Source organism: Panthera tigris, chromosome B4 (assembly GCF_018350195.1).
Source record: "Panthera tigris isolate Pti1 chromosome B4, P.tigris_Pti1_mat1.1, whole genome shotgun sequence".
NCBI classification, from domain to species: domain Eukaryota; kingdom Metazoa; phylum Chordata; class Mammalia; order Carnivora; family Felidae; genus Panthera; species Panthera tigris.
In genome coordinates, this window is record NC_056666.1 from 21280443 (window position 1) to 21352531 (window position 72089).

Genomic DNA, 72089 nt, shown 5'->3' on the forward strand with positions numbered 1-72089 from the left:
TGGGATAAGGATAAAGTACAGATTGTGAGAAGAGTCACAAAGCCAAGGTGAAAATTTTACCAAATGACCGTCAAAAACAGAGGCTCAGACTTGTAATTCATATGCTAACATGATTGAAATTTGTTTATTTTCACTCTGGTCTTGGTGGTGGGTATGGGGCTGCTCAAGTTAATCTCTGTATTAAAACAAAGGAACTCGTACAAAACAAAAGAAGACTTTTGTCTCTTGTTCTCTTGTCTCTCATTCTGTAAGTTTTTCATCACCTCTGCTTCCCACTCTGGTGACACCTGGGGACAAGTCCTCCAGGTTGAGGGGTCCTCAGTGGCTCAAGTTTGTAGAGATACATGAGTGCATTTCGTCATGAGGTTGCCATCTGGAAAAACTGCTGTTCCAAGTATAAGTGATACTTTCTTCATACTTAAAACTGTGCCAGGGTGGCTCAGTTCGTTGGACATCCAACTCTTGATTTTGGCTCAGGTCATGGTCCCAGGATCTTGGGATTGAACCCCACATTGGGCTCTGCACTGAGCGTAGTGCCTAACTTGGGAGTCTCTCTCTTTCCCCCTTCTCCCCTCTCCCCTGCTCACACGTACTCTTTCTCTCTCTTAAAAGAGAAAAAAAGAATTAAAAAAGAAAGATGTCTTCTATTGAAAGAGTTCCTTCCACTTATGACAATATCCATCCCTGATTAAAGTGATTTCCCTCTATTTTTTTGAAGACAAAGGATGAAATAGGAAGTATACTAATACTGTATATATAATCGGAAAAAAAAATTCTAGCAACTCATACATTCATTTTCTGGATAGAGTTAGCTGGCTTCTTTAAAGTCTCAAACTTAAAAACAAAGAGAACCCAGCCAACCTCGGATGGCAATCTTTCTAAAATGAATTGCGTGTGCAAATGATTTACCAAAGAATTTCAACTCTTTGAGGATACAGACATTGGTTTTCTCCAACCACAGCCGTCATGGAGCTTTGTCCAATGGGTTTTTCCCTTCTCCTAATGATGGCTTAGGCAGAATCCATGCCCATCTCTCAAGGAGCACAGAGAAGTTGGTTAGGTTGGGATTGTACCCCACCTCTCCCCAGGCCACTCTCATGGTTCAAGACTTGCTGGGCCAGAACACCCCACTGGACACTGGGCCAAACATTGGCAACAGCCCCCATGTGCTTGCATACCCCCGACTCTAGAGGATTCATGTCAAGTGTCCCTAAGAATTCTCTCACCGCTCTTTGGTCCTATTTGTTAAATTTCCCACAGGGGATCAGAGGCAAGTCTTTTGCAGGTACTGCCATTTCTATAAATGACTATCTTAGAAAAAAAGTGAGAATTAAGTTAAAGAAAAGAAAAAGAAGGCGGAGTTTGCTTAAGTCCAATTCTCGAAAGGCATTTGATCTGAGCGAGAAGCGGAGTAGAATAAAAGTCCTCAGGGAAAGAACTAGAATGTTGTTTCGCTTCTTTCAGACAGAGGAGCTCCTGAAAAGTTCACTCCCAAGAAGAAAAGGAAACACATTGGTTCACGTCACCTTCCAGATTTCCATTGTTTATGACTCCGCAAGTGCCGTGGTTTTCTCTTTCATTATTTGGGGACCACACTATCTCTTAGCCTTACAGAAGAAAGTTCCTTATGCATCATGTCTTGCAACACAGGAAAATATTACTTCGTGGCTGAAAGAGAACTTTCAACCAGCTTGGCCTGTCAGGCATTAGTATGTAAAGGTTGATGGAGTGTTCCTCAGGGAGAAATTAATGAATATGCATGCATGACTAAAGCTTTTCATTAGTGCTCCTTCTCTCTCTCTCTCTCTCTCTCTCTGTCTGGGGTGTGTGTGTATGTGTGTGTGTGTATGTGGTATGTTAAAAACTTTGACTTACATAGATGGTCCATGGCTCAGTCTAGTTAGAAAATGAAATAACAGAACTTTCCATTGAAGAGCTAGTCTAACAAGCCAGAGTTAGTGCAAACATTTTATATCAGCTATTAAATGTAAATATCTGTCTCAGCACTATGTGGCACCCAGAAAATGTTGTTGACTTGTTATTAGTCCCAGGATACTCTTATTTTATACTTTCCAATAGAAAAAGTCTCCTTACTCTTGCATATAATAAGTAGTAAGAATATTTTAGTTCCATGAGTGACTATCCACAATTTTGGTGGATTAAAGCATTAACCAATCTATTGTCGTTCGGAGACTAATGAAATACTGGTTGCTATGGTGATATTATGTGTTGAGAATCTCATTATCCTTAGATATCCCATCTGAACGTTCAATGTTTACACACACACACACACACACACACAAGACATATCTGCAAAACAGGTAGAAATTCAGATGTGATTATGTATCAGGGTTTATTCTTTATCATAAAAGAATAGAGCAGAACAGCAGAGTTCTGGGGCACGGGGGTGGCTCAGTCAGTTAAACGTCCAACTTCAGCTCAGATCATGATCTCGCGGTTTGTGGGTTCGAGCCCCGCGTCGAGCTCTGTGCTGACAGCTTGGAGCCTGAAGCCTGCTTCGGATTCTGTGTCTCCCTGTCTGTCTGCCCCTCCCTCACTCATGCTTTCTCTCTCTCTCAAAAATAAATAAACATTTAAATACTAATAATAATAAGAGAACAGCAGAGTGTTTCTGGGGGCACTCAGACTCTGCTACAAGGCAGTCTGACATTTCAGCAGAAATGATTTTCAGCACATATTAATCGCAATGTAAATATGTACTTTAACCTAGAAATGTAATGCCAGCAAAAGTACTTTTCACGTAGCAGGTGCAACCCCAGGATTTGGTGAGGGTTTTCCTTCAGGCCTCCGATGCCCATCACTCCTTCTACTTGACTTCTTAAAGACCTGTTCCCCGTCTCACCTCCCCCCTGCGATGGTAGTTAGAAACTCGAAATTGGAAGCTATAATAATCATGGCTATGACAAGAATTCACCTACAGCTAAATAGTAATCTTAAAATAACATAGGTCATGGGCTCCTTTCACTTGTGCCCTCCCTCTCTCTCTCTCTCTCTCTCAAGGAAAAAATAACGTGGGTGACAGGGCAGACCTGAGGCGAGGGCCTGCAGTGAGGCTGGTCCAAGGGCGTCCACTCCGAGCGGAAACCGAATTGTCGTGTTAAGTGGGCACAAGTCTTCGCCGCCTTCTGGTCTGCGAGGCAGGGAAAAGCAGCACTTAGTGAAATCTGCACACCACTCCACCGGAAGCGGTCCCAAGGTCTCACACGGTTCGCAAGAATAGATACAAACATTTGGCTCTGGCCATCTCCGACCCCCCGCTTGTAGAGCTCAGTGGTTCGGGCACATGCCATGGAACGAGGCGTTTGGATCTCAAATTCTGCCGCCTCTTCCCCATGGCCATTGGCCGTGGCACCTGCAGCCCGTCGCTTCCCTCTGCGAACTTCAACCTCTTCATCTGTGACAGAGGAGCGGGAATGACATCCATTTCCTGCTGAAGTCAGGTGACAACTAATACCTCGTCTTCAGGGGAGTTAAATAGGATCAAGTAGGTCCACAGGTAGAGCGCTTGGATTTCCAGGACTGTCAGGCAATAGTGGGTCTTATTTACTTTCTCAGAGACTGTGGCCTCACAAATAGCCCGCCTGCTCTCTCTCTATTTCTGGTTGCTGGCCTACTCTCGCTTTGAGTGCTTTTTTGCCCCCCAGCTTCGCAGATTCTCTCCTTCCATACCCACGTTCGCTGTCGCCTCTGTAAAACTACCCCTAATTTACCCGGTTTCTCCCCAACGATGTTTCCATTCACGTGGGTCTACATCTTGACTGCCCAGCTTGCGGAGAGACATCACGAAGACAGAAATAATATCATGTCCTCTATCTTATGACTTTAAAAAAAATGTTTATTTCTTTATTTTGATTGAGAGACAGAGAGAGAGAGAGAGAGAGCAGGGGAGGGGCAGAGAGAAATGAAGAAAGAGAATCCCAAGCAGGCTCTGCACTGTCAGCACAGATCCCGACGTGGGGATCGATCCCGCGAACCGTGAGATCGTAACGTTAGCTGAAATCGAAAGTCGGCCGTCTAATGTGCCGAGCCACCCAGGTGCCCCTCTTTTATGACTTGTTACAAGCACTTACTGAATACTCACTGAGTTAAGTCCCTCAATGAGGTAGCAATTATAAGACTGACAGCTTAGGGATGATGCCTCTTTAAGTCATAATTTGAACATATTAAAGTTCGGCAACATTATGAATAATAAGTAATCAAGAAGCAAATGATTTTTATTCAAAGGAAGGTTATTTATTTATAAAGGCATACAAATAGATGATACCCTGTGTGGATAATTATTCGATTTAGGTGAACTTGGCTTTCAGAGAAATGGCGTACGATGTTCTGCTTTTTGGTTTGCAATCCAGCCATCCAAACCCCAGAAAGATCTCGGTAAGTAAAGAGAAGTGAGGTAAAATATAATCAAAATTGGCTGCAACGGACTGCTGATTCAGCTGTTAAGATGGCTACTTTTAAATAAAATGTATGCCTTCATTATAACAAAAATAAATATGTCCAATTAAAACATGGGCTCTAAAGGAGCAATGAAACAAGAATTAAGAAAGAATGCACAGATATATTCAAGATAAAAGAGATAGGGTCATTTTAGCTACTTCTATTTCACCATGGCCCTCCTACAGAGTTCTCCGGTGAATAGAACTTACTGAAAAACAGATCTAATAAGACAAGGGAACCAGAATAGGGGAGTCTTTCATTTGCATTGTGAAGCATCAGGAGTCTCCACTAACGGTTAGAAAATGCAAGCTGTCAATCTGTTTCTGATCCTTTATTATTATTTAAAAAAAATTTTTTTTTACCTTTATTTTTGAGAGACAGAGCACAAGTGGGGGAGGGGCAGAGAGAGAGAAGGAGACACAGAATCCGAAGCAGGCTCCAGGCTCTCAGCGGTCAGCACAGAGCCCGACGTGGGGCTTGAACCCACAAACCGCGAGATCATGACCTGAGCTGAAAGTCGGACGCTCAATCGACTGAGCCACCCAGGCGCCCCCTGATCCTTTCGATGTATGAAACTGGGGACAGCACCAGCCTCTCTGGCCCTCATTTGACTAAAATGGAAATGGAGAAGTTGAATCTGGTGACTTCTAAAGACACCTCAACTCTACCATTCAACCCGATTCTTGCACAATGTTGGGACTATACTATGGGTTCGAGTGTTTAATTTTAAAAGTTCAGATTATTGCATCTTTAAAACATTATTTCGGGTGACTCGGGTCGTGATCTCGTGGTTCACGAGTTTGAGCCCTGCGTCGGGCTCTGTGCTGACAGCTCGGAGCCTGGAGCCTGCATCAGCTTCTGTGTCTTCCTCTCTCTCTGCCCCCTCCCCCTGCTCATGCTCTGTCTCTCTCTCTCTCTCTCTCTAAAAACAAAAACAAAACAAAACATTATTTCATGAACTGTAGTGGATTGACTACTCCCTAGCTTGGCTGTGGGGGGGGGGTAGGGTGGATAGGTTTGAGGGTGGGTTTCACTTTGACCATGACTAAATTCAGAGCGTAGACCACAATGTCCGGCTACCTGCTTGAGATCAAGGCACTTCCCTAGATTGGAAAGTGAATTGGAAGGTTTGGGACAGTCAGGAAGCTTGACCTGGTGTTCCTCGGCCTTGTCTAAGAAAAAGTCAGAGTTTGATGACTACTCTTGAACAGGGAGAAATCAGAGCATGTTCATACGGTCATAAGCATGGAACTAGGAGGGAAATAAGGCAAGCAAGTTTTCTGCCGGCTACGTTGACCTGGGCTTTGTAAACCTAGATGTTTATATGTTCTGTGTGCATCAATCCCTCTTTGATTTCTCTTAAGCAAAATTCTAGTGTATACAGACTTACTGCCACATATAACTTTTCTGTAGCTGCCAAAGTTCCATTTGGCACAGAAGCAAATCTCAAGTCCCTCTTATTAGCGAGAGTTAGCAAAAGAAGGAACTGGATATAGAGAAGAAGAAAGGGGCCAAAACCGAAAGAGCCATCGACGCATTTATTCAGCACTACCTCAGGAAGATGAATGAACAAACGAAAATACAGGATTCCTTCCCCCGAACACGAAGGTTTGTATTTCTCAAAACCCCTGAGCTGATTTTTGGTTCTGGTCACGATGAGCTAACAAGAATCAGAGTGGCCCTTCGAACACAAAAACTGTCAAACTGAACAAAATATGTAGGGCAACAATTTCAGGCAGTGGACAATGGACACACCACAAAATCGTGATCTCTGAAAGAAAGGAAACTGCGCATTCACCTTGCAATCTGCCCGATGGCACCTTCCAAACTATGGCACAGCAAATGGAACCCAAACAGCAGGAATGGTGTCACTGGGCTGAGGAAGCAGAGGTCAGGTTCAAGGACGTTAAAGTGGAGATGGGTGGATAAAATGCGATAGAGGAGGGAGCTTCACGGAGAAGCGGCTCCAGAAATCTTGGATTTTCAAAGGGTCCTCTTGAGTTTTTGGCTGTGGTCTACGCTGTGCATGTGCAGGGTGAGAGCTTGGGGGGGGGGGGGGCAGAGACCCTGTCTGAGCAGGACAGAGTCACCATCCGCCATGCAGGGCTGGAAGATTTTGGAGTTCCAACCACCCAGGGGGGAGAGAACTTCCTGAACATTGAGCCGAGAGCTTAGAAAGGCCACATCTAGAGCAAGGGCAGCCCGACCCCTGCCCTAACAGAACCTAAAACAAGTCTCAGCAGGATCGAACTGATCCATCTGCAAACCAACTGAATGCCAGAAGCGAACCCACCACTCTTTAAAGAAAAACATCAAAATTCATCGCTAAGTAGCATTTTCAAAGTACGTAATAAAAAAAAAAAAATCACTAGATGTGGATGCGGCAGAGAAAAGTGACTCATACCTGGGAGGAATAAAAAGTTAATAGGGACAGACCCAGAGATGGCCATGCTGGAATTACGAGAACAGGTATTATAAATTTGTTCAAAATTTATGAACATGAAAAGATGAACACGAGATACAGATATGGAATCTCGGCCTAAAAATGAAAACTGTAATAAAAAGAAGCCAAATGGAAATAATCGATCTGAAAAAGAAGATATCTAAATCTAAATGTAACTATAATATAATAAATATAATAACATAATATGATTTTATACTATAAACTCTATTGGTTTAACAGCAGACTAGACACTGCACAAGAAAAAGCCAATGAACTTGAACACAGGATAATAGAAATTTTCAAAGCAGAAGCACAGAGAGAAAGAAGGATTTTATTTTAAGTTTATTTATTTATTTTGAGAGAGAGAGAGAGAGCAAGCAAGCACATGGGAGGGAGAGAGAGAGAAAGGGAGAGACACAGAGAGAGAATCCCAAGCAGGCTCTGCATTGTCAGCACGGAGCCCGACATGGGGCTCAAACTCACAAACCGTGAGATCGTGACCTGAGCAGAAATCAAGAGTCAGATGCTTAACTGACTGAACCACCCAGGTGCCCTGAGACAAAAAGGACTTTTTTAAGTTAACTTAAACAGAGCCTCAGTGACCTGGGGAATGCATCAAGTTCTCTCATATACATATAATGAGAGCCGAAAAAGAAGAAGAAAGTGAGAGATTGAGACAGGAAAAAACATTTGAAGACACAATGGCTGAAAAAATTCTGATCTTGTGGAGAAAGTTCAACCCAAAGGGTCAAGAATCTCAACAAACCTCATATAGAACAAACATAGTGGTAAAGACACCCACATACATCATAGTCAAAATGCTGAAAATCGAATCTTAAAATCAGCTGGTGTATATAATACACGGTGATAAGGATGTATATGGCCATGTCTAGGGCAACCATTAAAACATAAAACAGAGGGGCGCCTGGGTGGCTCAGTCGGTTGAGCGTCTGACTTCGGCTCAGGTCACGATCTCGCGGTCCGTGAGTCCGAGCCCCGCGTCGGGCTCTGGGCTGATGGCTCAGAGCCTGGAGCCTGCTTCTGATTCTGTGTCTCCCTCTCTCTGTGCCCCTCCCCTGTTCACGCTTTGTCTCTCTCTGTCTCAAAAATAAATAAACGCAAAAAAAAACCCCCCCAAAAAAACAAAAAAAAAACCCATAAAACAGAGAGGTATAACCTGAAAAGCCAGCATGGGAAGAAAGATCGGTACCAAAGAAACACACAAACAAAAAACTGAATTAAGAAAATTGGAGAAGGAGATAAAAATGAAACAAACAAAAAAAATTGGATAATTGGAAAACAAATAACTCTCCCTCTGCCAAGTGTAATGGTTCCTGGGGGTAGCTCAGTTCCGGTGGGAAAAGCCCTTGGAAACATTGTTAGGTTCACGAAACCACGTAGAGAGAGCAGCACACAAAATCAATAGTTACATCTATGATAATTACATACTAATTAATTCTAATTAATTAATTCTAATATTGAATTAGTACGAGTGAGTTTCTAATAATTCCCATGGACTCTCTAGTACACCAAAGAAATTTATAGGAGCTTCTTTCCTAACAATTTCAATAAGAAGCTTGGGAATCTGCCCTGCCTCAGACAAAATATATCTTAAGACTAAGAGCTATTCCCCCAATAATCGAGGGATTTCTGATTCTGTGTCCGGGAGTTCTACTGTGGCTGCTGGAGATGAAAAGCTCTGGTTGTCACCTTTTATTTAAGTTGCCTGGCTTAATGATTCTGATGCTCCAGCTGCCTGCAGGAGGCAGCGGAAGATATTAAACTTGGAGCCGCACAGACCTGCCGTTAGGGTGTCGAACAGTCCTCTACGTGAACTCTGAGATCACCCAGCAGTTGGGCTGGAGAGAAACACAAAGAGCCAGGTGCAAATGTCCTCAGTGAATGGGGGAGAGTGACCTGAAGGTTGACAGATGGCAGGACTGAGGAACAGGTCATGGGTATTGTAGACGTTAAGTAACCCGAGCCTCAAGGCAGGAGTTTGTTTATGGTAGAATGAGTTACACAGGGCACATTGGAAGGGAAGCCGGGGGAGGAAGAGTTTGGGCACAGTGAAATCAACTTGGGGGAGAGAATAACAGAATGAAAGAGGCTTCATTCTGTTTGTTTCCTTTGATTGTCCTTTTGCATTTACTCACGTTCTGTAGAAATCGTCATTCTGCCCGGGGCTGTGCTGAGGAGGAATCCAGTACGTTCTCCTGTTGTTCACAGCAGCGCAGGACGCGGGACACTGGTGGCTTTGAAGGGGCAGCCAGTGTCCAACGGGAGAGAACTGAGACGCTTGTGCGGACTCACCCTCTTCGGTTTGGGAGACAGCCCTCCTCCAGCCCTTCTCTGCCAACACAGCGGAGGGCTCCGGGTTTCACGTATCGAGGCAAGTTCTTTCTTTGCAGATAACGCCTCGGATTTCAGTCCATCACCGCTGCTGCTCCAACACGAGCAACTTGACCTCCGCGTACTTTGTTATCTCCATCTATTAAGTGTGGAACGGGAGATTTACAAGGCACCCAACTGGTGGGGAGTCTCATGAGACTAAGTCGTCACAAAGACTTTTATGTCATGTGTGATAAAACAGAATTAGGAGCCCGTTTCTCCAGCTTTTAAAAGCAATGCGTAATGAAGTCAGTGCACCATTTTACAATGACTAATAAAATCTAATTTAAATACAAACTTTAGTTATTTACAAAATTGAAGGACGCGCCAATGACCAAGGTTTTGTTTTTGGCTTTACTCGAACCGCAAGAACACTGTTTTCTCGCTCCTTCGTGACCTCTGGAGAGTCAGAAAAGCCAAGACAGTAGCTGCGTCAAGAATGTTTTAAGTCTATTACGGTTTCTAAAGGTGGTTTTTACTCCACGATCTTGGTAGTATTTCTAAAGAGGCGTTAAACACAAGCACCAGACCCTTTCATCGGCTTGGTGACTGCTCTCCTTGATTTCCTGGTGGAATTCAAGACGCTTCACGTTTTAAAACTTCACCATGGCCATCAAATTAAGGAAAAGCATTTACTCAGCTCCTAATTTTTCCTGGGGTAGAACTTCAGTCCTGGAGTGTAAATTGGACTTTTATGACTTGCTGAAGGTGATGTCGAGTCGTCCCTATCACGAGCCCTGGGAACATCCCGACTCAGGTCGCCGCAGACCAAAAGCCAATCAACAGGCAAAGGCGAGTCCAGCTATGCGATTATTTCCCAAATCCAGCGTTTTGATGCTTTTGTTTTGCTTTTAAATGTGGCCAAATCCGGACGCCCCTGAGCTCATGGGCAAAACTAAAACAGATACACTCATGGATGTGGAACAGCAGACAACCTCGCTCACACTCAGACATAACACAACTCAATCAGGCTCAGCTGTCTGCATGGCAAAGGTCCTACAAGAGAGGCTTTGCACAAAGCTTCGGAGGTTGAGAAACCCAGGGCTGTGTGGAATAATTCGTTCTTCGTTTGTTTTTTTTTTCCCCCCATGGTTCTGATTTTTTAAGTGTAGGGGATTACCCATTGCCTGGAGCTCGTTAATCACAGGAGCTTTTGATTATGAAAAGTGCAATCCAAAAGATAGTAGTCTGAGGACTTGGCAGAGAGGTTCTATGCCCATCCCTTAAATGTGCCAGAACACCCTGAACTCTGCCAACTATGATTACACTTGGCATTAATTGAAGATGCCGAGAGCTATAAGCCTTCCCGAATTTTGCCACCTGGAGCAGATTAAAATCTGGGTCCTGCCCGTGAGGAGGTCTGAGGGATTGGGAATACAAGGCTGTTTTAATCTTTTCCAAGTCAGGCTGTTTAGAAATATCCATACATCAAATGTTCACGGATCTCATACAATTTCCTTCTCATGGGAGAATGCAATTACCAGTAACATGAAGTGGGATTAGCTTGTTGTGGTGAGCCATCTGGAGAGAGGAGATTCACCAGCCCCGGGAAATATGTTCAGAGATTTGCCACCATGATTTTGAAGGAGTTGCCGAAGGTGCTCAAAGGCACAATGATGTTTCCTCTGAAAGCCTTGTTCGGTTGACCCAATTAAAATGCAATGGGAGGAAAATCTAGACCTCCCTCCTTGCTGAAATATTCGTCTGCCCCAGAAGGGTGATACTTGGGTTTTAAGGACCGGTTTGAGTACTTGTAAAGCTACCACAACAAACAAACAGCAACAACAACAACAACAAACAGTGGAAACTGTCCTAAAACTGTAATGTATATGGATAAACAGGAATGCTCATAAAAAGGAAAGGGAGTGGAAGGAGGGACTAACAGGGAAATCACTCTGAGTCAGAATTCAGTTCTCTGGATCATTCTAGAGTGTCAGGTAAGGGCTGGGTCCCTTGAAGAGCATAGAAGCGAATTTAGATTAGGTTCAGCAAGCAGAGGCTTCTGAGGAGCACAAAAGGCAAAGAAAGCCTTCGTGTTTTCACAGGGGAAAAAAATGAATCAGCATAGTCTGGGGATAGAGACAAGATGGACCAGGAAATCAAAGGCCAACCCACAGTTCCCTGGACCAACACAGGCCATCTGAAATGATGCCAGTCCTCTCCCTCCAGAGGGAGAATTGAACCTCAGTGAAAAAGTCAGTGCCAGTCACACCAATTTGGCCAGGAAATTTTTACGATATGGGGGCAGAACCAGAGAAGTCAGGAAGATCACAGATTATTGGGGCGCCTGAGTGGCTCAGTCCGTTGAGCTTCGGCTCAGGTCATGGTCTTGCATTCGTGGGTCCGAGAGTTGCATCGGGCTCTGTGCTGACAGCTCTGAGCCTGGAGCCTGTTTCGGATTCTGTGACTCCCTCTCTCTCTGCCCCTTCCCTGCTCACACTCTGTCTCTCTCTGTCTCTCAAAAAATAAAACGTTAAAATTTGTTTAGTGTAAAAAATCTTATAAAGGAAAATAACAGATTATTTTAAAATTGGTTTTATTAATTATTTACCATCCTCACAATTAAAATTACTGACAAACTACACATGGTGTCTTCTTCAATCTATAAATAAATTATGATACATCCAAATAACAGGGAAACCATTAAAATTATGATACATAGCTACATCGATTGATTTTGAGCAATATACATAAAAGCTTCTAGACTTATTTGGTGAGGCTATCATAAATTTGATGTTAAAACCGGCCAACGACGCCACGAGAAAGGAGGACAACAAAGTAAACTCAATTTTGAATATAAATGTGAAAATCCTAAATAAAATATTGGCAATCTAACAATGTGTAAAAAATACGTCACGACCAAGCTGAGCTGATCTCAAGATTTCAACGATGGTTTGCTCCTGGTAGAAAAACTATTACTGTAATATTAACTGTAATATACGGTACTATGAACATAGTAAAAAAGAAAGGCCGCATGATCATCTCACTAGATACAGGAAAGCCAACAAATAAAAGTCAACACTCATTCTGGATAAAAACTCTTAGTATCCTAGGGATAGAAAGGAGCATTTCCATCCTAGTAAAGATTACCAAAAAGTCACAACAAACGTCATGTACACTGAAGAAATGTCAGAAGCATTTCTTCTAGAGCCAGAACAAAAAAGGGCGCCTGCTGTCAATATATCTGTCCAACATTTATGAGGGTCTAAACCAGCACAATAAGAAACTAAAGATATAAAGACTAGAAAGAAAGAAAGATGATATAACTATAAGATTGTTTTCATAGACAATTCGAGAAACTTTAAGACAAACTATTGAATATAAGAAGAACGTTTGGAAAGACTACTGGGTAAAATATTGATATGCCAAAATTACATTCAAATATACAAACAGTAAATAATGAGAATATGTAATTAAACATACAATAGCCACCAAAGCTACCAAGTTTCTTGTAGCAAACAAAGTATGGCAACACTTCTACTGATAGTAACAGAAGACTATGGAAAAATACAAAAGAAAACCTAAATAAATGAAGAGCTACGTTACTTTTATCAACATTATCAAAAATAGAAGTTGTTTACCCCTTAGTTTATAAATTCAATGGATTTCCAACCAACATTCCAACAGAGTTATTTTCATGCAGTTAAATACATGGAAGGCGATTCTGTATTTTACTTAGATGAACGAAAAGCCAAGAATAGCCAATACATTTTTGAAGAAAGGAGATTTATATTTGCTAAATTCAAGCTTAATATAAAATTATAGCATTGAACAAAATAAAATGACAGTGTTGAAACAGTGTGATATTGGTATAGAGATAAACATAGAGGCCAGTGGAACAGAAGAGACTCTTTAATAAATGGTTTAATAAATGAACATTTAGGGGCGCCTGGGTGGCTCAGTCGCGGTTGACTCTTGGTTTCATCGTGGGTCATGATCTCACGCGTCGTTAAGTAGGAGCCCGCACTGGGCTCCACACTGACAGCGTGGAACCTGCTTGGGATTCTCTCTCTCTGCCCCTCCCCTGTTCATGCTCTCTCTCTCTCTCTCAAGACCAATAAATACACTTAAAAAAAAATGAACATTTATAAGTAGTTCTGACAATTGACTTTCCGTGTAGAAAAAGACAAAATTAGACCCTTACTTCATACGCAAAAGTTAATTTCAAGAGGGCCAAAAACTCAAATGGGAAAAATAAAATTTTAAGCTTCAGAAGATAACATAAGAGAATGTCATTATTACAAAAGATCCATTCAAAAAAATAAGATAGATTTTTAAAAGCCATACAGGTAAAATTTGAAAACAAAATATAAGAAAAGCAAGTGGAACAGGGTACACACAGTATGACTGCAACCGTGTATACTGTTTGTGGAATATTAGACCCACCCAACCCATGAACATAAGGGGATAAACACATAAGAGGATATAAACAAACTCTAAAGGTATAAGTAGATCATTTGACTACTTAAAAGTGAAAACTTCCGTACAAAAGATATGAGCAAAGTAAACATCCAATTCACATTAGGGGAGAAAACGATTGAAACCCGTACAATCACAAAACAAATCGGTATGCCTAATTACAAAGAATTCTAACGAGCTTTAATAGAAAGAAAAACAATCTAAAAGAAAAAGAGACCAGAACGCACCCAATTCACAGACAGAAGAAACTCAGTGGGTAGTAAAGGTCTGAAAAGATTCTCAACCCCATTAACAACCCAGGAAATGAAGACTAAAAATTAATGAAACCCCATTTTGTACCCATTACATTGGGAAAAATTAGTAAATCTCGTAATACTAAATGTTGACGAAGATGTGGGGAAACAGGGGCTGGTACACGTTGGTACCACCGCTCTGAAGAGCGATACGGAAGGCCTGAAAAAGCTGAAGGTGCATTGTTCTTCCGTTTAGCAATTTCACTTCTAGATGTCTAGACTAGAGAAATCCCACGCAAACAGGGTTTGTACAAAGTTATGCACTCGTAGCATGGTAGCATGGTTTGTAATAGCTGAAGAATGAAAACATCCTATGTTCTCTAAGTAGAATAACGAATATCCTCTGGTTTATCGGTACAATATATTCTATACAGCAGTTGAAGGAATGAACTAAATCTATATTCGTCTGTCCATCTCAATACATCTTTAAAAAATAAAATACTGAATGATAACATCAAGTTGCCAAAGCGTACCAACAATATGACACTTCTTATGTGAGGTTGAAAAAGACCCTAAACAATAGTTTAAAGGGTTTTAGGATGCAGTTATTCGTAACCCCGAGAATGGTGCCCAACCGAGGGTGAAGCTGCCCCCAGGGGACATTTGTCAGTGTCACAACTGGAGGAGGATGCTACCGGCCTCTAGTGGGTAAGAGGCCAGGAATGCTACTAAAAACTGTGCAATGCATTCATTGCATAAGGGTTTCCCACCCTCCCTCCAACACACATCAATGGATTATTTGTCCCCAAATGTCTGAAGTTCTGAGGTTGAGAAACCTTGCTCTAAACCCATCCTATCCAAATGATGTAACTGAGAATGGGGTGGGCGGTACAGTTACCCAGGTTGGGGAGGAGTTTGTTCTTTAATGAAAACTCAGAGTACAGGTCGAGGAGAAAGGGAAGTATTTAAAACATATTAACCAAAGTATATATGAAAAAGATTAAAAGAATATATACCACGTATTACCAGTAAGATTTCTGAGACAGTGCTTAAGAATTTTTTTGCACACCTCTATTTTCTAATTTATCCAAAAGGAATATGAGCATTTGCAAAATTAAGAAGAAAATCCTTTGAGAGTCCAAAAACTGTATCTTTTCACCAAAAACAGTATCTTCTCCAAAATTTTATGCTTCAGAACACGGTTTCACAGCGCACGCATTTACATGTTATTATTCTTGGGTATTACCTATTTTGTTTTCTACCTTTCCCCTCGACATTATTTCACAGAGATCATGCCATAAACCCAGATAATCTTCATATTTGATGTTTTAAAGGCTATATAATGTTTCACTGTATGTGTCAAGATTTCTGCAGCCATTTCCTGGCTGTGGATGATTTTAGCCTCTTCTACTATTGTGAAAAGCATAGCTATAAACACCTTTGCAAAAATTGGGTACTTCCCCCCTTCTTGAACTCTCTCCATAGGATTTGCTCTCCAAAGCAGATGTGCCGAAGTTCGGTGATCTTCATGTTGTCAGATTTCTTTCCGGAAAAATGATGCCACGTACTAATACTCAGTGTATGAGTATACCTGAGTCCCCAAAGGACAATTAACTTTGGTTTAAAAAACCTGCCATTAATAATTTAATATGTATAAAATTGTATATTAGGTTATTGTAATTTGCAATTCTTTAATTATTAGGGAAGCTAAACAGCCTTCCCAGCGTCGGTTCACTATTTGTATTTTCCCTTGTGCAAACCATCTGCTCTATGCTTTTACCATCTGTCCAGTCAGATCTGAGTTTGCCCATATAGATAATATTAATTTCCCTTATATTATAATAGTAAATGTTTATAGGTTATTACAATGCTCCCCTTTCAAATCAATATATATTTAAGCCATTATAAACAATGGGATATAAAATTGTTCAAGCTGTGTTTTGGGGCAAAGTGACCATCAATACAGGAAAATAACCTTAGAGTCTAAGGTTTAGAATGATAATTTATTCCAACCAAAAGAAATAATTTTTGAGTTAAATTTAGTGTCATATACATGCGTATATACATATATATCTATGAAACAAAGCAAGACTATACATATCCATTTGGGAAAAAAAGGCTTTGAGGCTATAGAAGCAGTCAAAGGAATTTCCAATGAACCAATGCAAATATCAACAGGTTCAGGTACAGGAAAATTAAAATGCATACCTACTGGAGGTGACTGACTCAGTCGGTTAAGCATCTGACTTTTGATTTTGGCTCAGCTGATGATCTCACGCCTCATGAGTTCAAGCCCTGCATTGTTGTTTTCCTTTTTATTTTTCCGATTTGGGACTGTGATGGTTCCTTTTATGTGTCAGTTTGGGCTACGAGACACCCACATAACTAGTTAGACATTATTTCTGTGTGTGTCGTCTAGAAAGGGCGATTCTAGACAAGATTAATGTTTGAATCGGTGGGCTGAGTAAAGGCAGTGACTCTCTCCAGCGTGGGCCAGCATCCAGTCACTAGAGGCAGAGGAAGGTTGACTTGTTCTCGGCCTGACTCCTTGAGCTGGGTCAAACCCTCAGCACATCTGCTTCTGAACACTCTCCATCTCTCAGGACTTGAACTACAGGCTTCCCGGTTCTCCAACCTGTAGATTTTTCAGTCTCCATAATTACGTGTGCCAATCCCTTCAAATGAGTTTTTCTATATTATATACATCTCCCATTGGTTCTGTGTCTCTGGAGAGCCCTCACTAATACAGGAATTAATCATTTATTGTTTTGTATTTTGTGGTCAATATGTATGCATTTTAAAGTTTTTTTTTAATCTTTTACATTTATTTTGAGAGAGAGTGAGCATGTGCGAGTAGGGAAGGGGCAGAGAAAGAAACAGAGAGAATCCCAACCAGGCTCCATGATATTAGCACGGAGCCCAATGCAGGGCTTGAACTCATGAGGCGTGAGATCATCAGCTGAGCCAAAATCAAAAGTCAGATGCTTAACCGACTGAGTCAGTCACCTCCAGTAGGTATGCATTTTAATTTTCCTGTACCTGAACCTGTTGATATTTGCATTGGTTCGTTGGAAATTCCTTTGACTGCTTCTATAGCCTCAAAGCCTTTTTTTCCCAAATGGATATGTATAGTCTTGCTTTGTTTCATAGATATATATGTATATACGCATGTATATGACACTAAATTTAACTCAAAAATTATTTCTTTTGGTTGGAATAAATTATCATTCTAAACCTTAGACTCTAAGGTTATTTTCCTGTATTGATGGTCACTTTGCCCCAAAACACAGCTTGAACAATTTTATATCCCATTGTTTATAATGGCTTAAATATATATTGATCTGAAGAGTCTCTATGTATCTCCCAGGCCTAAGTTTGGATTAGCCCATTTTGATAAATACCATTTCCTAAAAAGGCACTGTAATATATGGTATAGCCATATATTATTACAAAAGCATTTTTCCCCACACTTATTTTAGTTGTTTTGTCAATTTCAACAAAGTAACCCGATGGAATTATAAATGATATTGCTTAAATCTATAAATTAACTTGAATGTTATTTTAATCTTCAGCTTTCTGGTCAGCAGGAGCTTATAACGTTCCATTTTTCACCAAAAATCATATGGTTACAGACTTACGAGAGTTCAGATATGATTCAATTTCAAGTTCTAGGCCCCTGCCCTGCACTTGTGCCGTTTTACAGATCATCAAACCAAGGCCCCCAAACCTGTATCTGGTTAGGGAGAAGCTGAAGACAAGACCCAGGGTCTATCTCATTCTGCTTTTCTATCACACCATTTATTCACTCGCTCCCTTTAATACTTTAAAATGTCTACGGATGTTAGTTAGAAACATCCCAGTTGGTTCATTTCTAGGACTTTTCTAGATTGCCATAGGGAAAAAATGGGCATCGATACTGAACTTGAGGCATATGTTTTGTTCAATGGGGAGAAAATGCACACGGCTTATTCCATTTCATCATACCTAAATAGTTTGGTTGTGTTTGTTTTGTTTGTTTGTTTGCTTGTTTGTTTGATTTGCTTTTTTCTTCATGGGGAAAGCAAACTGGCGATTGAGCTGATCTCCCATTTTCTGGGTCACTCTATCTTTTTAAGGGTTTTATTGTGAACAATAGTTTCTTATTTACTACAGTCTACAGGGACGTATGTTAGATACACAAAGTTACAGAACCTTGCCTTTCCAAGAGATGCTCACAATCAAACGCAGAACACCAGATAACGGAGTGTATCAGTTCTACACAACAGAAAATCCAAATAGCAGTGGTTTAAAGAAAAGATGGACTTGTCTCTCATGTAATGAGAAATCTGAAGAGAGGCAATCCATTACGTTGGTTACACAGTGTCATCAGAGACCCAGGCCAACTTACTGACTTTTACTCTGATATCAGGGGGTGGGACTCATGAACATTTATGTCAGGAGATTGCCAGTGCGCTAGCCATCATCACTAATTTCCAGGACAGAAAGAAAAGGAAAAGCGGAAAGCCAATGCCAGCCAAGTTAGCTCTTCTGTAACTGGTTTTCCTGGAAGTCTTCCTATGATGTCTGCTTTTTGTCATTGCGCACAACTGCATCAAATGACCGCCACTAGCAACAAGGGAGCTGTTGGGTGAAACATTTTAGCTAGGCACTTTGCTACCCTCAGTAAAATCAAAGATCTTTCTGTAAATAAAGAGAGGATAACGGATATCAGACAGGCAGCTTGTAGTCTCTACCGCTCAGTATATGAGGTAAAACATTACCTAGGATTTTCTTCAGACCGGGGTTTCCATTTGGCTAATGAGAAATTGGTGCGTGGTCGTCATGGTTAAGTTGGACTTAGACAAATGGTCGAGGGCAGAGGGGGCATTTCAACACAAGAAAGGGCCTGAGCAAAGAGTCCTCATAGCAGGTGTATGGGAGAATGGCAGTAGCGAGGGAGGGAGGCCCTCCATGTTTTGGAATGTCTTTCCAAAGTGAGAGTGGGGGGTGCACAGAAGTGCAGGGGTGGATTGGTTAGCAACTCTGCTTACCAATCAGTGTTTTCCTCATTACATCTTCATAACAGTAATTAACATTTATTAAAACCAACTATATCCCAGAGGATTTCTAAGTGTTTCACTATGCATTGTCTCTAATCCTTGCAATATCCCCAGTTTAGGGATAAGGAAACTGGATATTCGACCAAGGTCATGCATCTTAGGAATGTAAGATACCCAGAATTGGGTCTTAGGCCAGTTTACAATGTCACAATGTTAAATTTATTTCTTGGGAATAAACTTCTTTATTGGGATGGGATGGTAAAGATGAGTGGGTTACCCTTCTGCTATTTCTTGATAGTTTCTAAAATCTAAACTTGAGGGGGACTTTACAAACTCTTCAACTAACCAGCAGAATGACCATGGACAAGCGACTTAATCTCCCTGACTGAGTCAAATACAAAACCAGTCAGACATTACAAGAAAAGAACACTACAGACTGCTATCCCTCATGAACACGAATGCAAAAGCTCTAAACCAAATTGTTAATAAAATTACATAAATAAAAAATTTTTAAATGCAATCCATATTTTCTGATCCAGCATATATATGTGTGTATAGAGATCTACATCTGTACCTTTGCCTATACATCCTGGATTCATTCTCTTATTTATTTATTGTCATTTTGGAAGATCTACCGAGGAGCTTCCCACCAGTGAGTTACGCACCATGCGGTGTTGAAGGAGAATGAACAAGGCTGAAACTTACAGTGCTGGGCTAGCGAAGATTAAAAAGAAAAAAGAAAAAAGGCTTCAAATGCAGTGGTATGGTTTGTCAGCTTTGCCACCATTTCTGAGTTGAAATTGTGCAGCAAAAGCTCAAAAAGATGCACAGGGTTATTGGAAACTCATTTATCAAAATTCAAAAGAGAGGAAGGGGGGATGGCAGGAGAAATCTCAGAGAATACAGAAAGCTGCTGCATTGTGAGTAAAGCATACACTAAACAGTACATCCAAGCTCTGCAGGTACAGATTGGAGGAAGGGAGGTGCTTGGTGCTAAAGGTACCTACCAGATGATATTTTGTATAGTACCTTTCATGTGGAAAGTCTAAGAATTGGGAGAAAGTCTAAGAATTGGCATTGGGAGGTGTGTGTGTGTATCTATCTATATCACTATATCTTTATATCGCTATCTCTAGCTCATCTATATCCATCTATCTATCAAGAAAATCTCAGGAACATCCTTCTGACTTCTCTTCTTGTCTCCCACTTGGTGACACCTGGCTTTGGGAAGCCACACTTCTAATCCTGATTCCTACATACTGGTTGGTTGTGTGATGTTGATAAACCACTAGCCACACTGGCCCCCTTTTCCCCGTGAACAACCAACGTTAAAGTAAGTGGCCAGATGATCTTGCAAGTACTTTCTAGCTCTAAACTTAGGCATGGCCTAAGTGAGTGATCTCAGCCACTTGGATCCCAAGCACACAGCATACTTAAAGTAATCTCATTTGAATACAAACTGTATGTGTACAATCTGACAACATGGCAAACAAAACACCGGAAAAATTACATCACTGGAATTATCCAAAACAAGGTTGGTCACTTTAACATTGCAGTGCTGTGACGTCTTTGATAATATTATTTACCCGAGAGAAAAGAAAGCACATATGCATACAAAGATTTGTACAGGTATGTTCCTAGCAGCTCTATTTCTAATAGGGGAAGACTGGAAACAATATACGTATCTATCAATAGGTGACAAGCCCATTGTGTAATATCCACAATTGGAATACTACTCAGCACGAACAAGGATTCCATTTATACGCAACGCAAGAAAATGCAGAATAACCTATAGTTCCACAATATATTCAATTCTAGAAAATGCAAAGTAAAACAGATCATTGCGGGGGGGGGGGGCGGTTGGGAAGTGGAGTGGGGGAAGGTGGTGGAGGGCAGGGCCAGGGGAGGCGCAGGGAGGGGGTAGGAGCCCAGCGAAGCGCTGGAGCAAGCAGGAAGGGAGAGCGGTGCAAAGGAGAGGGGGCCAGGGAGGGCCCCGAGGAGGGGAGGGCGGTAGGGGCAGGGGCGGGAAAGGGTTAGGAGGAGGGACTTGGGAGGGGGAGGAGCAGGGTGGTGACTGGGGTTGGGAGGGTGGAGGCGGGGCGCGCGGGGGGAGGCGGGGCGCGCGGGGGGAAGGCGGGGCGCGCGGGGGGAAGGCGGGGCGCGCGGGGGGAAGGCGGGGCGCGCGGGGGGAGGCGGGGCGCGCGGGAACTGCGTGCGTTTGCTCTGTGCGGCCCGCACGCGGCGTCATGGCGCGCCTGCTCCGGGCGTTCTGGGCCTTGCCCTTCCGAGAAGTAGCCCGGCGGACCGGAGCGGGCCTAGCGGGCAGCGGCGGCGCCGGCACGGGGGCAGGTCACGCGAACGCAGGTAGGCCCCGCTGCCGCCGCCTCCCGGCTTGCGGTTTCACTTCACCCGCCTGAACTTGGGGGTCCGAGTGCTGGTTCTGCACGTGACTCTTCCTTCTAGAGAAACTTCTTGGCTGCGCCCCTGTGTGCTGTTCAGGACAGTGGGTTGTACATTTGGACGGACGTGGGTGGGTGTCCCTGAATATTTCCTTGGTAAAATGTCGGGCTCAGGAGCCCCTGACGCTTGTCCCCAGACTCCAGGCAAACGATGCTCCCTCCTGTATTGGCCCGTGATCTGTTAACACTGTCGCCCTCTTAAATTCTGCATGCTTCTTTTCCCAGGGGAGAAACGAGCGGTTCAGACTTTGGACGCCTGCGGATTTGCTTCCTGCCCTGCTCTATTTCTTTGTGTGTGTCCCAGATCTAGGGAGACGTGTAGGCTAATAACTTCCCCTTTAGACTGATAATCATTGATTGTCAGTGGCTCTGAGACCAGTGAAAATGTGTGTGTGTGTGTGTGTGTGAGTGTGATGTGTCCGTGTTTCTTTAACATGCCTTTGGCTCCTCTGTTGGATTGGGGCGCATTCGCATGTCATCTTTTAGTTTGGAGTCACCTGCGGAGACCTGTGTCAACTGGCACTGTATTTCAGATCTATTTCAGGGTAATTTAGTGCTCCCGGTGGATTGGCTTCTTGGGCAACTGCCCAGCTGTCCCATCTCTGAATCCGATTCTGTTATATGTCCGCTGAGGAAATTTCAAGATACCTGTCTCCTCTGAAATGTACCAATCACTTGGAATTCTTTTCATCCCCTGAAGTTCTCAAAATATAGTTTTAAATAAATAAAAGCACAGGCTGCGTGAAGTAGTAGCTGATCCAACATGACTTCCAGGCATGACCTTCAGCACCCCATGGTGTCTTAGTCAGCCAGCCTGATGATATTTGTTGCATACCTACTGTGTGTCAAGCGTTGGCTTCCTGAGAACCACAGGGGATGGAAACATCATACTTGTGGGCCGGAGCTCTCCTCATTACCTTTTTATAGGATAGTGGTTTCAATGGCAGCTTGGCTTTTATGTTTGTTCTGGTGTTGTCAGAAATAGCCTTGATGAATTGCCTGGGGGATCTAACGTCTTCAGCAACATTTAAAATCTGGCCAGACACCAAAACATAACAGGAGCTTTGTAACTTCTCAGACACCCCCTCCTGGGAATTTATTCTGAGGAAATAATTCAAAAGAACAAAGTTATATGTACAAAAATGTTTTTAACAGCACCACTCTTAAGAACCAGAAGCTGGCTGTAACCCAAATGTCCATCAGTTAAGGAATGCTTAAGTAATCCAGAAAAGTTCAATTCCAAAAACTATTAGGCACCCGTTAAAAATTATAGACAGGTAAGAGTTTGGTGTTGACATGTTGGGCATGTTCTGAACTTGGTAAGCTTAAGCCTGTGTTTTTCTTCTGTAAAATAAGGATAATGGTAATAGTAGGGTTATTGTACAGATTAAATGAAAAACATTTTAAATGCTTCATCACAATGACTGGCCCTTAGCATACGGTAAATGGTAATTATAATTACATAAACAAATACAAAGGACAAAAGTATAGCTACATTTAACCTACGTTACAGACTTAGGGAAGGTTGAGAGAGAAATGAGATGTTGTTGGTGACAGAAGACGGTTCCACAGCACTGAGATTTGTGCTACGCAAGAGGCCAGGCCCCTATGACTTTGTCTTTGAGATCGTCAAGAGCAAATCGAGAGAGGAAAGTAAGAAGTATCCTGGAGAAAACTGTTGTTTCAGGAAAACATTCTAGAAATACTCTGCTAGGAAACCATCCTGAGCACTGGTTAAACCAGTCCAGTCACTGGGGTGGGAAAGAAGACTAGTCTGCAAATTACAATGGGCTGGGGATTCTTTTTGTGCCAGTTCCTGATAGGTTTCCTTAGTCTCGACAAGTCTTTATTGAAACAAGGCCGCCTTGTGTGTGACACTGGGTAGCAGAGCAGCTGTGACCAGAAAGGTGAACAAAACCAGAAGGAGGTAACCAGTATGTGACCATATGACCGAGAGAGGGTGTTAGGTTATTTTATTTTATTTTTAAATGTTTATGTATTTATTTTGAGAGAGAGCGAGAGAGAGCAAGGGCACGAGCAGGGGAGGGGCAGAGCAAGAGAGAGAGAATCTTAGGCTCTGCACTGTCAACGCAGAGCCCAACACGGGACTCTGTCTCGTAAACTGTGAGATCCTGACCTGAGCTGAACTCAAGAGCTGGCCGCTAAACTAACTGAGCCCACCCAGGTACCCCAAGAGGGTGTTCTTTACAGATGAGAAAATCTAAGCCCACCTCTTGGAATATATTGCCAACAAGAAAGATCGCCTGTGCCAATCACAGCACAAAGCGAGAAAAGAACCCAGAGGAATCCAAGTGTATCAAAGCATAGTTCAAGGTAAAGCTGCGTAGCTATCTAGCACAATAATAAGAGCAACCAAATCTTTTGGTAGCGAAGATCGCAAGAGAGAGCGCAGAGGGAATCTGAAAGACACGCGGTCCCTAAAGGGCCAACTTGAGGTGCAGGGGACCTGGACTAAGGACAGAAAACACCTCTACCCCCACTCAAAAGGACCAGAAGCCCAACGTTGAGTCCTCTCTGGCCACCGGTGTCCAAGTGACCTTACTCCTTCCTAAAGTGGTCACTGGTTGTGTGTTGTGTGTACCGGCGCCTCAATTGCTGTCTGGTGAAGCTGCAGAGCTTACACATAATGCAATTTGCACTCAAAGCTTAGTTTCCTAAAGCGTAGTACGTGAATTGGCCAGAGCAGCCACAACAAAATACCACAGGCTGGAAGGCTGAAGCACAGAAATTTGTTTTCTCATCGTTCTGGAAGCTGGGAGTTCAAGATCAAAGTATTAGCAGGGTTGGTTTCTCCTGAGGGGCCTCTGTCTTTGGCTTGCAGATGGCCTTTTCTCTGTGCTCACACAGCCCTAGAGTCTCTTCCTCCTCATGTGAGGACACTGGTCAGATTTGGCCCATCCTGTGGCCTCATTTTTAACATAATCACCTCCTTAAAGGCCCCATCTCCGAAATACAGCTATAGAGATTAGGGTCCACCCATATGACCTCATTTGGCCTTATCTCTTTAAAGGCCTTATCACCAAATACTGTTACCTTCTAAGGTACTGAGGATTGGGACTTCAACATATGAATTTTGGGAGGACACAGTTTACCCCCTAACACCATGATTAAAGAAACCTCCGTAAGTGATGCAGACCTGATCCTGACCCGAGAGCACCCAGCTGCCCGCTGGCCATTTTGCTATCAAGGCAGGGTCCATCTTCTCTTGATGGTGTCTTCTAGGCTGCAGATTTACAGTTAAATGTTGCATATTTGGTGCTTGAAGAACAACTAGTGTGAACATTGTTACCTACCCATGAAACCTTTCACACACATTGTGTAAAAGGTACGTACAGATAAGGATTAGAAGAGCCGTGAAAAATGGGGGAGAGGGGCAGAGGGAGGGAGAGAGAATCTTCAGCAGGCTCCACACTCAGGGCAGAGCCCGATGTGCGGCTTGATCCCCTGACCCTGGGATCATGACCTGAGCCGAAATCAAGAATCAGACATTCCACCAAGTGATCCACCCAGGCACCCCGAAAAACGTGCTTGTTTAGATAAAGGAGTAATTCTTCCATCTGACAATGTAACAAACAAATTTTTAGCCTTTATTTGTTTTTGAGAGAAAGCGTGAGTGGGAGAGGGCAGAGAGAGAGAGGGAGACACAGAATTGGAAGCAGGCTTCAGGCTCTGAGCTGTCAGCACAGAGCCTGACGTGGGGCTCGGGCTCAGCAACGGCGAGATCTCGGCCTAAGCCGAAGTCGGACGCTTAACCGACAGGCGCCCCTTTTGCCTAACAATTTAAATCTTAGTTTTAAAGTTTAAGCTAAAAAAATAGGAGAAGGGGAGTGTCTGAAAAGAATTAGTCACTCTAATAGATGTGGTAAAATACAGAGCTATAGGAGAGGGATCTGGGGGCCCATCCAGGATTCAGACCTTGGGTTCGAAGCTGAAGGGCGGGAGTCCCGCTGAACTTTCGTGCTTCTTGAATTCCCTCTTTCTGGTGTCAGCAGTTGTATTGTGTGTGGAAAGACCCTAAGGGCAATGCTTCCAGGAAACAGTAGTGGTTTTTTTCCCTCTAGCCCATTCCACTTCCTCCCCAAAAGGAGAAGGGAAGATAATAGCAACTTTCCAGACTATAAATCTCAGTACCAAAAGTCAGTGCTCGTCTTAGAATTCCACAGAAATAATAAAAGACCTTTGCTAAAGGCAAGAATGTAGGTGGAGTGACGCGCAGGACAGACACTTGGAGGGTCAGGAGAGCGTTTTATCATGGTGCTCTCCTACTCCTTTCTATAACCAGTGTCAGTGATAGCCAGGGTTCAGGTTTCCCACATTTCCCTCAAAACCGGTGTAGATTCTGGGAGGTAGAATCAAATCCCGCTCTTGCTCTTGCCGTCCTTTTTTTCACTATTTGAGGTGGCCTTTGTGTGACCAGTCCCGGCTTAGGTCACACAGACGCGTTGGCCCTGGACGGCTTTTGGATCTTGCCCTTGGTTGAAGGCTTACAAAATATAGTTATACACATCTGTTGGTCTTTTCAACGGCCTTAAGTAGAATGTCTTCCGCTTCTCTTGTGGTTAAACACATAGTTCCAATTAAAGCCAGTTCTGATCCCACTTGGTCTTAAAACAACCAAAACACCTTTCCCTGCTAACCGCGCCTGAAAAGATTGCACAGTGTTTTCCCCTCACTGGGCGGTTAGGCTGGCATTGCTTTGTAAAACTCTTATTGTCACCTTGAATAGTTATCTAAAGCTTACACAGTCAATAAAATGTTCACAGTTTCATTGTTCTCCTATATTTCATCTACCTAAGGTCAAGGTCAAAAACAGCTCCACAGCTCTCCCCTCTTTCTCCTAAATCATCATCAACTTACGCTCTTCAGTGGACAATTCCCAACAGCATACTAGGATACTGTGATCTTTCTCCTCATAAAGAGTACGCTTGATCTTACCTTCCATTGCAGCTACCTGCAGAACTCCCGAGGGACCTGTCTGCACTGTCTCCCTTTCCTTCCTCCTCTTCTCTATCAGATCTATTCTAGTCACACACACACACACTCCTCCGCCTAAACTGCCCTTTTTCAGGGCACCAGTGTCGGCCACATTGCCAAACCCGATGGTTAATTATCAGTCATCTCTTTCCAGGACGGCACATTTTTGTGGTTTCCTTCCTGCCTCACTGTCTGCTCGTCCCCATCTCCTCCACCTGTTTATCTTGGGGCACCTCCAAGATAAACCCTTGGGCCTCTCTGTTCTTCCCACACTCACCGACTTGGGGATCTTCCAGGCTCATGGCTTTAAATAACATCGTAATGCTGTGAGGAGTCCCAAATTTACATGGCCACCTTGGGCCCCTCCCCAATTTCTGCATCCGTAAATCCAGCTGCTTGCCTGACGTGTCCACTTGAATATTGAGCTGGCATTTTTATTAACAAGCCTTCAAACCTGCTCCTCCTGTAGGCTTCCCCGTCTTCCCCTGCTCGGACCTAGAGCCTTGGAGTGGTGCCCCTTTGTGTCCTTTCTCTAGTACTTCACATCTGCAAGTTCTCTGGCTCTGCCATCAGAATACAGCTGGCGAGGGACCTCTCTAAGTCTGTCTGCTGCCGCCACCCTGACCCAGGACTCCTCCCATCTCTCGGCCAGGTTGTTCAAGTGCCCTCTGTGCTGGGTGCCCTGTGGCGACCTCTGCCCTGCTTCAATTTTTTTGGTACATCAGCCAGTAACCCTTTTAAGTATGTTAGATCATGTCATGTCCCTGCTCATCTTCCAGTGACTTCTGCGCTCAGAATAAAAGCCACCAACCTTAGGGTAGCCTTCAAGGCCCTTGGTGGTATGCCCGCTACCCCCTTAGCTCTCTGCTCGCACTTCTGCATATTTTCCTGCTCGCTCCACCCATTCCCCTGGCCTTCCCGCTATTCATCAGACATGCCAGGCACACCCAGCCGGGTTTTTCTCTTGCCTATGTGCTCTTCTAGATATTCACACGGCATGTTTTCTGATTTCTGTGTGACAACACCGAACAGTTTGGGGCAGTGAGGAAGAAGAAGCGGTGCAAATAGGGGAGGGCGTTTTGTAATCGGGGACTTTTGTCATCTCTGCTGGAGATAATGGCGGCCTGAGCCAAGGTAGTGGCAGATAAGTGAGGATGAGCAGATCCTAGAGCTATTTAAGAAGGAGAAGCAACAGGGCTTGGTGCACGGAAAAGGAAAGAGTCACGGAGGACGGCCTGGCGTTCCGGTTTAAAGCGTGGGATCAGAGAGCTGGAGCACATGAGAGGAGGAGCAGATTTGGGTCGGGCGGGGCAGGGGAGACACGCGAAGTCCTCTCGCGCACGGTGTTTGAAACGGGACGGCCTCAAGGTACCCGTCTGTGGTTGCATATGGATCTGGAACTCAGCAGAGAGGATGGAAGGAAGCTAGATGTGGGGGTCTCATCGTGTGGGTGGTCCTTAAGCTACTCAGCGGACAAAATCACCCAAGGGCAGGCAGGTGTGGTGCGGTGACAGAGGCAAGCCTAGGACAGCTGGACTCGTTCCAGGGCTGGCTGACGAAGGATGCCGAAAGGGAGCCATGGGAGAGACCAGAGAATCGGGTGCCACGGAAGCCCAGGGAAAGCAAAGGTACCACGGGAGAATGCCAAGTGTCAGGGCTACGGGGAAATGAGAGAGAAGGATGAAGGGTTCCCAGGCTTCACGGAGAAGGTGTCAGCGGGCTCCCTGAATTTGGAGGCGGTGCGGTGGGGGGTGCGGCGTCTTCAGTGCCTCACGCCCAGAGGCCCGTGATGTCAGCCTGCCCCGCTGTCGGCGATGCTCCCTTTGCTTCTTTGGTTAAGGTGGTGACGTGTACATTTTTCCGTTGTAGAGGCTCATTTTCTTCCTCATAATTAACACTATCTTGAAAATGTGTAACTGTTCCATTCTTCCAACAGTCGTTCGCCCAGGGTTTTAGAATCCCCTGCCGATTCTTGCTTGAGTCAGTGACTATTTTACTGATTATAAAAGGGTGATTTTTTTTTAATTGTATCATTCCCCCGTCCATTTATTGCATGGCATTCTGCATTGGTAACTCTGAAAGGCCACTGAGCAGTAGTAATCGTCACATAAATACATCTTGCTTTGTGCCCCAGGAAATGAGTCCTGGGGAAACCGTGTGCAGTTGAACTATATTTTCATAGGAAAATTTCGGAGGTGTATTTCCAGAGAAAAAAAGAAGTCCCCATAGCTTTACAAAAAGTATTTAAGAAAGGGCAGCTATTGACATATTTAGCAGATTAAAAACTTTTTAATAAAATGCGAACAACCATAAGCAACAACAACACGATATCAAAAATACCGTATTATGCGGTATTATGAGCTAGCAATGAAGATACAGATCTTCATTATTTAGGACCTCTTTCTGGTAACAAAATGAATTTCAAATACGATTTGCAGACATGTTCGGTATTTGGCGGTAACACCATAAGTGTCTAACCTTTTATCTTTGTTGCTGTGGTCAGTTACTAAGCCTTCGGGCCACCGTTTTCTCATTGGGAAGTTGAGGTGGACAGATCATAAAACCCTTTTGCATTCTTCGTGTTGGATGGTTGAAGTATCGGTTATACATACCTTGGGCTTCCTCCTCCCCTTTGGCTAAAAAGAGTATTGTCCTAGTTAATTTGTTTACATTCACTGGAGTAAGAGTCGTAAGATTGAAGCATAAGGATGGATTCTGGAAGGTCTCCGTTTCTTTGCAGGGGCATACGCTGTAGGAGTCTCTTTTTTTTCCGCACTAGATTTTTTTTTTTTTAATAAAGACTTCTGCCGACAAACGACAGCAGAGAGATTTTTATAAACCAGCGAAGGAGAGGAGTTGAATAACCCACTGGCTCACGGTTCTTTTCTCTCCAGTCACTCAGCTACTCCCAGCCGTGTCCTGACAAGAAATACTCCTCTGGATGCGGTAATAGAAGAGGGATCAACGTGCACCCCCGGGCACCGGAGGAGATCTTATTCTGCATTATTTCATATTTCAGCTGCCTCTTTAGCTCCCGCGCCCCAGTCGGACGAGAAAACCGGCTGTCCGCTTGCTGCTCCTTTCTCGTGAAACTAATGAGTCAGTTGAAGCATTTTGTACCGGAGCTTTCTGGTCCCCGGGACGAAGGGAGTCGTGGGAGAGGGGAGGGGCGGCCGTGTCCTGGGGGTGGCCGTGCACTTGAGGAGCAAGGCTCAGGGGAAACGTTCATTGGGCCCTTTTGTTGTAGTTAGAACAGGTTCCCATTTAACCACCCTGGGTCCCTCACAGAGCGTGAGCCAGTCCCTCGCCTGGAGCGAGTGGCGAAAGAGGCTGACTCCAGAGCGGTTCTACATCACGAGGCGAAAGGGAACCGACCCGGTAGGCCACACTGCCGACGGTTTGGTGACTGGATGGACCGGGGGTGGCTGGAGGGGGGGTTGGGGTACGTGTCGCTCACCCGCTCTGCCCGTCGTCCGGCCCTCCTCCGTGGTTCTCCCTCTCGGGCACCCATGTCCACCTGCCTGTAGGGACCGGAAGCCTTCCCGGACCCCCCCTCCCTCCCCTCACCCTGTTCTGCCTCCTCAGTAACCTTCCCGTTGCTCTCCTTCTGGCCGCCCTTCTCCACGCGGCTGCCAGAGAGATCCGAAGACACAAGTCCGACCACAGCCCTCCGCCGCCCCTCCAGAGGCTTCCCGCCGCTTCCAAGGTAAAGAGCAAAGTTTGCAAATGGCTAATTAGGCCCCAGTGGCTCTGCCCCCGGCCTCCTGCCCCTCTCCTCGGTCGGGCTGTTTTTCCTATCTCTGCGCTTGGGCCACACTGTGCTTCCTTCCGCTCTCAAACACCCTGGGCTCCCTCTCCCTTCGGCCCTTGCCCCTGTGTCCTGCTCTCCCCCATCCCCTCACCCATCCTCCCTGCCCCTTCAGACCTACCTCTCAACCCCCAGCCCCTGTGCTCAGGGAGGCCTTTCTCGGCCCCAAGCTGGCCGTGCTGTTCCCAGCACTTTTCCTTCAGAGCACTTGCCATTGTTGGTATGGCCCTCGCACAAAACACAGTGTCTGGCCGTGGCCCGCCCTCAGAAAGTAAATTTTTGTGACTTCTGAGTGAGTGCGGGCTAAGAGGCAGAAACGTTAAGCTGCATTCATCAGGCTCAGCTTTGACTCATTTCCGTTTCTGGGGGGAGCCGTCCTCCGTCCTCCGTGGGTCCTCATTACGGTGCTGTTTTCCCAGCACAGCGCTTCTTAACCAGTAATCTGTCTCACACCCAAGTATAGCCGCTGGAATAAAGCCGTAGAACGCGGTTACTAGACCTTTTCATTGGGGAAGTGGACCCCACAGAGTGGACCACAGAGCTTTTGCGGAGCTGTGGAGTATTTCTGTCTTTCCTTCAGCAGGCCCCACCGAGTTCATGTGCACGTGGCCGTGGAATCATGGCACACCCTCGGTTTCTCCGATGCTGACGTCGTTAGGCCGGCAGATCCCAGTAGATTCTTGTGAAGTCCTGCTATTTTTTAAAACTTCCTGTGGGTGGGACTCTAATAATCCTTCACTGGGAAAGAGACCGTGGTTATTAGTGCAGGTAGTACGGGGAGCCACGTGTGATTCTCTGTGTGCAGTTGGGCGTATCCCAGAATATTCTAAGCCAGCCCTTTCTCAGGGACACAGCCAGGCAGGGTTTGGTATATATACCGAGCCTGGAGATGAGCTGACAGATGTTGAGGAGAATAAATCTGTGGGATTCTCAAACAGATGGTGCAGTATGCTCTGTGCATTTGGCCATTTTACAAAATGAGCATCATCCAGTATTTTAAGTAATGTTATAAATCCCTTTCAGCTGACCCACGTCCACACGTAACTTCTTGGAATAATGCAGAACTAGCCGTAAGCCTTGCTAATGAGAGAGAAGTAACATGTCTAAGCTTTCTGTTTGGTCACCCACACTTAAAACTTCGGTCGCGCGTGTTCGTATTGGGCCGCAGGGGTACGTTAGCACTCGGGTAGACACAGCAGATGAGTTTACAGCCTGGTTGCACCATAAAAGTCCGACAGAAGGCAGTCGAAGGCAGGTTTTATGCAGGTCACCCGCTGTCTGCCCCGCAGAACTGCTCTCCACATGCTTCGCTCTGCTCTGAGCTCTGGGAAGAACACGCTCCCCTTCCCTCCGGCTACTGACCGAGTGAGGCAGTGGATGATGCCGGCGAGGTCAGAAGACACAACCGAGAAATCAGGATCCGGGGTCCTCTCGGAGGCCGTGCTCCTGCAGGCCGCCCTCACCTACGGCCGCAGCCTCATGGGTGCTGGGATCTGCCCCATCCTTGGCCCCACAGGCCTAGTAGGGTAGTATGTTCTCAAAGCCACGGGCCCGGGGCTGCTTCACCCTCCCTGTTGGTTGCCGCTGGCCCTGTCCCCACCTTTGTAAATCGTTCTATATGAAGTTATGTGCAAATCGCCCTTTTGAGCGTGCCATCTGTTCCCAACAGGTATGTTGTATGGACGAGATCAAAGAAAGAGGTCCCGTTGGTCCAGACAGACTGCCTTCAGGGCCACCATAGCAGAATACCACAGACGTGGGGGCTTAGACAACAGACATTTATTTCTCACAGTTCTGGAGGCTGGGAAGTCCCATATGAAGGTGCTGGCCAGTTCAGTTCCCGGTCTTTTCCTCCCCATCTCTGTAACGGCACCCAGACCAGCCCTGGGTACATACTAGGTTTTCAAGTAAATACTAGAATGCACAATTGAGTTAAAAGCTGAGTTCGGCCCTAAATAGATGATAAGACTTATATAAAATTGAGGTGTAAGGGGAAGGAGGCATCAGGAAATCGGTCTAGGAGGCCTGGATAGATGTCACTTCATGAAATGTGTCCGTTGAAGCTTCCTAGGCTTTCTAGCTCAGCCCCAGGACTGGTGGCCCTCTGGCATGTGTGTCTCGTCAGCCCAGGCGGGAGGGATGTGGAGCTTGGATGCAGATGCCACGGGTGGGAGCAGGCACCCAGGGGGACAGGCCGTAAAAAGACCAGCTTTCTACTGTTCAGAACTACTGTTCTGCAGCTCAGCTTAGAGTCTTTGAAGAGGGAAAACGTCCAAGTGTGCCCAGATGGTAGGCTCGGCGGGTTATTTTGAAATTGTCCGTTATGCGGCTCGCTGAAAACGGGCTGTTAATATTACCACGGGGAATCTGAATGTTTGACCTGTGATTTTTGTCGAGACGGGAAATGTAGGAAGGGCAGAAGAGTCCAGCCTGCCTCCCGAGTCCGTTCTGCAACGTGGCGACCCACTCAGAGGAGCGCTGGCTTCTCTTTCATCCCGTGCAGTTGGGGGAGCGCTTGCTGCCCGGCCCTGCTGGTGGATGGTCCGTAGCTCGCTGGGGTGAGAGGGTTGTTTTTGTTTTTGTTTTCTTTCCTTTTAATTTGCTTTCACAAAAGGAATTGGGCAAAAAGCTCTTTGTTTCTTTTTCCAACAGCGAGATCCAATTTGCAAAATGGCATTTTGAAAAATACCGACTTGGCTGACTCATTGCCTCAAGTCTCCTTGTGTTTTTCTTGGGAAACCTCTGGAAGCCCGCAAACTCTTTAGGCCACAATTAACGAAGTCATTTCATCTAGGTAGTAACTTTGGTATGGGATGATCTAACTCATTATTTAAACGTTTATTAAGTATGCAACGCCCTAAATGCCACGCGAAGCGTATTAAGGGCACAACCACGAGCTGACAGAGCTATGCTATTTATGTATTTATATTCTGTCTTTAACTGGAGATTTCAAAGTGTTTTCGACAGTGGACTGGATTCCTATTGTATTAACTATTTTGAGACGAAGACTGAAATCTTACACCATCCAGAGGACTGTTCTCTCACTTTTTCACGGACTTTGATGTTCTTGGATGAAAGGTGCTATATAAATACAAAGCATTATTAATGTCATAATTTGAATATTTGGCACAATAAAGGCTGGGTTGTGATAAGCCTGCAGGCTGCTTCGTCGGGCACGTTGTAATTTTCTCTCTGGTGATGTTTGCACTTCGTCAAATTAGCACAAAAATTCCTTGATTTGGGGACTGAAACTTGGATTTAAATCCGCCACAGCATCTCCTGCTGGTGTTAGGAGAACCCCACGCATGATGTATCTCATTTGCTTTCAGCCTTTCAGTGGGATCTACCTGAATAACAAGGAATCAGGAATGGATCACTGCGTGTGCTGGGACAACCCACTCTTCAGGTAAGGTCAAGGTGGAGAGGTACTGAAGGAGAACGGACCTCCAGATTTCATGCAGCTCTGTCTCATTTGAAGTCTTGGCTAAATATATACCCCTGTTGTTTTTAATCGCCCTCCTCATTTGGCATGGTTGCTATAAGGAGAGCTGTTGATATAAAATACTTGCCTGTCTTGATTATTTCTAGCATGTAGAGCAGTTAACGAGATCTCTTAGCCGGTATTCTTTCTTTCTGTATCCCCGAGAACTAGACAACAAATAAAACTTCATGGGCACCTTAAGGTAACACTATTAGAATATTTTCCTGGGAAAGTATTTAAAGAAACCTAAACCATAATAGTATTTGCCTGGCCATGTGATTAAAACTATATCTCTCCCAGGGAAAATGGGTTTATAATTTAATTTGGGAAATGTAGAATTTTATGAGGATAGATTCCCCACAGTGCTTGACAGTAGTGAATACCATACCCTGTTCTATACCAGCTAAAAGTAAATTTAATTGTCCCTTGATTTCAAAGCCTCTTTTAAGTCAATCAGGATCTGAAATCTCTCAACAAAGGCTTTTTTGTTTAGCCATGCAGGAAACAGTCTAAAAACAGTAGATTCGATGAAGAAGAAAGGAAAACATCTTTGAAGTCCTGTTTTCAGAACTTCAAAGATATTTTCCTTTCTTCTGCATCAACCCTAAATTGGTTTAGAATAAAATATAAATCAAGCCAGCTCTGTGAATCTTCCATTAAGCCGGGCTTCATTATGTCCTTTGGGCTTTGAGCAGACCGGGCTTTCTTGGGCTGCTGGCTGCTAATGTGGGCCGGATTTGGAAAGCCAGACCCCGCCGGCAAGGATGAGGAACAATTAGGATCGATTTCCCTTCATGCTTGCGGAAGGGCAAGTCTTTGCCCGGATTCACGCACTATGACAAGTGGCTGGTGAGGAGACGTCTAAGAGAGCAGTCGGCCCGGGATGGCCTGGGGAGAACGAAGAGAAGCAGGTTATTTTAACACAGGAAGATGTGGGACGCATATTTCTGAGCCATTAGTTGTTCCTCGACCTTTGGTTCTGTGAAGGAGGAGCAGGACCTTGAGATGGCCAGCCTGCTTTTAGTCAAAAATAAAGGTGTACAGTAACCAGACGGATGCTCTGTTTCTACCTTTGGGCTGTGAAGACAGGATGAGAAGTTGTCCTTGTAAGGGCATTCTCCCACTTTGCGTTCATTTTCTTACTTCACTGGTGTTCCAGTTTCTGCACTAGTAAAATTGAGACCTTTTTCTCCCCAGGGCCCACCATCCCCTCACCGCAGCAGCCAGTCTGGAATCACAGAACGTTGGAGCCGGGATGGACCTGAGACTAGAACAGTAGTGTAGACTGTCCAGGAGCAATTTCTGCCTCCATGGAAATGCTCCAGATCTGCTCTATCCAATATGGTAGCCACTAATCACATCTGGCTCTTGAACGCTCAGTGTCGTTGAAGATGAATTTTTAATTTTATTTAACTCTAATTCATTTAAAACTAAAAGCCCACATGTGGCCAGTGGCTACCGTATCGGCACAATGCGTGTCCAAATTAAGGAAGTCGAGTGACCAACCCCAGGTCACTGAGATAGTGAAGCAGCCAAGACTAACAGGAGAACCAGCCAATTCTCGAGAAGCCCGTTTACCAAAGGCCAGTTTGCGAAGCTGCCGATTCACCAACCTTACTTATTTCTTTTTTAATCATTTAGTTTTAGTTGAAAGGTTTCTATTTTTTTTTCCCCCTTAGGGACATTTGAGTTGGTTTCTGTTCCATTTTCCTGCTGCTGCTACTGAATGATTGAAACTGGAAGAAATACGAATATGTTTAAAAGGATCTTTTATGCTCCAGAATATACTTTTCTTAAAGATGTATTTGTCTATAGGAGAGGTAGGATACTGAAGTGGCTAGGGGTCTGCTCCCCTGCTGTGTGACCTTGGGCATGTCTCTGAACCAGTCTGTGGCTTGATTTCCTCACCTGTAACGTGCTAGCACGATAGTTGGACTTCATAAGGTTGTTGAGAGGATTAACGGAGTCGTGAGGTAATGCACGCAAAAGCACCAGCTCAGTGCCCAGCGTGTGCCCAGCAAGCACTCAGTACTTGTTGGCAATGACCGTCCTCAGAGACGGATCCTTCTTAAGGCTGCATGTGGAGATAAGCCTTTGAGAATGAGGAATTCTTGTGAATATAGTCTCATTAATGAGAATCTATCAATGAAGCTTATATTCTTGAGGATGCTTCCCATTCAAGAGCTTGGTCTTAGGAAAATATTCTTGTTTTGCCTCTCTCTTTCTCTAGTCTCCAGCCTTCATAGTAGCAAGCAGGGGTGGAGAAAAAAAGTAAACATTCCTCCAAATGCTTGCGTAGGGTCAAAATGAGGGGGAAAGTTGGTCAGCCAAGAAAGAGTCAAGTGGATGCGGGACCACTGCCTCTTGGCAGAATTGGCTTCACACAGAACCAATATGGTGCCTGTTCCGGGAGACATGCCTCCTGTCCAAATCAGAGGCCTTTAATCCAAGGTTTCCAGGTCCAGAACACTCTTAGGATGTTATCACCCCTCTGGGGGCTCCAGACTGTTGCTTCATTTGCCACCACTTCCCTGCTTCCTCTGTTCCCCTTCTTTCTCCTTCCCCCCCATGTACCCATTCTGGAAGTGTTTATTAAAATCTACTGTGGGATCACATGTTTGGTGCTCCTACATCCTTCTCAGAATAGAAGGAAACTGAAAGCCTAATATTACTTTCCTTCTTACATAACATCAGGATGTCCTGCATGTTACAAGTAACTAAGTAACATTGGTTAAAAACCTTTTTTGTGTTCCGGTTCCTCCGAATGCATGGAAATTCTTCTAAGATTTTAGAGTTGTCAGTTATCACCAGGTGCCTCGGCTGTAGTTTGGGGGCTGTGGAATTTCCAGAAATGAAGAAAAACCAAAGCAAATAAACACGTAACGAACACGCAAACACACAGCAAAAAAACAAAACCAAAGAAACACCTCTAAGAGTATATGAAAAGAGATGATCCAGAGTGGTTTTAGTTTCCCAAGGTAGAGTCTTATAATCTGGTAATCATTTAAACATGTTTATTTTAATTTCTTTTTTTTATTTAAAAAATTTTAATGTATATTTATTATTTGTTTATTTGACAGTCTCGCGTGCGATGAGCGGGGGAGGGGCAGAGAGGGAGACCGAGAATCCACAGTGGGCCCTGGCACTCTCAGCGCAAAGCTCAAAGTGGGGCTCGAACCCATGAGCCATGAGCTCATGACCTGAACTAAAGTCAGATGCTCAACCGACTGAGCCATCCAGGAGCTCCCATATATATTGGAATTTCTAATTGACCTTAATATTTAGGTTTCCATTCTGAAATTCTGTATGATGGACCTCTCATTATTACCTGGTAAAATCTGCAGATTCCGTTAATTGCATCAATAAAGATTTATTGTTTCCCATAAACATTTTAAATGACTTTTTATTAGTCTTTAGATTAATTCATTAAAAAATGTATTACATTCGTAATTCTCCATCAAAATGCCTTTAATGATCACTGGTTTACGTGTAATGTTAAGGGTGGAAAGGCTGTGACTAAAACATACTCAAAATGTTTTTCCCTGGGCCAGGGTGCCTCGGATGAATAGTTTTGAGCCCTTTGGAAAGGGTTGCAAAAAAAAGTGGACCTATAGCTGCTCAGATTTCATGGATATCTGTTATTAATAATAGTAATGATTTTTAAAAATAATGGCTACCGATTCATGTACCGTTTATCCAACACTATGCTAAATACACTGTGCCTATAGGGAAACTATTTCAGGTAGTCTTGTCAGCAACCTTGTGAGGCAATAATGCCTTTACTGTTCTATCCATTAGGGCACTGAGGCTTTAAAAGACTAAATAACTTGCCAAGGTCACAGATATAGCAGAGCCTGGCTCCATGCCCACACCTTTCAGAAGTCAGGGCCCTTACTCCTCAGAGTTCTCAAAGGCTGGTCTGAGGATCCTGGGAGTTTCTGGGACCGTTTTAGGGGCCCTACAAGGCCCTCCCTCTCTTTCGTTACTGCATATCCATGAGGCCACATCCTCTTCTGTACCTCAATCAAAATAGCAGTGCAGCAGATTGAATCCAGAAGCACATACGAAGGGTCAATGGTCTTTTTCCTTTTTCTAAGCTAGATGTTAAAGCGATGCGCAGAATTGTAAAACAGTGCATCTCTTCTCACTAAGTGTTTGTTTCATTTTGGAAAATATAATCCGCTGTCAGAAAAGTAGGTTATTTATGGGACCAGGTAATGAATTCGTTATTTTTAAAAATAACTTCGTGGATGATTATTTACAACTTGTCAGTTACAATTTCTAATTTGTTAAACATCGGTATCCGTAATTCCCGTAAACAAAAGCTCTCAGAGCTCCTCAGTGATTTAATAGAGAGCAGTCCTGAGATGGGAGTGTTTGAGGATGACCGCCTCAAACCTGACTCTTCCTGCTGCGGCTTGTGCTCTCCCCCAAGCTTCCTTCCGCGTTCATAGGCTACGGAGTTGGTTATTTGCCATTTTTCCTTCTCTTTACTCAGGTTTTTTGGTTTTTGGCTCTTGGTTTGTGTGTTCGTTTGTTTGTTTTGCAGAGTTTATAGTGCATTTCTTCTCCCTCTTCCTTAGAGAGCCCTTCTCCTGCCATTGCAGATTTTCCACTCGGGTTCCCTAGTGCCCTTTGAGGGAGCTCACCGGGGGTCCCTGGCGCGTGGATTTGCGTGTTTCCCTCTCACTGCTCTGGTCGGCCCCTCTGGGCCTCTCCCACCTCGGCGCCATTCGTTCCCATGGGACGTGTCCGGGAGGGTCACGGCGCCTCAGCGACTGTTCACAGCGAACCTTCACGAGCACTTACCACCCCCCCCCCCAGCCCCCGCACAGTATCTCCTTCAATCCTCAAAACGTCTCCATAACGTAGGTGTTATTCTCCCCATGCTACAGATGGGGCCCGGAGAGGTTACATAGCCTGCCCAGTGTCACACAGCTGCGAAATGGCAGAGGCAGTCAGGCTTCTGTGTCCGGGTAACCGGAAGGTCCTGCTGCTGAAAATGCGTTTCATCAGGTCTCCCCCTGCTGGGCCCAGACTGTGACGCCCTCCATGGACCACTGTTCTTTCATTTACGTTTCCCCCTTTTCCACATTTAGGCCACTTGGATTGGATCTGTGTTTCCTAATGGGCATCACAGTTCACAAAGCCTCTAGTGTTTTTTGGTCCCTGTCGGACATCGGGAGGGGAGCCGGCAGCATTGCAGGAACAAGAGATCCTTTCAGGGGGACGGGACAACGTGTTCAATAGTGACAGTGCAGCGGGCAGGGTTCCTGCGGAACTCTGATTGTTCACCTAACTGGCCTGGAGGTCTGGCAGAGGAGGGAGGGGATCAGAAAAATGAGTTGGGGCATCAAATGCTCTTCGTGTGTTCATAACAATCTCAGCAGCTGCCGCGTGGCGAGTGTCTTCCACAGTTCCGAGAAAAAGTACCGCTCCGGCACCGGACGGCCTTCGTTTTCTGAGGCTCACGGGACGTCTGGTTCCGATGAAAGGGACGCGGGGATCCTGAGAGGCGTGGACACCTCGTTAGGATTAACTCGCACCAAGGTTGTCTGCAAGTAGGTGGGGCTTTTTTGTTTTGTCTCTTTGGTTTTCCCCGATGCTGCAAAGAGCATAGCTGGTGTTATGACGCGGGAGTATTTTCGTACTTTTCTACGCTTGCTACTTCAGATCCTTCTCCCATCATTCTGGGCACTGCAGGGAAGAAAAAGAACTTTCCTGAGCCACTCTCTGACGTAGCCGTTCCTGGTTGCCTTCCAGAGATGGGGCAGAGGGAGGGAGGGAGAGAGAGAGAGACAGAGACAGAGTGAGCAGAGGAGGGGCAGAGAGAGAGGGGGAGAGAGAGAGAATCCCCAGCAGGCTCCGTGCTGCCAGCGCAGAGCCCGACACGGGACTCGAACTCACGGGCCGTGAGATCATGACCTGAGCCAAAGTCAAGAATCGGACCCTTAACTGCCTGAGCCACCCAGGCGCCCCTGTCTTCTTTCATTTCTTAATCAAATTCTGATGTGATAAGCTTCCCTCCCCCCATACAAATGTCAGACACCAGAGTGGGGTGGCCATGCGGGGTGCGGCCACGTGGGGCTCACCTGTCTAGTTTCGGAGCCCGTCTTGGCCGCGTGCTTCCTGATGGACGTGGGCCTAGTGGGCAGAGGTTTTGCATCAACAGTGTGGCACTGAAGTTCAAACCAAGGAAATACTGGCTGTCTCCAGGGGTCCCCTCCCCTCGCCACTGCTTCATTTACACCCTCAGTTGTCACCGCTCGTATGAATGACGTGTTCTATTGGCTACCAAGCTAGGCCAGATGTGCTGCTGGCACCAGGCAAGTCACAACCTCTGGGATGTATTTACCTGGACTCAGCCCAACCCTGACTCCAGCTTGGACTGGAATTTCACACGGTGACAGAAGGGCAGCCATTTCCATCGAATTGACTTCTGTAGGCTTTGCCCGGGACCAGAGGGTGTGACTCTTGGGGGACATTAAGAAGCTGATGGACCACGAGCCAAAAAACTCCTACAAAACTACCCTGACCTTACCACTGCAGTGAAGCACTTCGTGGACCTATACAGGTGAGGGGTCAAGGGAAAAGAGGAAGGGGACGCGGGATTAGAGTAATCAACAATCCCAGCGCCGAAAGAAATGCCAAGGACCGGGGTTGTGGGACAGCAGAGTTTGGGAGGCACACGCAGTGATCGATGGGATGCATGGTTCTTTTTCATAGCTTTAGAATGTCTTGACCATTCTGGTTTCATGCTTTCTACCCACAAATAAGTGCCAGTGGGAGCTTGTTAGATTTCAGTGATTAATGAGTAAAAGTGGCTGCAAAGTTAAGCTTTAACATGTTCAAATAAAATACTTACTAAAATCGGTGTTTACTTTGTGTCTAAGCCTATGAATTTGCTCTTTTGTGAAAACTCTAAATCAGATACCAAAAGGAAAAAGAAACAGATTACGTTGGAGTAGGCATCTGGTTATACAACCTTAATAGAACTCAACTGTTTTACAAATTGAGAGTCTTGAATACTTTGCTATTGAAAGCGTTTAAATTATTTGAGATTTTATAGGCAGAAAGAAAAACCTAATGATTCCATTTTTCTCTTTATTAGTTTGTAGTGCATCATGTAGCTTTTCTTTTAGTGGTTACCATGGAGATCACAACATGCATCCCTAACTTGTCACAGCCATATAACAATTATTTTTGCTACTTTTCCAAGAATGCTCTCCTTAGATCGCTTTAACCTCATTAACACCCTTCCATATTTTGTGTTACTGTTGCTATGAATTTAATTTTACACACATTTTAAGCCCCACAAGTCATTAATTTATATGCCAATATTTATTTATATTTACCTACATATTTCCTCCTTATTTCTTCCTGAAATATCACATTTCCCTGTGGGATTGTTTTCTTCTGCCTGAAGAACTCTTTAAAAAAAAAATTTTTTTTTTAATGTTTATTTATTTCTGAGACAGAGCATGAGCAGGGGAGGGGCAGAGACGGGGAGACACAGAATCTGAAGCAGGCTCCAGGCTCCGAGCTATCAACACAGAGCCTGACGCGGGGCTCGAACTCACAAACAATGAAATCGTGACCTGAGCCGAAGTCGGACGCTCAACTAACTGAGCCTCCCAGGCGCCCCAGGACTCTTTCTTTTAGTTCATGATTCCTAGTGTTGAATCTTCTCAGTTTCTTTTCTTGGCTGAGAAATGTATTTATTCTCCTTTAAAATGTTTAAAGCTTTATCGAGGAAAAGATATACCAAAAAATTGCACCTATTTAATGTATAAATTTTGGTGAGTTTTATCTCCTTTCATTTTGGAAATGAATTCCAAAATGGGCATAGAATTCTAATTTGGACATTTTATTTTGGCATTTTTAAAGTTTCGTTCCATCGTCTTATGGCTTCCATTGTTTCCTCTGTGAAATCAGCTGCCCATGCTATTGGTGCTCCTTTGAAAGCAGTACATTCCCTGCCCCAACCCGCAGCTGTTGTTATGAATTTCTCTTTTGATTTGATTTTCAGCAGTTTATGATGTGCCCTAGTGTGGTTGTCTTTGTATTTATTGTGCTTGGGGTTCACACAGTTCTTTGAATCTTTGGGTGATACTTTCATCAGTTTTGGAAAATTCTGTTACTCTCCCTTCACCATTGCTTTTTCCCTGACCTCATTCCTCTCCTTCTAGAACTTGAATCACACAAATTTTAGGCCATTTATTGCATCCCATGTGTCTGTATGGTTCTTTTCTGAATTTTCCCAGTCTTCTAAATTTCCACACTTCAGTTTTTTTGTTTTTTTGTTTTTTTGTTTTTTTTGTTTTTGTTTGTTTGTTTTTTGGGTCAACATGCTCTGTAATTTACCATTCTTATCCTTTTGCTTGTTTAATCCGCTTTTAAACACATCTTTTGAAGTCCTCATTTTAAGCGGTATATACCTTTTTAGCCCTAAAATAACCATTTGATTCTTTTTTATGCATTCCAATTCTCTGTTGAAGTTCTCCATCTTCAACAGAGAAAAATGGGTGTATTTTCCTCCCATGGTTTTCGTCTCTGCTCTTGAACATGTTAATCATAGTTTTAAATATGTTCTTGCCTTTGGGAATTCCTAGTAGTGGGCTTCCATGCATCTCAGATATAATCCTCCAGAGTAAGAGCGTGGGAAAAAGGCCCATTCAGAAAATACTGACTAATCAGGAAGGTCCCTTTGGCCCATTCAGTGACCCCATCTGTAGCACCTTTTCCCATAGTGCTATGCCTGATTTCAGGAGTGTTTGCCACAATATCTGTTAAGTTTTCACTCTGACCATACTTTCATTTAAGAAAGACCTCTCCTAAAAATAGAAACAGTTCTTGGTACCCTAGTCGGCCCACCTTTCTGGAGGCTTCTGCCATTCCAACCAAGTACCAACCGTGTAAGCACTCTCATCCTGAAGCACTGAATAATGCATGCAGAGGAACAATTTTAATAGAATATTTCTTTCATCTACTTTCCAGACATGGTTTTCTTTGGCCTCAGGAGAGAATATTACTATTTTATTGTATTAGCCGTTTTATATGGTAACCTCCTATCCAGTAACTTTTTTTCTACCTCTCACCATCAAATTAGCACCCATACACACAGGGTTAAAAAAAAATCTATATTTAGAAAGAAGTTGAAACCAGTGACTTGTTTGAGTAGACTCATAACTGGCGAAATGACCATCGGATTATGTGTTGGTGGGTTGGTTACACCTCTGCTCCCTATCTCAGCAGCAACAACCAAAAGGCCGAAACACTCCATAAGTGACTGGTTTGACTTACATCTGAAGGTGGAAAGAATATCAACTTGCTAGAGCAAATGATTAAATTATATTCTTTCTTAAAAAAGTAAATTATTAAGTAATGTATTGACTGCAGTGCAATTCTGACCCTAACCACCCAGAGTTAGTACCCACTCCACAGGTGTGGGGCACAGTCCCCAAAAAGACTACTCTCGTGTCCTTTGCCAGCTGCAGGTTTGGGAGTCCTTAGGCTACTTGCACTTCTGACCATCTGGCTACAAATCCAAAGGTGCTCCTGCGACCTCCTTCAGGTTCAACAGTTCACCAGACTCACAGAACTCAGGAAACTGCTATACTTATTATTACAGTTTATTCTACAGGATACAAATCAAGACCAGTCAGTGAAGAAACACACCGCGAGAGGTTCTGTGCCCTCTCTGTGTGGAATCAGGTCACATCATCCCCCCAAAACACGTCAATATGCTCAGCAACCAGGATGCTCAGCAGAGCTTCAGTGTTCGGTGTTTACTGGGATTTCATTGCATATGTGTGACTGATGGACTCATTGGCCATATGATTGAACTCAATCTCCCTTCCCCCAGAGGTGGGGGGGTTGGGCTGATAACAGGTGGCTCAAAGCCTCGAGCGGCCCTCTAATCACACGATTGGTCTTACCAACATGACCAGTCCCCATCCAAGTCATCTTAGCATAAACTCGGGTGTGGTCCAGTGACCCCTCATGAATAAGAAAGACACACTTAACCACTCAGGAATCTCCAGGGGTTTAAAAGCTCTATCTCGGGCACCCAGAACAAGGATGAGACAAATTCTCAATTATATGACATTTAAGAAAATAACACTACGTATCAAAAATTATAGGCTATTGTTAAGATATTTGTAGCTTCAAATTCTTTTCTTTTTTATAAAAGAAAGCAAATGAAATAAAAGATTCATTTAACGAAGTTAGAAAAAAGAATAAGGCAATCTTATTAGATATCTTCATAGGATAAAGAAAGGACAAACTAAGAGGAGACAGTGAATTAGGAGAGCCATTTATTAGAACATCAAAGAAATGCGTCTCTGAAAAACAATGACAACATAAAACAGACTTCCAGTCATTTTAATCAAGAAGAGAGAATGTTCATCTGAACTAAAATAGAAATGAAATGTGGAGTATAAAAACAGGTAACAGGAGATTTTAGAATTGTTAACACATGCTTGTTAGAGCTCAACTGGAAAATACAGATGAAACGTGGGGGGTATTTTTAATTGAAGTATATAGTTGACCTACAACATTACATTAGGTGTATAACGTAGTGGGTATATAACATGCTGATTTGACAGTTACGTACATTACAAAATGCTCACTAAGGTTAAGTGGTCACCATCTGTCACAGACACAAAATTATTACAGTATTATTGACTCTATTCTCTATGCTGTGTTCTTTATCCCTGTGACTTACTTATTTTGTTCCTGGGAGTGTGAGTGTGCAGCTCTTAATCTCCTTCACCTCTTTCACCCATCCTCGCACCCCCCTCTGCTCGGGCAACCACCAGGTCTCTATTTTTGTGAGTGTATTTCTGCTTGTTTATTCATTTGTTTTTTAGATTCCACAGATAAATGAGATCATATGCTATTTGTGTTTACCTGACTTATTTCACTTAGCATAATACCCTCTAGTTCCAGGCACGTTGTTGTGAATGGCAAGATGCCATCCTTTTTTATGGCTAAGTAATATTCCAATGTGGGGGTGGGGGTGGGTGTCCATACCACATCTATATTCATTTGTCTATCAGTGGACCCTGGGGTTGCTGGCAGATCTTGGCTATCGTAAATAATGCTCCACTAAACATATGGGTGCTTGTATCCTTTTAAATTCATGTTTTCATTTCCTTTGGGTAAATACCCAGAAGTGGAATTACTGTATTGTATGATATTATTCCTCTTTTTAATATTTGAGGAACTTCCATACTATTTCCACAGTTTCTGCACCAATTTACATTCCTACCGGCAGTGCACAAGGGTTCCTCTTTCTCCACATCCTTGCCAACACCTGTCTTTCTGACATCAGCCATTCTGACTGGTGTGAGGTGATGTATCATTGTGGTTTTGATTTGCATTTCCCTGATGATTAGTGATGTTGAGTGTCTTTTCATGTGTCTGATGGCCATCTGTGTGTCTCCTTTGGAAAAACGTCTAAACCCTCTGCCCATTTTTCATTGGATTATTTTTTTTTTGGTGTTGAGTTGTATGAGTTCTTTGTATATTTTAGATATTAACTCCTTATTGGATATATGATTTACAAATATCTTCTCCCATTCAGTAGGCTGCCTTTCCATTCAAATATGTGATTTTTATGGGAAATATTAAATTTAAAAAATTGTTATAAGAAGATCTTTTTTTGAAAAAAAAGATTTTATTATTAAGTAATCTCCACACGCAATGTGGAGCTTGAACTTACAACTCTGAGATCAAGAGCCGTGCACTGTACCGACTGAGCCAGCCGGGCGCCCCGAGAAGACCTTAATATCTGAATAGACTAATATGCAAAGAGAAATTACTCATAGTTGCCTCTCAAAAATAACTCTGGACCTGGAGAGTTTCATGAACAAATTCCTTCAAACCTCCAACAATTCCTAAGCCATATCCATAGTAGATTTAATATTTGCAAAAATAACACAACAGTGACATTAGATCCTGTCAAAGGTAGAGGATAACATAGACGAAGGAGATGTATAAACCGATTTTACCTAAGAAAATACATGTGAGAACATTAAGCAAATTACTAACAATGAATTTAGTCATACATTCATTTATTAAAATGGTACCAAAAGAATAAAATTTAGCTTTCTCTTTGATCAGCATGAAAAATTAGATTCTTTGAAGGTCCCTCCTGTTCAAGACAAAACAGAACCTGCATGAAACATACTGATTTTTCGAATCACATTGCTAGACCTGCAAGATGTAAGAGACGTCTTCAAGACATGTCGGGTGCGGTGGGGGCAGGACTCTAACAGGAAGCGAGGGCCCTTCACACTCAGAGAAGGCCGGGCTGCCCGGGTGTGGGGGGTGGTTCAGCCGCCGTCACTCATCCATTCAAGTATTTATCCAACAGATGTTGAAGGGGTACTTGCTGTCCGCTGGGCTCTTTTCTAGTTACCCGAGACACGGCAGTCAACAACACAGATGAAGTCTCTGAGCTCCTGCCCTCATTTGGAGCTTCCGTAGAGGTAGAGGAGGTAGGCAATTGGCTAAATTAGTAAGTATAATCAGATTTTAGCCAGCGCTGAGAGCTGTGGAGAAAAGCCAAGCGTGGAGGCGGATGGGACACGTTGGGTGGGTTATAATTTTAGATTGGGTAACTAGGGGAATGCCTCACTGAGAAAACTTGCAGGTGAGAGAAGAGCATTCGGGCAGAGAGGACCACACACCGCACAGTTTATGTGGAGGGAGTGCCCTTCACGAACAGCGAGGGGACCAGTGGGGCCCATTACGAGCGAAGGAAGAAAAGAATTCTCTACAGTGACCCATCTTGTTTCTTCCGACATGATGAGTTAAATGGAGGTATAGTGAGGATGCCAAAATTGGGGGGGGGGGGGAGTGATCGTAATTAGAATCGTAGAATAAAAATTAGAGTAATAATACGAATTAGAAATTGCAGGGAGGCCAAGAGAGCAGGACTGCTTTTGTAAGGAGAGCTCCTTCTGGCTGGTGTTGGTGGGTATTCCTCTGAAGCATGTCTTCCTTCAGGCTGATCAAAGGATCCCAGTGGTTGGGTTGGCTGTAATCGGACTTAGGAAAGGACGGAGCGGACACGTGTCACATCGCCACCAGTGTGCACATCCCGTCCTGAATCGTGCCATCAGGCTCAGCTCAAAAGGTGAGTCGAGAACGGGCCCCGGCAAGCACCCCCGCGACTTGCAAAGGTGTAAATCCCAGCCCGAAGGCTGGCTGATGACCCGACGGGTGTTCTCCCTGTGGCCACGGGCGTGCTGGACCCACCATTGGTCTGAGGGGTGTCAGAGGCCTGTTCCTCACAGATTTGTTAAATCATCACGTTGTACACCTGAAACGCATATAACGTGTACATTAACTATACTTGGATTAAAAAAAGAAAGCAAGCCCGTCCTCAGGAATAGCCCAAGGATGTTTCTCCAAGGTTATCTGTCATGGTTTGATCCCGGCATAAGCCACACACAGCACTCTCCATCCCCCCGGGGCAAGGGTGATTTGAACACATCACATTACCAGTGACCTTGAGAGTCCCAGGTCTACTGACCTCCTGGCATTGTAGGGTGGCCTGAGAGGGGCCACTGGGGCCGGAGGACTCCAGGAAAAGGCCGTTTTCTCAAGACGCCAGCAAGTGAGGAATTCTTCAAAGAAGGGGCTGTCGGCAGGCTCGCGTCTGCCCAACTTCCTCTCCTCACACTCTCTGACTTTCTCCCACCTTAGGACGCACTAACTGAGGGTCCCCCGAGTCTGGCTCTGGGGAGCAGGGGTGGGAGGACGGCCTTCGCGGCCGGCTGAGAAGCTTCTGGTCGTTTCCTCTGCACAGGGGGCACCCGTGGGGCTGCCTCCCGTCTGTGTAAGGGAGGGAGGTTTGTGTCCGCGAAGTCACCCACGACGAGGTCCTGGAGTGTTCCCACGGACGGGATGCCCTCCTCCCCGAGAGTCATGAACAAAAGAGCACTTCCTGTTACATTTAGATGCCGATTATCAGGGAGGGGGTAGTGATTGATGAGATGAGGGTGCAGGGAACGTTCTCTCCGTCGTAGGAGTATTTGGCTGCTTGGTAACTGTTCACAGCCTGTTTCTTCCTAGTGCGCACCCCCCGAAGTCATTTTCTTTGTAAATGTTAAAAGCCATGTGAAAAAAACCCAACAACCTTGATGAGTCCTCTTTGTACTTCCATCAGCAACATGGCAGCCTCTGAATAAACTGTGATTTCCTTCACCGTGCCTGTTGAGAACGTTTAGGCCACATTTAGGAAAAACAACGACGACGACACCTGGGTAGGGGTCTCAAGAACAATTAGCAATTAAAATAATCTGTGTTCTACACTTCCGTAACAACACGGCCGCTTGCCTGATTTCCGTCTCAGGCACAGCCTCGCTCGGGAGCACCGTCCTCCCCAGTTCGGAGCCGTCGGAATCACCGGAGGCATCTTGGGTGTTGTGAGGCGTCTCTCCGTGTTCGAGAATCTATTAGCGCATCATTCACTTTAGAACCGAACTCGATGCCTTTTCCAGAGAATAGGCTTCTAGGGGCCACCGGTCCTCCCCTCAAGTCTCCACCGCTGGGGACTAAAGAAAGTGCCTGGCCCGGGGCAGGTGCACCTGTGCTGTCTGTTACCCCTCCCCCCAGCCGCCCAGACCCCAGCCACAGCCTGGGCTTTCCCTAAAGATACTCCTCTGTGGGGGTTATTCCCGGAGTCACCGACCCCCAGCACCATAAAATGCCACAGAGAGAAGAGAATGAAAAGTCACTGGGTCCAACCCCTGTGGATTTTACAGGTAAACAAACTGAACCCCGGAGAGACTTAGCTAGCTAGTGGCGGCCGTGACACCCAAGGTTCCTGAACCTCAGCCCACTTTCTCCCCTGGGTGGTCTTCATGGGCAGAAACTGGATTCGGTGGTCTCTGTCTTGGAAAAGCAAGATGTCAACTTCACCTCGGGCATTCTTTGCTAACTTTGCCTTGAGGCGTTCCCAAGGCCACGGTCAGGCCCAAGAGCCTGAGAGCTCCAGAAAACATGGCAGCGCTCCATATAAGGGGGTGGCCATCCTACGGCGCCTCGTTTCCCCTTCCCGAACCTCCCCGGAGACCAGACACGGAGGCCTGCAGCAGGGCTAGGACTTGTATGAGGCGGGAAAGGCAGCTCACTGGTCGGGGGGCACTCGCCCTCAGACCCTAGGGGCGGCGGATGCTAAGATCATTCCGAGATCGGAACAACGACCACATGGACAGAGCTGCTCCCTGGGGCCTCCTCCCCAAGGTCAGAGACCCTGGGACGATCCATAGGCAGGGCTGGGAGGAGCCACCTAAGGGTCCCCTGTTGCCAAGACACATTGAAGGATGGTCACCACATGACCCTCTACAAAATGTCCTCAGTGGGCCGGGGTCTTCAGTTCAGCAATGCTTCCAGAATGTCCGGGCTGAGCGTCACAGTGCTTTGCCACGGACAGCAAGCCCCCGGAGCCCGGGGACCCCCCCCCGCCCAACCGCCACTGATCAGTGTGCACTTAACAAAAATGCTCGGGCTCATTCTAAACACAGGTTGATAGTTTAGGATGCAGAATAACCGATCGATGAAAGTGATAGTAAAACATAAAGCAGTAAATAGTAAAAAAAAAAAAAAAAAAAAAAATCAACCTTTTATGAGCCTTTAAACACTTTTTTTCCACGTGCTATGATTTTGTTTTGAAATCTAGGTGTGCTTGCATGAGAATTGTAATATTTATGAGTCCTTGGACTATTTTATGAATGTATGTATTTTTTTAGGAAATTGTTTCTAAAATGGGGGCATTTTGTTCCTAATTCGTTTCAATCAGTATGCTTAATGTTTTCTGTGAATTTAAAATTGCCCCCTTGAGGTGCCTGGGCGGCTCAGTTGGTTAAGCATCCAACTCTTGGTCTGGGCTCGGGTCATGATCTCACAGTTTGTGAGTTTGTGAGTTGTGGAGCCTCACGGATTCTCTCTCTCCCTCTCTTTCCCTCTCTCTCTGCACCTCCCCTGCTTGTATGCAAGCATACATTTCTCTCTCTAAAGACAAATAAACATTAAAATAAAATAAAATTTCTTGTTTGGTTCTAAGTAAATCTCTGAAAGAATATTGATCAAAATTAATCTTTTCACGTCACTAGTATTTTTTTTTAATTTTTTAAATGTTTATTTATTTTTGAGAGAGACAGAGCACAAGCGGGAGAGGGGCAGAGAGAGGGGAAGGCAGAATGTGAAGCAGGCTCCGGGCTCTGAGCTGTCGGCACGGAGCACGACATGAGGCTCGAACCCATGAACCTGAGCCAAAGTGGGACGCCCAACCAAATAAGCCACCCAGACGCCCCAGCTATATCCCTTTTAAAGTATGTTCACAGAGGGAGACCTGGGTGGCTCGGTCGGTCGAGCACCGACTTCGGCTCGGGTCATGATCTCAGGTTTGTGAGTTCGAGCCCCGCGTCGGGCTCTGTGCTGACAGCCCAGAGCCTGCTTCGGATCCTGTGTCTCCCTCTCTCTCTCTGCCCCTCCCCCCTTCTCTCTCTCAAAAATAAAATTAAAAATTTAAAAGCAAAATTTAAAAGCAAAAGGGTTTAAAGTATGGGGTTTCATTGTTGTAGCCCCAGGCTAGTGAAGCCTGAATGTACCCTGTATACCTGTCATGATTGTAATGCTCAGTTAAAGAGATTATCCAGACAAAACATTTCTTTCCTCTTTATTCGAATCTTGATAGAAAAAAAAAAATGGCATGAAAAATTAATCCAGTTAAAACTCCACCAAGATATTTCTGACCTATGACACGGGCAAATTCCAAACATTTGCTAGCACACTCTGGTGGTGAGACTCTGGAGAGACGGGTTTCAGGATACAAAATGGCACAACCAACCGAAGGGCAATTTGACAATATCTATCAGAAAACCTACACTCGACCTTTGACCCGGCAACTTCACTCCTAGGAATTGATCCCAAAGATACATCGGGGGGGGGGGAAATAAGACAGGGAGCGTGCAACGCGGTTAGTAAAAGCGAGGCTGGAAATAATCCAGATGTTCTTCGGTCGGGCGAAGACAGAACAAACTAGGCTCGGGCACACAATGGAGCATTGTCCAGTTATAAAAAGAAATGAAGGACTGCTCTATATGCTATTACGGGTTGATCTTCAGGACCTAGTGTTCAGTGAAAAAAAAAACCACAATGGAGGATAATGTGGGCAATGTCCTGCCATCGATCTGATAAAGAGGGAGATTTCTCCAAGGAAATTCCTTTGTAGATTTGCGTTAGAAACCGTGAAAATAGTTTATGTGATTCTCAAACAAAATTAAATTTAAAAAAGCAATTCCCAAGCAATCAAGACCAAAGCGAAGCGATGCACCCAACTGTATCATGTTAGCAGCATAACCACAGAGAGGCACAGTCTTAAGTGATTTTAAAACATGGTGATTTGACTGCGTATCTACAATGGGCTGTTCCAGAGCACAGAAAGAACTGCGAGAGAAAAACTGTTAAACTATTCTCAGTGTCATACTTTTGGCAATGACATTACTGTCATTGGGAACGGGGGTTTTTGGTCTGGAAGCAAGGAGAAACCCACGTCAGATGGATAAGGTTGAGTAAAGACCCTATAGGTTTCAATTTGATTGGAAATACCTGTATGTAATCATATTAAACATTATTTTTTTTCCCTGAAAAAGAGAATTTCCCAACTCTATCCTCGAAGAGGTCTAAAAACAAGGAGCATTCCAGGGGCACCCGGGTGGCTCACTCAGTTAAGCACCTGAGTCTTGACTTTGGCTCAGGTCATGATCTCACAGTTCATGGGATCAGAGCCTGGGTTGGGCTCTGCCCTGATGGCACGGAGCCTGGAACCTGCTTTGAATTCTTTGTTTCCCTTCCTCTCTCTGCCCCTCCCCTGCTCGCTCTCTCACTCTCAATATAAATACATACATACAAGGAACAGGGCACCTGGGTGGCTCAGTCGGTTAAGCATCCGACTTCAGCTCAGGTCATGATCTCCCGGTTTGTGGGTTTGAGCCCCACGTCTGGCTCTGTGCTGACAGCTCGGAGCCTGGGGCCTGCTTCGGATTCTGTGTCTCCCTCTCTCTCTGCCCCTTGCCTGCTCACACTCTGTCTCTCTCAAGAATAAATAAATGTAAATAAATAAATGAATAAATAAATGCAAACAAGGCACATTCCAGTGGGGGTAAGCAGTTTCTGGTCTCTTACTATTTCCCACCTGAAGAATCAGATGACTCAGAGGTGGGGCAGGGAGAGTAAAAGATGAACCAGGAATATCTTGTCACAGCCACGCGGCAAGGAGGCTATCTAGCACCTGAACACGATCATGTCCCAAGCACTCAAGACCCGAACTGAGAGGGCCCACACAGTCCAAAGATGGGACAGTTGGAGGGTCGGTAAGATTAGCGTCTACAAGAGAGCACAACCCTTCAGGTGTGTTCCCGTCTTGCGTTCCTAATGATAAAAATAAAACATCCATTGGGCCGCTTTTGAGGACATTCGGCAACCAAGTCATTATCCTGAAAAGCGCCGGCTACAGACTGAATGCTTGTATCCCCCCCAGGCTTCATATGTTGAAACCCAGTGCCCGTTGCAACAGCATTTGGAAGTGGGGCCTTGGGCAGTCATTGTGTCGCGAGGCTGCAGTACTTAGGTCATGGATGGGTCTGGTGCCCTTCTAAGAGGCTCCAGGGGGCTCCCTTCTCGTCTCTGTACATGAGAACGTAGCAAGATGGCCATCTGCCAGCCAGGAATGGGCCTTCACAGACATCGAATGTGCCAGCGCCTTGATCTTAGAATTCCCAGTCTCCGCGCTGTGAGAAATAAATTTCTGTGGTTTATAAGCCACCCAATCTACTGTATTCTGTTGTAGCGTCCACGTGGACTGAGAGATGGGCAGATAAGAGGAAGGACCCAAGCGCTGATCCTGCCTTACCTATAGGGCCTTGACTTGGGGATCGTCAAATCCTTGATTTTAGAGAGGCCTCTCTTTATAGAAGTAATCCAGACAATAAACAGATACAACATTCAGCACCAGCATTTTGTCCCTAATAAAACAACAGATCCAGGTAATCATCAAAAAAAAAAAAAAAGAGAGAGAGAAACAAGGAGACATTTGAAGTAATCTTACCCCAGAATTCAGAATTCCAGACTAAAACTGATGAAGTGGTCGTTTGTTTGTTTCTGGTTTTTTTGTTTGTTTTTTTGAGAGAGGGCACAAGTGAGTGAGGGGCAGAGAGAGAAAGAGAGAAGCTGGGTTTATCCAAAGCAGGGCTCGAGCTCAGCCAAAGCGGGGCGCGAGCTCGCGAACCGTGAGATCATGACCTGAGCCAAAGTCAGACGCTTAACGGACTGAGCCGCCCAGGTGCCCCTGAGCCAATGAAGCTCTAACCGCTAACTCTTCATAGTTCCCAGGTCCCTGGTGGAGTCTCCCGAGCAGCTGAGCTCCAGTACAGCTTTGCTGAGGATAGTAAGGGAGAAAAAACAATTTCCTCCCGGGTCCAGATGGTCACTGAGAATATACCACCTGTCGGGAGCTATGCTGAACATTCGATATGTATCATCTCATTGAATCCCTACAACAACGCTGTGAGATGGGTATTGGGACTCCCATTTTACAGATGAGGAGTTAAAGTGACCACGTTGGGATCCGAACCCGGATCTTTCTGATTCCAAAATCTGTGTTTGGGGCACTACCTTATAGGTAACTTGGACCCTCTGCCCCCATCAAGTTATGTGCCATGGATCTAACATCCCAGATCAATCTGCCAGCGAAGATCCTGGCCGTAAAACCCAGGAGAAACGGCAGAGCCAGCCCTGCTGGGGTAAGAAGCCAGTTTTGTTTTTTTTTTTAAGCAGTGCCAGATTGGCCCCACCCCAGGGTGCAGCTGAGCTGAACCCCGTCACTGTGATGGCTCTTGGACACGGGATTTCTAGGCCACTTGAAAGATAAAACCCCCAACCCAGGAAGCTGCAAGACGCGTCTGGGACATCACAACCAGTCGGCTCGGGAAAACGTGCAGAGGGGCCCTGAGAGAACGCGGCTGCTGTCCCCGCGGAGGGAGGTGGAGCCGGCAGCCGCCCAAGCGGAGGGACCCCGGGGCCTCACGTGGCTGGCGCAAAATTGTCCCTGTCCCCCGTCCCCCGTCCTGGTTCTGCCTGCTCCCCTGCTGCCCGGGGCACTTCCGTGCACCTTCCAGGAAACAGAGTGTGTTCGTCAGCTGCTTTACTCGAAAACTCCACAAAGCCTTTTACTGCTCTGCCAAATGCTGGGAAAGAAAGAAAGAAACCAAGCATGTGAATTTCCCTTCTTGATGCTCCAGACATAGTGGCCTTGTTGGGATCCCTAGACGCGCTGTGCTCTTTCTCCCGGGGAGCCTGCAGGGCCTCTGCAAGAAAGCCCCTACCTTCCCTCCTGAGTCTCAGCTTCCTGTCGCCTCCTCCGAGGGGAAAAACCTGTGAACTCCGGGACCGGGTCAGATCCTCCCCTCACGCACTCTGGACTCTCTCACATTACCTACTGCACCTGCACTTCATGAATTATGTAATTACTTAACATTCTTCCTCTCTTGATGATGGGCTGCAGGCATCTGGATATGGTTTCCCAGCTGCTACTTAGCCACGGTCCCTCCACCCCTTTTCGTGGAGGAACCGAATGCAGGTTTAAATGGCAAGTCTCATGTGTGGCTTAGAAAGCCAGAGTCTGATGGCGCCTTGGCTTGGAGCAGCAGGCCTTGGAGACATCTCCAAAGGCAAGACTGGTCCTCTTGGTGGAGGTGATGGGCTCAGAGGGGGGCCTCCCCACGTCTGTCATGCCACTGCTGTTTTTCTGGGACCTACACAGCACCTGGTTCACAGTAGGTGCTCACTAAATACTCCACTGGATGACTGCTAGTCTGAGTCATGGGCTGCACAAAGTGTTTCCAACGTACAGAGTTCGGATGACCTTATGTCGACCCTGTGCCTTGCTTGTCCTGCTCTGTGCCCTATCCTTTCCAAGAATGTCCTAAGTTTGTTTTTTTTTTTTAATGTTTATTTCTTTTTGAGAGAGACCGAGAGAGTGTGAACAGGGAAGGGGCAGAGAGAGAGAGGGAGACACAGAATCGGAAGGAGGATCCAGGCTCTGAGCTGTCAGCACAGAGCCCGACACGGGGCCCGAACTTACGAACCACGAGATCCTGACCTGAGCTGAAGTCGGCCACTTAACTGAGCCACCCAGGCGCCCCAAGGTATTTATGTTTTTGAACCAGCTTTTACACGGGTTAGCCAAAGCTCTTTTAGATGTAGGCTCTAAGCTAGACGTGAAGACAGAAGTTGTTTTTCTCTCATCTGCAGAAAAGTGATCAGCTGCTAGCCTACTCCTGCCCCATGTGTTTCATAAAGGTTAATACTGACCTCAAATTCTTCTTTTTGAAGAGGACGGGGAGAGTTGGTCATAATTCTATTTTTTCCCAACAGCTAACACTCAAGTCCTGGGAGGAAACTGGCCATCATACAGGCAGGGGTGAAAATCCCTCACTCAGAGCTCTAAATCCCTTTTTTACATTGATTCTAGATTCAAGAATTTACATGCAAATCACTTTTTTTTTTTTTGACGTTTATTTATTTTTGGGACAGAGAGAGACAGAGCATGAACAGGGGAGGGGCAGAGAGAGAGGGAGACACAGAATCGGAAGCAGGCTCCAGGCTCTGAGCCATCAGCCCAGAGCCTGACGCGGGGCTCGAACTCACGGACCGTGAGATCGTGACCTGAGCTGAAGTCGGATGCCCAACCGACTGAGCCACCCAGGCGCCCCATAAATCACTTTTTTTCTTATATGAGAGTGATAAACATTCAGTTTGGGAAATTTAGAAAATACAGATATGCCAAAAGAAGAAAATCTAACTCATCATAACCCAATGCCCAGAGACAGCCACGATGCATATTTTGAGATCGTTTTTCTCCCATGAAAATATATCCTTTTTAAAAAAAAAAATGAAAGCACATTGGGGACCGTTGAAAAAAATTCATACAGAATGTATAATATACCTGCACTGTTCACCAGCAGCATTGACGACTGTGAACATCTAGTAATTGTGTGTGTGTGTGTGTGTGTGTGTGTGTGTGTGTGAATGGAGTATTTCAGATAAAGTTGGCATCCTCTTGGTTTCCCTTTACAATTCCATTCTCGTCCCTCATTCCCCAAGAGTAATCAATAACGTGAATTGATATATCTGTCTCTTTCCAGGCTGTGTGTGTGTGTGTGTGTGTGTGTCTAGCGTATGTGTTTACATTATTTAAATAAAAGGTAATATCTGTGCAGATTGATCTGAAACCCATTACTTCCAGTCTACAGTTTTTAGATCTCCGTGTTGCTTTATGTAGGACCAACTGATTTGCCGAAACAGCTATGTGGCATTCTGTTGTATGAATAGATCACATTTCATTTATTCCACGACTGCTAAAATTTCGGTTGTATCCAATATTTTACTATCACAGCCATTGCTGCAAGGAAACCCCCTGTACAAGCTACTGTGTGCCCTCCTTCAAGGGTTTCTTGAGATGTGTATTCAGAGCTAGGATTGCTGTGGAGCCGTATCAGTCTTTCAAGACGCCAGGTTTCAGACCGCTTACGTGGGTCCCAATCGCATGGGCCAGAAATTGTATCTCACTCTTTTTCATTATCCTTCTGGCCGTGATTGGCCGTGAATCTAAGCCACACGCTGTTTTGTGCACTTAATACTTAATGCATCTTGAACACCTTCTCACATAAATAAATACTCTCCCGTATAATTTTAAAAGGTGAAAGATTTATGCAATCTGAAGAAAAACCAGAGTATCTCCCATATAATTTTAAAGCATATTATGTTGAGTGGCGATGCCACTGTTTATGTAGCAAATGGCCCGCCATCGGACGGTCACATTTCCGCTCCCCAGGTTTGCCATTAGAAATGGCACCCGGGAACTTTTATAGCAGAGTAGTGACGAGGGCAGACTTTAGATTCAGACACAACCTGGCGTTGCCTCTGGGCACCCCACCCCCCACTTGCCAGCCATGCAGCCCTGGGCAGGCCCCTGGATCTCACGGGGCAGCAGGACCGCTGAAGGTCAGCCCCTGAGGCCAGCTACTGTTTGAATCCTGATTCTGCCATGTACGAGTTATGTGGCCCTAGGAGAGTTCTCTAACTCCTCTGTGCCTCAGTCTCCTTTTCTGTAAAATTGGACACGATAATAACGGCACCTGGCTCAGAGGCTGTTGGAAGGACGATGCGATGTAATGGATGGTTTTAGCCCAGTCTGGCATTTGAGAGTATCTAGCGTTCACGATGTGCCTACTCTCCAGTCTAATTGGAAGAAAACAGAATTGGCACCAAAAGGGACCAGCAAAAGTCACGTCTGATTTGCTCAGATGGAGGAAGCGAAGCCCAGAGGAGTTAGCGATTGGCCCGCGGCTGCACAGGGAGTTGCTGTCAGATCAGTCTGTGGAAACAAAACGAGCAGGCGGCCACCGGTGTGCTCCCTCTGGTGCCTCAAGAGGGGACATGAGAGGAAAGCGAGAATGCCACGCATCTGTAAAGTGTCATTCCTTCCGCATAGACCTTCCACGGAGTCCCACGACGGCTCTCTTGCAGCCTCTGCTGGCTCACCAGTCACTCTGGGGGTGATGTGCCCCCGGGCCCGGCAAGGTGGGTGTTAACCCGAGGTTTCCAGCACCTGTCGCCAAGCCCGTGCATTGGAGGCACAAGCTCTGTGTTCTGCTCACTGCTGGGAAACAGGGGAACCTGATCGGTGACTGTGGCCACCATAATAAATCAAAAGCTCTAATTGTCTGTCAGAGAGCCCTCAGGGGGGTGGAGGGTGGGCACGGCTAAGATCTGCAAGTTGCCCAGGCAGCACGTAACCCTTCGTGACCCTGAACATCTTGTCGCTGTTCCCGTGATTTGTTATCTGGCCCAGAGCAGGCCAGGGTGCACCTCACGTCATGGCAGATCAGCCGGGGCCAGGCCAGACAGCAGGGGTGACAGTCACGAGACCAGAGGGGACGCTGCCACAGCCTGGACACCCAGAACCGCAGCTGAAGGCTTTCACTCTTCCACCCCTTTACTTCCTCTGTTCCCTTCTGGAATCATTCTTGGGCTTTTGCCACTCAAATGCACAACGGGGACATTGCCAAAAGGCAATAAATATAGTTTACCTTTCAGGGTAAATCGCTTGGGTATCGAGAAGATTAGCCAAATGTAGGAACATGCCCAACGAGATTTCTGGAGAGTGTTCTCAATCCCATATCCTTTTTTGAGGATGCTTCGGAAAGAGTTCTAAAACTTGCTAAACCGCTAGACAACTCAGTCACTGTCGGTGCTTTTCTCCACGGTCACAGTCACGACGAGTGCTGGAAGTCCTATTTTTAACAAGTTGAAAAAGTCTCTCCCTGGGGCGCCTGGGTGGCTCAGTTGGTTAAGCATCTGACTTCGGCTCAGGTCATGATCTCGCAGTTTGTGAGTTCAAGCCCCACGTCGGGCTCTGTGCTGACAGCTTGGGGCCTGGAGCCTGCTTCCGATTCTGTGTCTCCCTCTGTCTGCCCCTCCCCTGCTCGCATTCTCTCTCTCTCTCTTCTCTCTCAAAAATAGACATTAAAAAAAAATTAAAAAATAAATAAATAACAGGCGTGTAAAAAGATCATTACAAGACAGCAATCTGGTAAGCACTGCATTCCCGAGTCGCTCCCTGCTTTTGCGTCGGCCACTAGATTTTACCTAGACTGCTCGCCCGTGGCCCGCACCCCTGCTAGAACCCAGACGCCTTGAGGCCACGGCTGGATGTTACCCACTCTTCAATTCCCACCAGGTCACCTTGAGCTGATGTGAACCCCCCACCCCCCCACCTGCAGTCAGGTTAGAGGAGATCTGCCTGCGGCTGAGGACACGAGATGAGAGCTTGGGAGAAACTAGCCGCTGACGTGCCCTCAGTCCCTGGACAAAAGCCAAGGTCTGTGGACGGCATCCAAAACCTGATGTCCCTTCCCCGGTGTCCCATGACTCTGCCATCATGATGAGCTCGAGGCACAGCCGTCCCATCTAATAATACAGCATCATCAAAAGCGGGCAGATCGAGGGGGGCAAGACGGAGTCCTGGGGGCCGAGGGGGGAGTTCACTGACCCCATCCATGGGTAGAAGGAAAAGTAAGTGCTTGGAATGTTTCTGGACCTGCTTTTGTGCTGCGGGGGCGGGCCCCCTGGACCCCAGAGAGAGCCACGGTGCCCTGAGTCCGGGCAGGGCTGAGCTCGGAAGCCCCTCCTCTGCCTGCTTCCACCGTGGGGGCAGAGAAACTTCGGCGATCCCTATCGCCCTGACCAGATGTGATTCAGAAATCGTTCGTGGTTTAGAAAGTGTACGTGTACATATATGCACGTATACACGTGCCCTTACACACGTATACACACACGCGTGCGCACAATCAACTGCAAATTGCGCGTTAGCCTCATGGGTCTTTAGCATTAATTATCTTTTATTTACCATTATACATGTGTAACTAATATTGTGTGTATGGGGGGGCGGCGTCTTGTAACTCGTAAAGAGTCAGAAACATAACCTAGTGTGAGCGTAGATACTGTGAGAATTCCAAACGAAGGGGGGGAAAATCTCCCGTGTGGGACTTATCGGTGCCAATAGAGGGCGTCCGTTACCTTTACAAGTCACGAGCAGTTTGGGTTTGTTTTGTTTTTGTTTTGGAGGGGGTAGGCAAGACCCTGAGATAGTTAATGTTTGTTTTGTTTTGCTTTGCTTTGTTTTGCTCTAGACTAAGGCACTAGGTGTGGGGAGGGAGGGGTAATTGGTGGCTAGAAAATTACACGAATATTGCCAAAATGCCGTATCCCTTTTGCATGGAATAGAGTTTAATCAATTTTATCTCTTCACTTAATCTCCGGGTCTGCCTACATTGACCTAAAGCTCTCTTAGCCGACTGCCCCACCCTTGGCACAAAGCCAAGAGTTTAGGTTAAGCGACTGAGTCGTTGAAGTTTTTCCATTCTCCACACAGGTGCGCGTTTGTGCGTGACCCACTACAGCGAGGGAATAAGCAATTCTGCAAAGTCCCACTAGAGGGAGCCAAATGATTGCTTTAGAACCATTCCCCCGCAGGTTTGCGGTTCCTCTTTGGGAAGCTGCTTTGTAATATCCTCTGGGCGACCCTCCCTCCTCTCCTCTTCCCCTCCCCCAAGATATAAAAAAAATCAGAAGTATTTTCTCACTGAACAACTCACACACGTCAAGCAAAAAGATAATTCCGCTGTGGAAAAGTATTTAACAGTGTCAAGAATCTCTGCCCTCTCAATAGGGAGCGGAATAATTAAAGAACTCTTGCCTTAGGAAGAAAACTAAACTGTGGATGCAGAGTGAGGAATAAATCCAGCCGAGTGTATTGGTGGGCTAGGGGTTGAGCGAGGACGGGAGAGTGATTTATGATTATGAACAACTGACCCAAGGAAGTTGATCGCTTTTCGTGTATTCTCAACGAGCAGTATTTTAAGCATCTGTTTCATTATTCTTGTTATTGTTATTATTATTATTATTCAAGTATAGTTGGAATGCAATGTTGCATTCGTTTCAGGTGTACAACCTAGATATTTGACAATTCTCTACAAAAGTGTAGTCACCATTTCTCACCAAACAACAGTATTACAATTTTATTGACTATTCAAACATCTCTTTTAAAGAGGGCTTGACCATGAGTTTTTCTTGGGTTGCAGTAAGGTTTGCTCTGCATTAGGATCCACCTAGACAAATGCGTCTTTCCGCCACCTGCCCTACTTTAGACCTATGAGACTGTCCGTTGAGATCAACAGCTTTCTTCCTGTGGCATCACCTGTGATCGGGCACTCAGTATGCCAGGAACTTCCGGGAAAATGGTGTATCTGAATTTCAGCCAAGCTCTTTCAAAATATCCTCTTTCCTTCATTTTTTTTTAATCTATAGTTTTGTTAAGTTTATTTATTTATTTTGAGAGCGAGAGAACCAGTGGAGGACGGGTGGGGGGCGGGGGTGGGACAGAGAACCCAAGTGGGCTCTGTCCTGAAAGCAGAGAGGCTGATGCAGGGCTCGAACTCATGAATCGTGAAATCATGACCTGAGCCGAAGTCTAACACTTGACTGAACCACCCAGGCGCCCCTCCTCCCTCTGTCTTTGTACCCACCCTCACCTTTCTACCCACAGCTTTGGGGCCAATGGGTCCTTCTTCTGAGATCCCACACATTTTGTTACATATTATAGCTCCAATTCCATTAGGTTGTTATTTTAAATCTGACTTCCTTATGAAGCCGTCAGCCCCTTGAGGAAAGAATTTGGCCTTAATTTTCTCCGTAGCCCGGAGCCCATCAGAGTGCAAGGCACATCCTAGGAGTTAATCAGTGTTTGTGGAATATACAATATCCTTATGAACAGAATGTAAAATAATAACAGAGCAAGCAACTTTTACTATGTGCCAGGCTTGCTCTAAGCATTAGATATGTTAACTCATTGAATCTCCAGAAACGCCTTACGAAATAAGTCATAGGTAATACTATTCTCTGCATTTTAAATGGAGACAATGAGGTGAGTGATGAGGGTTAATTTGCCCAGTCATCAGTGGCCTAAACTAGGGCTCGCACCCCAGAAGGCCAAGGCCAGAATCCAAACACTCAATCACAATGCCATAAAGAGTTGCAGCCAGAATTAGAGAGAGGAGGCTATGCAGATCCTTACCAGCTTACTTCCCTTTACATTGAGGGTGCCGACAGAGTCACAATTATGAAAAACCTTGATTATAATAACATGCAACTTACCTTAAGCCTTAGGTTGAGCAAAAGTCTACGCTGCCATAGTAAGAGGCTCTCCCACCCCAAAAGAAATACAATGGCTACAAGGGAAGAAAATCATTTCTTTCTGACACATATAATAGTCTGGAGTGAGTGTTCTGGGCCAGTGGGCAGCTCTATTCCATGTGGCCATCCCGGGACCAAGGCTTTTCCGTCCTGTTGGCCCTCCCATTCCCAAGGGCTTTGTCGGCTGTGTGGCTAGGGCTTGGGCACACGGAGGCCAGGTCACACCCAGCAGGAAGGTGGAAGAAAGCACAAGGTGGGGGGGAGGGCACACTCCCTGTCTTAGATGCCTTGTCTTTGGGGAGAACTTGGTCACATAGTCATATGTCACAGCTGGAAAAGGAAGTCTTGCTGGGCAGACACGCACGCAGCTACAAGTCCATTACCATGGAGAAAGGCAAGGGGGGCTTTGATGAGAAGTTAGCTGTCTCCAGCACGCTCAGTCCTCAGGCCCGTGCCGGTCAACATTTTATTATTCACTTTCATAAGGACAGACAGTGTCTGCTCATTAAATTAGAGAATAATAGTATGGAGAAAAGAAAAAATATATACTGGGTGACAGATGAGGCTTTTTTAAACATTCAAAATCTTAGGCAACGGTTTCTTAGATATGACACCAAAGCCATAAGCCAATGAAAGAAAAAATAGAAAAAGTGAACATCATCAAAATGAAAAACGTGTGTTTCAGAGGACCCCATCAGGAAAGCGAAAAGAAAACCCACAGAATGGGGGAGAAGCCTCGCAAATTATGTATCTGAGAAGAGTCTTATGTCTCGAATATGAAAAGAATTATTATAGCTCGATTATAAAAAGACCACCCAATTTTTTAAATTTGGCAGTCCGAATAGCCATTTCTCCAAAGAAGATGTACAGATGGCCAATAAGCACAGGAGACGTGCTCAGCATCGTTAATGACCAGGTAAATGCAAATCAAAACCAAAGTAAGGTGCCGCTCCACACTCTCTAGTACAGCTGTAATAAAAAGACGGATATGGGGCGCCTGGGTGGCTCAGTCGGTTGAGTGTCCGACTTCAGCTCAGGTCACGATCTCACGGTCCTGAGTTCGAGCCCCGCGTCGGGCTCTGGGCTGATGGCCCAGAGCCTGGAGCCTGCTTCCGATTCTGTGTCTCCCTCTCTCTCTGCTCCTCCCCCGTTCATGCTCTGTCTCTCTCTGTCTCAAAAATAAATAAATGTTAAAAAAAAAAATTAAAAAAAAAAAAAAAAGACGGATAACGACAAGTGTTGGGGAGAAACGAACCCACGGACACTGCTGGTGGGGATGCAAAATGGAGTAGCCACTTTGGAAAACCGTCTGACATAGAGCTACCACGTTCTACTTCTAAGTATGTATCCAAGAGAAATAAAGACTTATGTCCACTTGTACACAAATGTTCACAGCGGTAACAAGAGGAAATTGATCATGGCTCCAACTCATATCCAGCTTCTAGACTCTGGGGGCAGGGGGCGGGGAGGTGGATACGTGGCTTAACCGTGAAGCCAGAGAAAGGGGGTCAAGGTTTCAGCAGATCGCAAGCTCATTATGAACTAAGAGCGCAACAGAGTTACCAGGACAGTTGAACATGCTGAACGGAAGATTGTCTGCACCCGATGGATCTTAAGGCGGCTGTTAGGAGCTTTAAGGCACAGGTTACTCTGGAAAATGGAGTCAACAGACATCATTCGGTTCTAAACTCGGGAACAATAAACATGAGAAGCTGACGTCTCTACAGCAGTTACTGTCAAGGCTTAAACGTCAGAGGGGTCTAGCTGGTGTCAGACCTGGCTGGGACCCCATCCCCCCTCCCCGTGTGCCACCATCTGAGTGAGGAGGGACTGCCCAGATCTCAGTGGGGAAGTCCCCACAGTTTGGGGCTGTTGGCTGAAGGTCTGCATTGGCAGCCCCTTGGAAGCCACGCTTCCTGTGGACTCTAATGAAACAAGGAAGAAGGTTGGTCAGTGAGTCGGGAACCGAACGGGTTTGAAAGACGAAACTCAAAATTATAACAGGGATAATATTTTAAAAATAAGTCCTGGGGTGCCTGTGTGGCTCAGTTGGCTAAGCGTCTGACTCTTGGTTTCGGCTCAAGTCACGACCTCACGGTTTGTGGGTTCGAGCCCCACATCAGGCTGCCTGCTAACATTGTGCAGCCTTCTTGGGATTCTCTTTCTCCCTCTCTCTCTTTCTCTCTGCCTCTCCCCTGAACACTCTGTCTCTCTGTCTCTCTCTCTCAAAATAAATAAATAAACATTTTCTTAAAAACCTTCCCAATTATGCTTTCTTATCAGTCAGTCTCTCACTCTCCATTTTTCCTAAAAAGTCAGCTTGACTTTTCTTCCTTTCCATCCTACCTCTCTCTCCAAAATAATCTGAAGATAGAAAGTCTGAGCCAAATGAAAGGCTCAATGTCATTGTTCTGACTAGGTTTCCAAGGTACCTTTGAGCTCTCTGGCAGAAAGAAAACAAAATTGCTTACAAGGTCCCCACTTTCAGGAAGGAGAAAGCATATCGCAGTTTCAAGATAGAGAAGATTTACTGACACAACAGCAAAAAAGAATTTGCTGACATGAATCTTGGTTTCAGAGGATAAAATGTAGGTAATGGAAAATCATATTTCAATAAAGCAGAAAAAGCATTTTATTTTATATGTGTTGCTCAGAAGTTACTGATCTTTCTATCCTACCAGCGGTCTGCATATGTCAGAAATCCATTCAAATAGCTCAATGTCTGCTATAAGTCAGCCCCACAATAAATAAGCCAGCAGTTATTTCTGTACCCTCTTCTGTCCCAGCATTGGTGTGAATGAAAGAGATATGGAAAATGACAATGGTGTTTGCCTTCTAGAAACTTCCTTGGAAGGTAACAACAGCACGCAGAAAATCATCTGAAACCTGAAACTGAAGACACTCAGACACTGGGCTGGGTGGCAGCCAGGCACCTTACCTTTGTTGTGTCGGAGTTCCAGAGGAGAGATCACCGAGAACCACAGTGGTCAATAAGGCAGAGTCAGAATGACCGTCTGGAAACCCAATCTGAACAGTTCTGACCAGCCTGCTCCATAAAGAGGGTGGGAGGCTCACACCCATCTAAGAAAGGCTGGTCCCATGCCAACAAGGCCACGCCACAGGCCTCATTACAGGACAGCCATCCCCCCACAACAGATGCAACCCCACCCAAACAAGACAGTCTGGGGACAAAGGAGACCTAAATCCCTTGGCCACCCCCGGCCCCCGCCCCTCTCAGCATCGCTGAGGCCTCAAAGGCGCCAGGTGGCACGGAGGGAAAATCTGCCATCCGATCCTGGGAACTGGCACTTTTTAATCTGCTCAATTAGAAATGTAACGACTTCTTGCTTCCATTTGCCAGGCTGGCAGGGAGAAGGTACAGACAGCCAAGCGTGTTCGGTGCCGCTTAGCAAAAGCCGAGAAAACACAACCGAAAAGCAACCTCCTTCGGAATGATAAGGATTCACAAGAAAAAAACAAAACAAAACAAAAAAAACCAACCAACCTGAATGTGCCCAGCTCTTCTTCCTGGCTGTCCCTGCCTGGTCACGACTGCACGGTCGTGACAGCCAGAGACGTGGGCTACGTGTCTGTTTTTCTCATCCCTAAACGGGTGTAATAAATCCATCCTACCTGCTTCTGCAAAGATTAAGACCATGCGTATAATGTGCTTACTCCTGGTATCTGACGCTTTAGAGGTTTCATTGTCAGCTGCTGTGACCCTGTTGGTTTCCAGCATTTTTGTCCCTCCATCTAGCATTTGTCCTCCCTCCACCCCTCAGGGCAACATTGCGACAACAGGCCTCCAGCCATGCAAGGAGGAAGGGTTCAGCCCTGCCGTACCGGCACTCAGCATAGCAGGTGTCTCAGCAACAAGTCAAGTGGTGACCTGAAAATACCCAGAAAGTTGACAGGGATATTTCAGGAAACCCCAGGATGTCATTTCCAGGATTGCAATACACGGTCACTTCCACTCGGGGCCTCCTCCCCCTCTGCTGCTCCGTGGCATATGCCCATCAACCGTTTTGTTTCAAAGGGTCTGAGGAAGGCTGGCTAACGGAGCGACACCCTCCTCCCTCGAACGTGTGTGTGCCTACGCTAGGTTCCATAGCAAAGGGGAATGAAGGCTGCAGGTGCAATGAGGCTTGATAATCCTCTGATGGCAAAATAAAGGGATTCTCCCCGACGATATGGGTGGGCACTGAGTGATCACAGCGTTCTTAAAAGTGCAACAGGGAGGCAGAAGGAGGCGTGGCTACAGAAAAAAATGGTCAGAGAGCTGCGTTGTCGCTGGCTTTGAAGATGGAGGAAGGGGGGCAACAAGCCAAAGGATGTGGGCTCCAGAACCTGGAAGGCCAGGAAACAGATTCTTCCCTAGAGCCTCCAGAAAGGAACGCAGCCCTGCTAAAACCTTCATATCGCCCAGCGGGGCTTGTGTCAGACTTTCTACCTACAGACGGTGAGACGATAAATGTGCGCTGTTTTAAGGCACCAAGTTCATGGTCATTTGCTAAAGCAACCGGAGAAAATGAATACAGGCTTTTTCTGGTCATCCTCTGGTGACACCCATTCTGGTTCCCATGGGGTATTTCTTACAGAAGTGACACGCATCATCCCCATGATTTTTTTTTAATTTTTAACGTTTGTTTTTTTATTTTTGAGAAAGAGAGAGCATGCACAAGTGGGAGAGGGGTCAGAAAGAGAGGGAGACACAGACTCCGAAGCAGGCTCCAGGCTCCGAGCTGTCAGCACAGAGCCCGACGCGGGGCTCGAACCCACGAACCGTAAGATCATGATCTGAGCCGAAGTTGGATGGTTAACTGATTGAGACACCCAGGCGCCCCAAGATTTTTTTTTTTCTTTTATCCTGGTATAACAGGCTAGTTGAATGCTCGGTCCCTAGGCCCCACAGATATGGGTAAAAGTGTCATCACACACGGGAGCCCCAGGGCCCTAGGAAGTACAGAGTGGCCAAGAAGGGTTATCGGAGCCGACAGTTATCAGAGCATGTTCAGGGCCTGCCAAGAGCACCCAAGTTCTGCCTCATAAACCCTCCAGTGCTTGCCAATCTCATCATCACTACACGCTCTATGCGCCCCAAGGTTTAAGAGGGTATGCCCTTCCATTTTGATTCACCAGAGATACATATAACTTCCAAACAAAGCTTGTGATTAACCCAAAATGGCCAGCGCTCTGTCCCAGTGATTCATAGAATTCCAGGCAAAAACAAAGCCAGGAGACTTTAGAAATCCAACCTCCAGTAAAGGTTTGATTTTTCTGCGTTTTGATTTAATATTTAAAGTACTCTGTGAGGCCCCATGACCAGCTCTACGGCCTTCCTAAAGGCCTCAGCTTGAGTACCTCTCAGCTCCCTGGGCGGGGGAGGGGGGGGCTGTTTGTTTTTTTTTTTTTTCATTATATTGGTAGGTTCACTTCAAGCTTAGATTCTGATCAGTCAAATGGATAGCAATGGTGACATCCACTGTGAGCCTTGGGGAACTCCATAATCTAATCCTGAGGCTTTCCCCAGTCTGTCCCTGAGAAAAAAAAAGGGGGGGAGGCGCTGAAAACAAATCTTCTGCAGTCCCTTTTTACGGGCCTTATATCCCCATTCCAAAACTTCCAGTTTATGGGCGTGTAACTATTAGAACCACTATTGAAAACAGTTTAGATAAAACAGATAGGCATTACCTATCTACTGAAGGTAAAGGCGTGCCTACCCTCTGACCCAGAAATTCCGCTTCTAGCCTTATACTCAAAGAAACGTCTGCCCATGCGCGCTAAGAGACACGTACAAGAATGTTCATAGCAGCATTATTCATAATGGCCCAAACTGGAAACATTAATGGAGAAATGCTACGTAAAGGGTGGGGTGTTCATACAATGCTGTACTGGCCAGCATCGTGCTACCTGCCACGACATGGATGCATGTCTATAGTGCTGGATAAAAGAAAGCAGATACAAAGGAATGTTCTACGATTTCATTTACACGATGTTCAAAAAGCAGATGAAATCATGGTGTTTAAGGATTCAAGCTCAAGGAGACAGAATTCTAAAGAAAAAGGAGGAAGTGGTTACCGTAGGAGGTTAATAGTATTACTCCTTTAATAGTTGTTACACTTTTCTAGATGTGAGGTATGTCCTTTTTCCACAGTCGGCATTTGAGGAACTTAACCAAGTCCAGACAGTCTCGTCTTGTGTCCAGTTAGAATAGCTTCTCCCAGAACTGGGTCAACTGCTCTGTTGCTCTCCCCAAACTGACGCTTCAGTCCAACGGTACTACTAAAATTGAATTCACATCCCTTTCTTTCCCTTCCCACTGAGATGCATGGCTCATGCTTAGATCACCCAGTAAGATTCCTTAAAGGAGCAGAGCTATAAGTTCTTACATCAGTAAGTCTCTAAATGCTTAGAGCAAGAATTCTTTTTTTTTTTTAGTGTTTATTATTTTTGAGAAAGAGAGAGAGAGAGAGTGCAAGTGGGAGAGGGGCAGAGAGAGAGAGAGAGAGAGAGAGAGAATCTGAAGCAGGCTCCAGGCTCTGAGCTGTCAGCACAGAGCCCAACGCGGGGCTCAAACTCACAAACCGTGAGATCATGACCTGAGCCGAAGTCGCAACGTTCAACTGACTGAGCCACCCAGGCGCCCCTTAGGGCAAGAATTCTGCCAAAGTTTTTAGAGTCTTCATTGTCAAATTAGAATATTGATGTCCGTTTTGGAGGAATATATGTGAGCATAAATAAGATAATGCATGAAAGGTATTAAGTATAGTGTCTGCCCATAGCAGACTGTCTACAGACAAGAGTGCTCTTCCTTCCTTTTTTCTCTGAGACTCATCTTCCCCCCCCCCAAGTGATGACAGGATCAAGGAAGAAAGAGAAAGAGAAGGGACGTTTTCAGAAAACAAATAGCACAAAACCAATAACTTCCAAGTATATTTTGTTGAGGTGGCGACATTCATAAGAGGTCATTAGAGAGGTCCTTACCCCAAACCTTGCATTCACCTGGACTGCTACCATATTTGGAATCTTGCCTTTTGAGTCATTTTTATAAGCTGGGGAACTGTCACCAGAGTGAATCATTTGCTTCATCATAGTTTTGTATGATGTGGTCTCTCCAAATGTAGTGATTAGGCCATTTTAGAATCAGCTGGTGTATTCAGGTGAGTAAAGCTAGACGCCGTAAGAAGCAGTCCCTGAATCTCAGTAGCTTTACCAGCAGAACACTGCAGTCACTGCTTATTTCAAGTTCATGAATAGGTTGTAAAGGGTGGTCTTCCCATGCAGGGGCACAGATTCTTTCTACGTAATGTCTCTGCTATCATCCAGGGCCTCAGAGCCCTCTGCTAGATTCTTTGTGTCCAGCTGGCAGCTAACAAGAGACGAAAGGCCAATGTCATGAGAATGCAAGGGTAGTTTTAGGGACCAATGGTAGAAGTCATCTGTATCACTTTGCTTACATTCTATTCGTCAGGATTCAATCGCACAGTCCCACATAGCTGCAGGAAAGGCTGCTAGCTTCCTTTAGCTCTCTTCAGGAAGAAAAACAATTTTGGTGATCTCATTGCATACCTGGGGTGCAAAGATATGAAGTTCAGTATACATATTTGTAAATACGTTTTTTCAGTGATACTGATACTGAGTCAGAATATCTAGAGCCTAGGAATGCGAAGTTGCAACAGATGATTTTCACGGACACTAAACTGGCCCAGAGGTGTTTTTGATGGTTTCCAGCACAAGGGACAGCGGCAGCCCTGTCATTGATCTTACCTTAGATACCAACCTGGGTGCCCTGAGTATTTTTGCAAATCTTTTAGAACGTGCGAGAACTGTAGTATAAGGACTCCCAGGATGGCTTGCCCTCCACACTCAGATTCCAACAGTGCACTGGGAGCGGGTAAGCATGGCATTTGCCAGGTCCTTTTCTCAGCTGTTTTGTTCTTCCTCAGACAAAGGGGGATATTGTAGGGCTATACTGAGTGACAGAAATAGAAGCCAGCCCACATAACTCAAATCCATTTACTTTAGGGACATTGTTGAGGTCAGTGCTCAAGACATCATTTTATGGAGACACATAGAAGAAATTTCTCTCAGGTGTCCATACTATAAATAGTTGTTTTTCTATGAGAAAGCAGTTGACTTGTATTTTACCCACTGTGAATCATGACATTTATCATGTTTCCTCTTTGTACTAACTTTTGGGAAGTTTGGAGCCAAAATCTTAGACGATCTATTGCAAGTGTGCAGAACTTAGTTCCACTGTATCTTATTTTCTTACTTTTAACTCAAATATTTGTTTCTTTTCTTAACTTGTTAAAGTGTACATCTTCACACATGCTACTTGGTTTCTATTTTCAATGTGAAGGTCATAGAAATGGATTTTTAATTATTAAATATGATATTGTGACAGAAAAGTGAACAGAAATATTGGCCCATGGTGTTTCAATCGTGTTTTAACCCCTGAGAAATGTTTCCCACAAGTGACACGCATGAACCCTTCATCACCCATTTAACCCAGTACCAAAAGACTTTCCTTAGAGACCTCAGAATAGAATATTAGTTAAAACCAGCTTTACTTTTCCAAGGTCACTCTGTCCCAGTCCTCATTTCTTTTTCTGAGATGTAATCCCCTTTTTCTGAGCCCAGAGATAGTACAGAACCTAAAAACCTTCAGGGAGTAGAATGTTGGGTGAACAGCTCTGGGCTTTGATAAGTTTCGCCTCTGTCCAAACGTCCTCACAACAATGTTTAAAATCAAATTGTGGAAAAAAAAGCCAGGACAAAAAAGTTCATGTACTTTGAAGACATTCTAAGACCATTATTTAGTAAAAATTTCCCACAATGAATTTAGCTATGGAAGGGATTAAGAGAACGGTACCCAAACATCCACTCAATTAACTAAAATTTAGTGGGCCTCTCTTTATGTTCTAGTGCTAGTGGCTTTGACCTTATTCCCACTTTACACACGTGCGCGCGCACACACACGAAACAAGCACACCCTCTGGGAGGGAGGGAAGTATTAAGAGGGTGTGGTCGAATTTCTTTTGGCAGCTTCACTGGCCATTGATTTGGGAGACGTTGCCTCCGAAGGCGTGGCCTTTACCTTCAGCACCAAGGCCAGCGCACCTGGCTCTTTCCTGGGTCCCCCGTAACCTCACTAGCGAACTCGCACTCCCAGAACTGTGATAAAGAAATGTTCTTTGTCAACTAAACTGGCCTTCCTTATTCTTAAAAGAACATCATAAATTGTTCTTCACGGAGTGGCCACGGGTACCAGCAGGAAAAGTTTCTGACCAGAGATGAAAATTTATTCGCGACCTGCCTCCTTCTGAATCTAAGCGCGCGCGCACGCACACACGCGCGCGCACGCTGCCAGATGGGCTGTCTTTTGGTCTGGTTCTGCTCTCATCACTCCCTCTTTGCATCGGGAAGCAGTTAGGAAGAGCATTCTTTGCCTCCTGTCCCAACAGAAAGTGACACACATGCACAGACGGAGACGGAAGGTGGGAGGGGAACGCAAGTGCTCAGGCCTCTGGTCTTCTGAGATTTGTCCTTCTAAGAGCTTTTTACCTCTCGGGTTTGTGTATAACCCTTGACTTTAAGGCTAACAAACAAGAACAATCTACCAAAAAGCTCGCCGTTCCCAACTAAAGTAATACAAACGCGAGGAAGACGAATCGGACCCTGGCAACACTATTCCCATTTCAAGAATGCGGAAACTGAGCCGGAGACGTTAAGCTACTTGCCCAAGAAATCACAGTGACCCAGTGACAAAGGCGAACCAAAAAGCCAGATTTCGTCTTCCTTCCTGTTGGTCTTTCATCAGCAATATATAGTTGCCAACTGTCTTCAGGAGCCCCAATTCTGTACCCCTCCCTCCGGCCCAATTATCTGAAAACCAAAAGAGTAGAAAATCGAAAATGAGATGGAGGTCGGCGGGGATGGGAGGCAGCGGATTGCTGCCGCTTCCTTGCTTCCTTTTTTAGAAACTAAAATCGACTCTGCTTTTCCTGGTTGACAGTCCCTTGCCTGCGGCGCGACTCCTGGCCTCGGCGGGGGTTCGCGCAATCTGGGCGCCTCCAGCTGCCCCTTCTCCTCCACAAGTCGCCAGCCAAAGAGCGTAGGGCCAAAGCGGGACGGAGCGAGGGTGCCCGGGAACCCGTGCCCGTGCCGTTGCCGGAGCCGCCCTGGGCGCACCGCGCTGGGCGCCGCTTTCTCTCGCTCGCCCCACGCGCTGCTTGTCCTGAAGCGCAGCGGCTGGCAGGGAGGCCGGTGGGCAGCCAGGGGCCCGCAGGGCTGAGCCCGAGGCCCCGAGCCTGGGCAGCGTGGAGCGTGGAGCAACGGTTTCCCCAGCCAGCTCCCTCCAGGGTTAGCACTCAGTGCCAGGGAGCAGCACGGGTCTTTCCTCGCCCCTCCCCAAGCGCACCCGGGCCAGCTTCCATCTGATTAGAATGTTTCTTCCATCTGATTAGAATGACAGTAGCTTTCAAGTCATTCATTATGAGAATTTTAGTCTTAAAAGAAAAAAGAAGGTC

The 72089-nt window shown here is 45.4% G+C and overlaps 1 protein-coding gene and 2 long non-coding RNA genes across 3 annotated transcripts; all 3 read left to right on the forward strand.

Annotated features, from left to right (window-relative positions):
* The first annotated feature begins 21192 nt into the window (after nucleotides 1-21192).
* LOC122240247 lies at nucleotides 21193-29714 on the forward strand. The gene is made up of 3 exons (XR_006219682.1): nucleotides 21193-21347; nucleotides 29332-29536; nucleotides 29689-29714. It is a non-coding gene; the product is annotated as an uncharacterized LOC122240247 (long non-coding RNA).
* An 11-nt stretch (nucleotides 29715-29725) lies between these two features.
* MSRB2 (methionine sulfoxide reductase B2) lies at nucleotides 29726-40548 on the forward strand (the record flags this gene model as incomplete). The annotated part of the gene is made up of 5 exons (XM_042993664.1): nucleotides 29726-29815; nucleotides 33575-33651; nucleotides 39144-39287; nucleotides 39525-39535; nucleotides 39835-40548. Coding segments are annotated over 5 exons (492 nt in total), but the record flags the coding sequence as incomplete, so codon positions are not given.
* A 5844-nt stretch (nucleotides 40549-46392) lies between these two features.
* Nucleotides 46393-49587, forward strand: LOC122240248. Its single transcript, XR_006219683.1, has 3 exons — nucleotides 46393-46554; nucleotides 46741-46870; nucleotides 47812-49587. It is a non-coding gene; the product is annotated as an uncharacterized LOC122240248 (long non-coding RNA).
* The last annotated feature ends 22502 nt before the right edge of the window (nucleotides 49588-72089 follow it).